Source organism: Nilaparvata lugens, chromosome 1 (genome assembly GCF_014356525.2).
Source record: "Nilaparvata lugens isolate BPH chromosome 1, ASM1435652v1, whole genome shotgun sequence".
NCBI classification, from domain to species: Eukaryota; Metazoa; Arthropoda; class Insecta; order Hemiptera; family Delphacidae; genus Nilaparvata; species Nilaparvata lugens.
In genome coordinates, this window is record NC_052504.1 from 13,705,791 (window position 1) to 13,777,879 (window position 72,089).

At 35.1% G+C, this 72,089-nt stretch overlaps 1 protein-coding gene across 1 annotated transcript; it reads right to left on the bottom strand.

Moving 5' to 3' along the window:
• Positions 1-1,879: 1,879 nt before the first annotated feature.
• LOC111044418 (homeobox protein EMX2) lies at positions 1,880-59,455 on the bottom strand. Its single transcript, XM_039430878.1, has 3 exons — positions 58,738-59,455; positions 13,647-13,819; positions 1,880-2,998 (listed from the first exon to the last, which is right to left on the bottom strand). The coding sequence occupies exons 1-3, from the start codon at positions 59,231-59,233 to the stop codon at positions 2,729-2,731; spliced, it is 939 nt and encodes a 312-aa protein (XP_039286812.1). The 5' UTR covers positions 59,234-59,455; the 3' UTR covers positions 1,880-2,728.
• Between the last annotated feature and the right edge of the window lie 12,634 nt (positions 59,456-72,089).

The following is a 72,089-nucleotide window of genomic DNA, read 5'->3' on the forward strand; positions in this document are numbered from 1 at the left end:
CTTATATTCATGTAATTACAATTTCTTATACTAATTGGAGGTAGTTTTGAAATAAGGAAATGTTGAAAAAACTAAAACAATTTTAAATTGTAAACTAATACTGTATAATGATCATCGAACTGGAATATTAACAAGGAATTGATTTTCAAAGCATAAATTTTCAATGGCGAAACAATTCATTCAACATGTTCCTTCTGTTGAAGCTCATAAATTATCATTATCGTTAAAATGATAGTGAAGGTGTTACATTTTTTATCTCTTGAAGGAAGTATAGAGTTCTATACTATAACAGTTTTCTCATGTTATATTATACAAGCAAACCCCATTCCATCAGTAGCCATATTCTACAGAAGTCACACTGATCAACTTCGTCATTAAGATCTGTTATCATAAAACTCTATTTCACGGCAAGAAGTTGAGACCATGAAGAATATGAAATGATATATACTTATTACTGATAATCAAAGCGACTTGATAGCTATGAACTCTAAATAGATGATTCGTTCACAGAATATTATCACTCCAACTGTCATTAATTTAACGATCAAACCACAGATGAGGCCTTGATAGATGAAGATATTGCTCAATATGGATTTAGTTTATGTATACGATTGGATTTATGTTTTTAAACCTCTCATAAACTTGTGTGTAACATGAGAGTAAATTAAAAGGCAATGAAATAGCATATTGAAAGTGATAAATTGTATCTGATGAATGGTTCTCAAGTGTATATTCTATACATACAATAATGAACTTGCAAGAATACATCCAATCAAAAACTGAGCTTAATGATGGGGGGTTGCAATCAAAACTCTGTTCATGAGTTTGTGGAGGAATTTATTCTATGATTTCTTATATTGTATGTGGGATTATATTAATTAAGCATTCTATTATCAATTAAACTTTGTGAAGATACTTGAGGACTGAAAATATTGTGAATTGAAGAACTACAAGGCTTAACCTATTTCGGACTATATGTTATCTTAATTTGGGAGAGAAAAAGAACAAGGTTACCCTATTTTTTTATCCCTATCATTTTGTCTATGTACTTATTGTATAAATTATAAATGAATAAAGAATAAAGATAAATGAGTTAGAATTTCACTAATTGGAGTGGATTATGGAGACATTGAGTAATTTTATAACTCCCGGTACTTGACAAGACTACTGAGATAGAAGATACAAAAATTATAAAGCCTAGAAAACAAACTTATAAGTAAAATTAATGCTAGTAATGCTTTTAACAAGGAAAGCTTCTTCTGCTGCCAAGAGATTTGATGATCGGAGTCAACTCTTATGGTAAAAAGTAAGTTATTATTACACGGAATACAGAGGCCGTAGTGCTCAACTTAGGTGCAAACAGAACGAGTAAGTCGCGGTGTCGATTTCAATTCCGATCGATAACACTAATCAGGTCTAGATAGAAAAACTAATCATATTAAATATTATGAAAACACATAGCGAGGAGGTTACCAAGAAGGTAACCAACGCATTCACAATACAGCCTTATGCGCCATGAATACGTGCATTTCACTTTGCATCAGCTTATTATATCTGTATTTGTACAGAAACAGTATCCGGTTTCCGAGTTCGGGATTTAGCTAAGTTCTAGACTAAACAGCTGGAGTCAGAAAATTGGCTTTCCGATACGGGGCATAGTCAAAGTCACGTTTAAGTTAAATTTTGAAAATCTAGAAAATTGAACACAAAATAAAATAAAGAGAAAATAGTGTAAAGTTTCAGCTATTTCGAATTATTTAGGAATGTTTTATTTTGAATGAAAAAGACTAAGAAATTGTCAAAAAACCACTGATTTCCACTTTTAAACCAGTGTTTTTTGACAATTTCTTAGTCTTTTTCATTCAATATGAATAATTACCACAATATTAACTTCTCAACTACACAAAAAATGTTTTATTTCGTCAACGAAATCCTATCCAATTATAGAAATGTGAAAATCAGGATTTATTTTGCTGCAACTATTTACTGCGACTACGCCCCGTTTTGGAAAGCCAATTTTCTACCTCCAGCTGTTTAAAGTCTATAACTCACCTAAATCCCGAGCTCGGAAACCGGCCCTTAGTTACAGATATAATAAGCATAGCATCAGCTGATGTAAAGTGGAATGCTCGTGTTCGTGGCGCATGAGTCTGTACTCATTTTTACAAGAAGACTTACTATGAAAGTTGAATATCGACCTGACCGTTCTGTTCGTACCCTAAGGCTGTGCATCATGCTTTTCGAAACGTTTTACTGATGATATTTTTCGAAGTATTTCGATTTGGATACTATACTATTTGGATACCTGGAACAGATTTCTCAGGAAAAACTTGTTAATTGAAAAAATTGGAAGTAGAAATTTATCATTATTACTTTTCAAGATATGAACGCCTAAAGTTGGAATTTGGGGAGACTTAGGCTATGCTGCACAACTTCCGGTCAAATTTTAAGCGTGATTAATTTCACGAGAACCAATCAGAGAAGGCCTTCTTGATAAGACGGCTTCTCTGATTGGCTCTCATGGAATTAATCACGATTAAAATTTAACCGACTGTTGTGCAACTGGCACTTATTCTATTTTGAAAGTTTCAAAAAGCATTGATGATGCACAGCCTCAAGTTGAGTGCATCATCAGTCTCCTATCTACCAAAGTACAGATTGTTTTTCACAGCACAGGTAAGTGTTCACAAAACGTTGGCCGTAAAGCCTGAGCCAGTGCACCCTCTGGCTACGTCTCCGATCCTGAAGAATATCCGTCTGTGTCTCGGGACGATGAGTGTCTCTGCTGCAGAGTCATGGGCTGAGGATGACTGGTTTGCTGACTCTGGGGGCTCTGTTCCCGCTGCTGTGACGCAGGCTGCTGTGACGTCTCCTGTTTCCACTTATTGACGTGGTGTGAGTTTTTGTTGGCTGATGCCGCTTGCTGTTGGGCTTTCGCCTCCTCTTCCTGTTGCATACGCTTATGCTTGGTTCGCCGATTTTGGAACCAGACTTTCACCTGTGAAAAAACAAGAGTAAACTTTGTTGAAATTGAAAGGTATCAGAATTTATCCAATGATGGGTTGTTTCAAAGAAACCTAAAACTAATTTAATGCAGAACATGATTCCAAATTACTCGAATTCACGGTGATCAGATCACAACTAATGCCACGAAAATCAATTGGCAGAACTTATTAGCCCTTGATCACAATGAAAATTCAACAGCCTATTGTCAGAAGGCAGAATATCACGAAGATGTTGGAAGGCCATGTGAGAGATGGCAATAATAAATCTATGTGTTATATAATATGTTATGTATAAAGAGAAAAAAAAAGACTCAAACTCAAATAACAATAAGCTGTTTGTAAGTCTAACAGGTAATAACCTAATCCTTGCACGTGAGATTTTTTGCTACAAAGCCATTGAGGAAGAAGAGGCAAACCTTGATTAAACCTTAAACCTGAGGGTTGATTTCAATCTTCCTTACTCTCCCTTTCAAACTGATTAAGAATTTGAACTTATGACTCAATCACATTGCTTGTGCTGAAATCTAGGATTTGGGATAAGAAATAGTTCACTTTCTCCCAATTTTGGATCCTCCAAATCCTCCATGATTCATGGCAAGTATAATCAATTCATACGTCCATGTTCACTAGTTCAAACATGATGATATAGAAATTTGTCAATTTCTCAAGATGTTTGAAAACTTGAATGCTTTTGCAGTTTTTTTTAAGAAATTCGTGTGAATTTGATGGCGGAAGAGAATGTTATAAAAAAATATGAAGATTTTAGCTGCGAATATTTTCTGAAACACAATAATAAATCAACAGTCTGTGTATCCTACAAACACACGGTTTCACTCGGTCGGTTTCACTCCCGTTCAAGGCAGATAAGCTACGCTTCAGAATAATAGCATGCCCTAAGCAAATTTAGCAAAATACCCAGCCATATAGCGGCCTACCAGGTTATAGTAGCACCGTCATGATAATAATAATAACGGGGTGGCAAGAGGGTTATTGCATTACGAAATTGTGTTTATTTAGCAGGATGGGTTTCGCTACCTAGGGTCTGCAGTATAATACAGTAGCGTCGGGTCTGTTCCATTTTCTCCTAAGTACTTGTGAGATGGGCAGGAGGTGAGGGGGAAAGCTGGCTCGTTTTGGGAAGAGGGGTGGAGTGAGGGGTTTGGAAGCTGTGCGCTGCTTCAGACGAAACGGGGTTCAAAGAGGGGCGAGTAATAACTAGAAAGAGATAGAGTGATGGGTCTAGATGGGAGAGTGACGGAGAGAATCAGAGGGTTGGCAGGCTAAGTGGCGGCTGAAAAGCCTTGCCGAGAAGCAGCTCGCGCTATAGGCAAAGGGAGGAAGGTTAAGAAGCATTAAGGGAAAAGGTCTCTGAGCGCTACCCCCCTGAAACCCCTCCCAAACTCGAGCGTCGGCCAATCAGCGACTAGAACTGCTCCTCTGGGGCCCCGGATTAATAGAACCAATCTAATAATGTGCTTCCCTCTACTCGAGCAGTGTTCATACTGCTAGGCTAAGACTTGATTCTGCACTCACTAAACTTGTGCACGCAAGTTCAGAACTTTTAAGGGGCCTTCTGAGAAGAGATTTGTGCTTTGAAGTATTTTTTGTAATATATCAAATAAAAAAATCAATAGTTCTGCTGAAACACAGTTCTTGTGCTAAAATGTCGTTATTTCTCAATATTCATAATGTGTACTAGCCATTTTATATAATTTTCACAATTGACCATCTTATATTATCAAATCCATTGTATAAGCTTCCATTTCAAGAGATACTCAAGCTATAAATCTTTATGTTATATGGAAAAATCAATTTCAAAAATATACTATTAGAAGAGTTGCTCGGCAACTAATAAACGCGAAAATGGGTATAATAAGTACATCAGACTTGATGAATGAAATTCATAAGATCAATCAGTAAAAAGGTCTTTCATCAATAGGTTGATGACTAACATAAGACGTTTTTGAACTTCATTTGAAATGTCATGAAACAGTACTAAAATTAAAGTAATCCAGAAGAAAAAGTGAACATCAGGGAATTGCACCAAGATTCAAGATTACAGATTCTGGATTCATTTTATAAACTATCAGGCTACAACAAGAGCAATAGGTAACTCATAATATTTTAAAAGTACACACAATTGGATAGAAAATCATACTTGGTGAAGCATGTATAAGGCATTATTTTTCAGATAACTGTATATAACTTTCTTGAATTTGTTTAGTCAGATTCCTGGTTGTTTGAGGAAGTTTATTATACAATATATACTGCTGGTAAGTATGACTTCTCATAGTTTTAGTAAGTCTTATTTGTGTGCTACAATGTTTCTACTGTTTCTATTATTTATCTATTCATCAACATTAACCAATGCACAAATCAAATACATGATTAGAAAAGGACCAACAGGCCTAGCCCAAAACTGTTCCCATTCCGAATCACCAATATATGCATCACCAATTACCAAAGACCAAACGTTGGAGTCTAAAATCATTTTCAAATTTCACGTCCAATAAAGAGTGATACGGTAATGGAATAGGATGATTGCGATAATCTTGGGAGAGAAATGAATAACGGACGGATGAGATTTCCCAATACGTTCAACACGAGGCACATCTATATTCCAAGAAGGATTGAAAGCAGCCTTCGAAAGTTTGCATCGACAAGCATGCAGAGTAACGAAGAGCAAGAGTGAGAGGGAATGATGCTTTAGCAGGGTATCATCCATCGCTTGTTTGCAGAAACATAATGAAAAACGGAAGGGTTGCGAATGAGGAGAGAATGTTGAGTGAACGATTACAACGGAGAAGAAAGTTGAGGAGGAGGGAGGAGGAGTTCGGGTAAGTGTTCCTTGACGACGATAATAGATTGAGGCTATTATTCCAGAGAAAAAATGTTTGGCAAGTGGAGAGGAGAGTGAGAGCGAGACTTCGCTGAAGGCAGAGAGCATTAATAAATGACCGGCAGTATAAGAGTGGATGGCAGTGAGCCCGAGCCTGTTAAGGGGTGGATTGAGCGTTAATGCATTGTCATCATCACTATCGTTAGCAGAAAGAGCGAGCGGCGTCGCTTATAGGGGTTGGTGGTGTAAGGGAGGGGTAGCGTAACCGTGGCGACGCAGCTCCAACAGCAATCTTCTCCAACAGGATACCATTCTTCCCTCCGCTTGGCAACGACTCCTGTTGGGATGGGGGGCAACGAGCAAACAACCCCTCGAATCAGCTCGCTCCAGCTCGGCTCAGTTCTCCCGGGCGCGTTCACGTCACCCCTCAGCCCTCCCCCGAAATACAGTATGGAAAAGATGAGGAGGATCACCAGTTAATAGGGTGGATCATTTCCAACCTCACCCTCTCACCAATTCCCACTTTCCCCCTAAACTTCTTGCTCATTATTATTATTACTAAGTTCTTCTTCCTCCCTTCCTCTTGCAACAAAGATTCCGCTTTCCTCTTCTTGGGATAAGATGTATCCTTTCCCCGTAGCAGCGAGGCGACTATGTGGCTTCGGTAATCCGTTCCATCAACCTTTCTGTCATCTCTCAAAAAACTCACGCTTCGATCATTATTATTATTCTTTTCAAATTAACTTTTCCGGCTTCTCTACAAAACTTGTCTCAGTAACTGATGAAACTCAATAGCGATTAATCTAAGAGATTCAAAGCGTGAAAAATGTTTCGCATTTTCATGTTGTGTAACGCTCCTACCAATTTCATTTGAAACCTACATAAAATTTGGATATAAAAAAAATGTAGTCAGGTATCTATTGATATAACAGGAATTCATCGAATGTATTCATTACTATGAAAATAGGAGAGCCATTGATTATGCAAGCGAAGTTCCCTCATAGATTGTTGTTAAAAAGATAGTTTATAATGTTAATGAGAATTGTTCACCGGGTTCCTTCAATCTTTTTCTATACAAATAAACTCATCGAGCTGCAGGATTAAACAAGGGGTAAAATATAAGGGAAAGTAGATTCAATTAATTCTCATTTTCTATTAGAAATAGTTGTAGTGAATCATGTTATATTATTTGTAAATTGAAGTGATTGACTTCGTTGGAAGGGCTTGTATTGATCTGATTTTTTATTAAGTTACGTTATGGAATATAAAAGACAGAGAATTTTATAATTGGGAGAATCAAATTCAGTTTTATGAAACTTTGCAGAAAGAGAAAAACAAAATTTGATCCCACCATGGGTCAACTACAGAAACAAAATAATTGTGGATATAAAAAGGTGAGCAAAATAACCAATGTTGACACTAAATCCAGGGATATGGAAGAAATCTCATCGAAGCCCGCAAAACAATAAGCAAATAGAGGTTTGCTGTTATATCTTCATTCTTCTGTTGGTTCAATAGTCTCGTGCAGAAGGTGGGTGAAATTGCGTTTGAACGAGAGCAGTTTTTGTCGATCGTTCCAGGTTGAGGAACAGTTACAAGCGCGAGAAGCGATGGTAACACCTCTGATGGAACAAAATCGCTCACAAAAACGATAAGCCCGCTCAATTCGGCATTGTTTGTCGATGGAATTGTTATTTGACAGGCGGAGCAAACAGTTTGCGGGTCACACATCACACACTCGTCCATTCAGCAGCGCATTCCACGCATATTCTACCCAACGATAAAACTTGTTTGCTGAGTGAACATCTAGTGTCTTTTTTAGCACGCTCTCACGCTGCTCTAGAACAACGGCGGATTGATTTATTATGATTCTTCCTCTTCTTCTTGGACCTGATCACAACAGTTTTTGAAATTCATCTGCGAAATTGGATCCTGTGTGAAATCTTGTCAAAAAAGTTCAACAAAATAAAGTGGATGAGAATGAAGAAGATTTATGTATTGTTTTTGAATTTCATAACTCACCCACCCCTCTGAAATTTGTGTAAACTCTTGTGATATAGAACCAAGAGAAAATTGGTTTTGATTGAAAAGATTTCTTTATATATCATCGAAGTAATTCGGGAATCATTTTCACACTCAATAACCTATAACATATTTTGACCTTTTTTTGTTTCATAGTATGGGATATCTTTTAATCGAACTGTTCCATATATCTGTGCTTCAACACTTTTGATAAAGTAATTTTTCCGCATGAACTTGCAAAGCGAGTATTGCAGGTAGAGTCAACTGATTGGGAATACTACAGTCCAAATGCAAAGTGCACGCAGATTGGAATCCATTTTTATTCGCCAGAATAGGAAATATATTTGCATTCTATGAATAATTCTTCTGTAAGTGCTCTAATACGGTGGGGTAATTGGATTGGGATTGAATGGGAAATGAATCAAATTCAAACTGTAGATTTTGTAATAAGTCAATATGTGCCGTTGATGGAAAATGAGGATATGATCAATATATTTTGTATGAAGATGAAGATCAAAATTAATTTTATATCGATAGGAAGAGGAGGATTTCCAAAAGAGAAGGTAAAATGTAACAGAAAGACGGTAAAAGGTGAGTATGTAAGGGGATGATGTGTGAGATAGAATCCTCGTTATTGTTCAGAGGTGAAAGGATTTTCGCATCCTGATTCTAGAGGCGGAAAGTGGTGAGATGAAGCTTTGAAGCGAGTCCCGAAAGAGAGGTTTATTGCGGTATAAGCTCGGATTTGGAGAGGTGCAAAAGGAGTTTTACCCCGCATTTATTTTTCGAGGGAGTTGGAGACGTGGGGAAGAGGTGAGAAGAGTGTTGAGGGTTTTTGTTTACGAAACGACACGCCGTGAGTCGAGGGGGTTGGTGGGGATAGGGCGGTGTAAGAAAGCCGGGGATCCAGCCGCGTCTGTCATGCCGGATTGAAAAATAATATTGACACAAGCCGTGGGGGGATGAAAGCACCAATTTCGCCACGGATCAACTTTATATTAAACACTGTAAGGTGTTTGATCTTTGGCGTTGGCACCTTTCAACTCGCTCACATCTATAACACCATCAGGCTCTTCTTTGACGGTGGTCTTATCTTATTATTCTCATTTATCCTTTTCTTCTTTCTTTTCCATCCAATTCTAGAAGATAGACCTGCTAGCTCCCATAATCACCACTAACGATTGATCCTTATAACGATAGCTTATATATTTTGCTCATTCTTTCTATCAAGAAAACTATGGAACTCATTTCAAAATGGACTTTTCAGCAAATATTAGCGTTCCAGCTAATCAGGATTAAATCAGTGATTGGTTTAGCTGTTAGTACACAAACTCATCAATTTTGCAATTGAACTTGAGTTTGTATCTCAAACTGATTCTTATTTTTCCATAGTGGTATTTAGCAATAATTTATATAGCTTAACATGTTCTTCCTCTTCCTATCAGTTATCCTCCACTACTCATTTTTGTTAGTTACTTCAAAAATCATTTCCCCAATTTTTTCTTTATCTTTTTCATATTCAATAATACACCTCCTGAATATAAGCGAGATGTTTTGCAGCCTCATAGGTCGAGAAGTAGTGATACAATAGTTTAATGTGAGTATAGAAGATGAAACTTGTATTGTAAGAACAGTGAGTCAAGATGTAGTTAGCAATAAAAGGGACTGAACTCTCTAGTCGCAATTCCTTTGTTACTGATTTTGCCAAACTGGAGATAACAGGAAGCGCAGGAGAAGTTGGTGTATCGTTGTCGGTCGCCTGGGAACGGGTCGAATGGCAAGGGGCAGAAATCGGAGACTCAACTAAAACGAATTAATGGACCGTAAGATTTATCTCTTCTTTCCACTTCCTTATTTTCCCCTTCTAGAGCTCAACAACAGCTATTCCGTAAACCCACGATACCATCCATGGAGCTGTAATCCACCCCATTCAGTAATGAGACAGAATTTTTCGAAGCGATTCTCGTAAATTGCTAAATAATTGTCCTGATAAATTTCATTTGTTGGAAGATATTTCACTAACTTGTGGTTCCTTTGAGTTGTTGAATGAGCTACTCGAAAGCCAAGATTTAAAAAAAGTTGGTTCCCTTCTCTAACACTATCTGATACGTGTGACATGGAGATTGTTCCAAGGAGTGCAAAGACAAATAACAAATTTATTTCTATACCAAGCAATTTTGTAACAGATTCATTATTCTAAGTATGAATATTTAATTTCTTTCTGCTAAATGATATCCACATAAACCCTGTGTTTAAACACTATGGGCTCAAACAACATTGCGTATGGGCAATCCGAAATATGATGATGATGATGATTGACCCGATATGAGATGTGGATTGACGTACAGTGTAACTGATTGACTCTGAGCCAGCACCAAGAAGTTATTTTGAAACTCATAACAGTCTGTTTTCAGAGTTGTCCCCATACAGGCATCTTGCAACAGAAGAGCAGAGTGCACTCTGCTTATCATTTCTATGCGACTAAACGGTTCTACCAGCATAACCACTCTACAATGAGTTTGCGATAGAGATATAATATTTTTTTCCTCCACCTACTGGCTAAAGTACTTACTTTACTCCCTGAAACATAATACTAAAGTGTCACTTTTTCGCTCTCGGTAGTAAAAAACAGAAAAACTCCCTAGGGAGTAAAAGTAACTACATTTAAATAACATGGGAAGCATCTCTATTTTAAAAACTTACATTATAATAGGTTAGAAGGTCTAAGCTCAGATGAGAAAGCATAAAGAGGTGTCTGTCATTGAGTCAACTGAATTCAATACCACAACCAGAAATTTGATCAACTCATGAAATATATGTTTGTATGATATTATATTCTTAATATTAGTAGACGATTAAAATTTATACAATTTTAAAAATATCTTATTCTATTCAAAATACCAGCCAACAAATATTTTTTGATCTGCAATTCAAATCTGAACCGCGTGATCTGGAGTCAGCCATGTTTGGTAAACACCCAGCTGATATAATTTAAAGTTTCAACTTTAGCCGGTAGATAGCGCAATCGGCAGTGCCAATCAGACGGCCAGTTTTTAGGTTTTAGATTTTAGGTTATGTTGTTAGGAAACATTGTCACCAATACGTAAGTTATTAAAATGATTTTATTTGCAGTTTCTATAAAGAAATGTAGATGGAGGAAAAATGTTGTGTACATCACGAGTGAAAAATACTTTTTCTCCCTCAGGAAAATTGTTGCCCTCGGCTTCGCCTCGGGCTTCAAACTTTTCCCTCAGGGAGAAAAAGTCCTACTTTTCACTCTAGATATACAAATAACTATTTCTCTATTCTTTATTGATTGATACAATAAGTACATCATCAAATTACAGGAAGAGAAAAAATAAGGTAGGCTTGTGCTATTCCTCTCCTTAATTTAGATTAGTTTACACATAGTTCGAAATAGGTTGAGTCTTGTAGTTGTTCATTTTACAAAATTTACAGTCCTTAATTATATCTTCAACGTAGATTTCCAAATGTAGGTGCTTCAAAACCAAATATTTCATAAATCTTATAAGAACATGACTTATTCTAATCATTTCGTAGTCACTGTAGCATAGCATCCAATTTTGAAATATTCGACAGAAGTGATGTTTTTACTATTCCTAAAACTATTCCTTGAAACAAAATGACGATCTGATGATCCATTAAACAAATACTATTTTCTTTCTGACGATGTAAATTGAACATCTGTACCACCATAGTCAAAAGGAGACGACACAAGCAAGGGTTGAGAGAACGAATTACCATACATGTTTTCCAATCAATTGAGGCCTACAATGATAATTTCATTTGAACGATGCGACTAGCCTTTACTTCCAGATGAAAGGACAAAGTACCAGCTAAGTAGGATAACAGAGTAACGAGACTTGAGGGGTGATGTGGGATTACCCTCAATCAAAATGACAATGGATGCATTTTGGACCAATAGGGTGCGAGCAAGACTCTAACTTTGGACAGATGGTTCATTGTATTTCGACTCACCCCGAGAGTATGAGCGTATTAAAATAGGGTTGTTCACAAGGCTAATAAATGTGGTGATGTTCGCCATTATAGGATCATCATGGACTGTACTTTGCTGTATGAGACTGTACACTATTGTGAAGCGGCATAAGTAGGCTAGACAAGTCATTAAATAGGAAACCTGATATTTTCTCATTTATATTTTTTTAGTATACTGTTCTTTTCCCATTCCTTAATACAGTTACAGTTAGAGACTAGAAGTAATTATTTATAAAATCTCACATGGTAACCATAGTATTATTATAAGTTTTTCAATATGTGGTTGCTGAAATCACTGACTATTTTTTATTATTTTACTGACTTTTATTTCACAATGCGAATATTAATTTGGTTGGATTGTAGCCACTCTGCCACTCTAACTCTTGCTGTAGACTATGTGGCTAATGATTGAACAACCATGCCCTTTGTGGTATTCGAACCCTCGACTATATAGGCCTACTAGCCATAGAAGACTGAAGTTGCAACTCTCTAGACCATTCTGGTTGGCCAGCCGAGAATAAGTTTCAATTTCATAAAATTTGCTGTTTCAGGCTTTAGAGTGTTCATATAGCTTTAAAAAATTGGCGCTCCATTCGTTAACAAATTGTCTTGAGCGATCGACAATCTGCTAATGTTTTACAGTAGCACCACAATAAAACAATCCAATTTCAAATACGAATTGAACTGATTATGATTACTACAAATAATAATAAACAAGTAAGATAGTCAAGAAATTTGAATAGAATCAGCAACTGCTTGTCTTTTACAACGTTTCTCAAACAAAGGTTGCTAGTTAGAAGATACAAAAATAGACATTGATATCCAGTATAAAAGATATTCAATCAACACAAATCGAATAAACAATGCTGTATTTATTATGATAATAATTTTGAATCAGGTTCGAATCAACCTTCTATTTGAAATTAACGCTTCTTTAAACGAACAATTTAAATTCATCAAGTTGATTGTTTAACTTGTACTTCTTCTTTTAAACATGATGACATTTATGTACTCAGTTTTAAAATTTAAGATACATATTTTCTATTCTACAAAATGTTCTGGTAATTTATTGGATATGATAAATAGGATTCACAATGTTCGTAGTAGATATATCATTACAGACTTATTATATTTTTAATTTAAAACGTGGAGAGCTGTACTAATCCACTATAGGAATTTTCATTCAGCGTTTTTCCATCTTAAAATTGAAAAGAACACATTTTGTATTATACTCGTTTATGAATAAATAAATTGATTGATTGAAAGATCTTCGACTTGGATGTATATGCGGAGAAAATTGGGAATACACCAGCCGCGATTTTGCCATGCTAAGGCGGACAGCGTTATTGTATTCTTTAGTAAGTGTCAACACCTCATACCTAATACCTAGTTTCCTCTTTGAAAGTATCGACTAAGCCTGTTTTGCAAACTTGGCAAACTCTGTGACTCTTTTAATCACACAGGCTGAAATGGTTCTCTATCTCCCTCTATCTCTCTGCTCCCGCATACGAACCCTTGTATCTTTCCAAGTCAAAGGTTATTTTAATTTTACTATAATTGGGCGCACAAATCTGGCTGAATCTCATTGATGCCTTATTTTAATTCTACTATTATCGGGCTGAACCTCATTGATGGCTTGAGAAATATTGACTTTTTGAAGAACCTCGAAGGTCCACCGTTTATTGAGATACTCCTGATAGATTATATTAATTTAAAAGGATAAATGTTTCAAGTTGATTTAAGGAAATCGTGTCGAAACTGACCTGCGTCTCGGTGAGACTGAGCGACTGAGCGAGCTGCTTGCGTTCGGCTCCCACCACATAGTGGTTCTTCTCGAAAGCGTGCTCCAGCTTCAAAAGTTGACTCGGACTGAATGCTGTTCGTATCCTCTTCGGTTTTCTGAACGGCTGCAAGAGGAAACCTGGAATGTCGGGTCCTGTAAACAACAACACAGACATATTAGCTCCGATAAACCAACTCTGTTTATTTGACAATGTAAGACTTACAGGCTAGAATTCATTAGGTGAATAGTATGAGATATTATGATTGGATTCAGTGTGAGTGGAATATATTTGATTGAACTGTAACAAAACTACCAACGAGATGGTTTTATCTCTGCAACCTGTGGCTAGTTTCACTAGAGGATTCAAAGAATTTAAAGCTGAAAGGGTTCAGAGTGTGACTTAGTGAATTTCATGAAATGGGCCACTGGAATTATTTTATTATAATGAATTTAATTTATGATTCTTACGTAATTGGAATAGATTCTATATCATGAAGGTATTTTATATTATACAGATGAATATTTTTAAATCTTATAAGTATTTGGGATTGAATTTCAATCACGTTTTCATAGAATTAGATCAACTCTTGTAGAGTTTCTTGGAAGTATTAGGCTACAAAGCGATTTAAGATGAGTTTCAGTTTATGATAATTGATTTGGCTTGTTGTATGACTTGGAACCTGTGCCTGTTTTGGACCTGCGCCTGTAGATTCGATGATAAGCATATAATCTGATTCTTTGGATCAGCATATTATAATCTTTCCCTTGTGAGAGGAAAGCAGTAACTTCGAAGAATGTGATTAAGTTTGTTATTTTGTTTTCAAGGGTTTTCGGGTTTTCAGAGGACTCATTAATGGTTTGCAGCTACAACCATTCCGCTTTGTTGAAGTCAGACAGCAATACCAACAAAATAATTTCTAGAAAAAAAAACAGTTTTGAACAGTGATTCAAAACTTTCATTCTAATAATCATAGTCTGAACTCTTTGGCACGTGTTACAGTATATTCTATTCACAAGGAGCACATCTCACTGTCCACAACACCCAAAAGCAGCCTATTAATCTCATTATCATAATGTTAACTGAATCTGAATAGGTGTGCACCCAAAACACTCCTCACATCTCTCACACACTCGTCCACCATCTCCGTTGGTTTAGTAGCATTCTCTGCGTTTTGGAAAAAAGGGCGGAGCAGCTGTGTAATGAGGATCTAGAAGCTCGCTCACAAAATACCCACAGGCATCACCTTGGCAAGCAGACAACATCCCGACTGTATAAATCAGAGCACTATAATAACATATTATAATGAGAGGGAGTGGAAGGGAAGGGGTTAAATAAGGTGATATTCTTCTTTATCTATTCTGATGCTTTCGTTGATCTCCTAAGCTGACAAGGATCGAGAGTGTAGCTAAATTACAATCTTTGTCTCCTTGTTATACCTCTCTCTCCCATTCACACAATCATATCAAATAAATAGAAAGGAAGTCTAAGTGTGTTATCTCCTTGTCATATCTTGGAAGAGAAGTTAGTGAACAGGTAAGGCGCATGTTTAATGTAATATCAGTCCTAACCACAGTTATTGATACTCAACACTTCCTACCTTATTCACTAACACGGAACACAATATTCAGACAGTTTAAAAAATATTCCAGAATATTTTTAGTTTCGATGGAGCGTGGAGTATGCTTGGATAAATGAGCTGATTTAATGGAACATCAGATAAGGATATTTCGAATTGTGATAAATTAGAATAACCTATTACATCATTGCCTGTATGATTGTTAACAAGTATCGATTTGGCCGTTATCTATTCAATTTAAGATTCCAAGGCCGCGTCCTGACTGGAGTTTGTCTCACGAACGTTTCTCAAAATAAATTATTTGTCAAGTTTGTATGGTGCTCGCGAACAGAGCGATTCCATCGTCAAGTTCGGTCGGGAGCGGACAAGAACTTGACACGTTCGTTGCGCGCGCGCAAAATTATGTTCATTTCACCACAGGGCTGGGTATAGCAGCTGTATGAATCCATGAAATCAACAATTAAGAGCAGCCTGTGATCATGGGGAGAAAATCTGTTGTAACCCTCCAATTATTGCGATTTTGGTTCGATAAACTTATTTACCATTGGTTAATGCCGAAAATAGCTGTACCTCTACTTATAATTTGATCATGGGATCCTGATTTCGCTGATTGAATTGAATTGATCGGAACAGCTATGAGAACATCCACCCGATTGATTCGAGTTCGTCTTACTGTGTCAAATATTGATTATCAGAAGAAAAATTAGTTCATGAAAATGGATCAATTTGGATTAATTTGATCATGGGATCCTGATTTTCTCGAATTTAATTGGATTGATCGGACGAACTATGAGAACAACCACCTGATTGATTTGGGTTTGTCTCACTGTAAAAAATATTAATTATCAGAAGAAATATTCCCGTTGGTGCAAAATGGTATTTGATCAAATTGGAGGATAAATTAATTTTATAGGACTATAATAATCTATAGTTGAACTGAATTTCAGGAAATGAATTAATTAAAAATTTTTAAACTGAATTAACGTTGGAATCAGAGAAACAGAACAATTTCAATATTAAAAAAGGAGCTGCGAAAACAGTAAGGTTGGAAAAGAGAAATCTTGTGAAAGAGTTATGTTTGTGACAGTGAAAGAGAAAATAAATGTGAATCAAAGCGCACTACACACTTAGCTCTTCTCTATAGACAACAAAAGTCGCTTCCCTAATTGGTGCAAGTGGAATAGGCAATTGCAATGCACGACAAGTCAGAGACAATGCAACAAGGAAACCCGAAGGAACAAGATTCAAGAAGGATGCAGAAAAAGAAGAAGGGGTTACTACAATGCATAGGAATGATGGGGTAGGCCTATCTATCGGTTGTTCCTTACTAACAGGAAATTGACCAATTAGTCTCTCCTTATAGCAGCCGCATGTACACCAATGCAATGCAACAAGGATCGTATGTTCAGTAACTGAAGAGCAGAAGAAAAGATAATAGATTCTTTTGAACGTGCTTGCATGCACGACACTTGCAATTTACGCACTTTATTAGACCATTAGATTTCTTCTGAGTGTTTGGGTTATTCAATTGAATTCAAAAAATATAAAACAGAGAAGTTATTGAACTGTGGATTTCCCATATTATCTAGTTTGGGTTCACTCGAAAGGTTTAATGGTGTGACAACGTCAAGAGAATGACGATTCTGAACTCGAATAATAATAAATGATAACGTTCCGTCCAAACTAGAAGTAGAGGTCTACCAGTGTGGAGAATGGAAGCTTGGAGATAAGTAAATTGCTATGGGATTCATATACTCGTACTTCAGAAACTTGCTCTTATTCATATTATTCATATGAAGTTAGAATAAAAACGGCTCTCAGTTATCATGAAATTGGTTCCCCATTATCAGTCACTGTCTGAACGGAACTTAGAGAATATAACATGAGTACAGTGGATACTGTATGTGTCGGCAATACGACAATACGACAATGCGGCAATATGATACTGTATGATTCCTTTGACTATTATAGAAAGACTATAGAATTCTTTCTATAGTCAAAGATGATACTGTGTCTTAATACATCGTAGCTCTCATGATTAGTGGTAACGCAAGTAATTTTTCCTTGAAAATTTATAACTTTCTAAATTCTAAAGTAGTATTCATTAACACATTTTTTTCTTTGTATTTCACATGACATGTAGTCAAATATTTAAGTGTATAATCAAATTATTATAGTACTTTCGACCGTCTGCATGTCGTGTGAAATACATATAAAAATTGTGTAAATATTAAGAAAATAAAAATCTCAGTACCCTTCTTTTGAAATATTTTATCACAACATGTTTCGGACATTTATGCCATTTTCAAGTGATATGAAGAAAATAAATAAATACTACTGGGAAATTCTTATTTTGATCATATGTTTTTATGGACTAGGACTGTAAATTTTGGGTTTAAATTCGCATGATTCTATCAAAAATGGGGTTATTTGTGTCTAATTGGATTAAGTTTATTATTTTATCTCTGTTTAATTTTGCTGCTTTATAAATATGGAATTCTTCTTTGACATTCAGTTTTTGACTTTTATTACCATAATTTTAAGTATTTTCATATTGGAATTTATATCTGTAAAATTATGGCCTGAATCTATCAAGTGTTCAGCAAATGCCGACTTTTGTGATCAAAATAAGAATTTCCCAGTAGTATTTATTCATTTTCTTCATACCACTTGAAAATGGCATAAATGTCCGAAACATGTTGTGATATTTCAAAAAAAGGGTACTGAGATTTTTATTTTCTTTATATTTATATTACAAGGTAGCCCTATACAGAAAAGAGATGAAAAATTGTGTAATACATCGCAGCTCGGAATGGATCAAATCATCAAACCATCATTTTAGTATTTATTGATATTTTTGATATTTTAAATAGTCTATTCTGCATTCAAAAAATACATTACAGTGTATTGTTTTGTTATTGACTGAGAAATTCAATAAGAAACCCTTATGAATACATGATAGTTCATAGGTTTGGAGAGAATAGTACGTAGCTACAATCATTGAAAGTAGTATTATCCTACTGCATATTTTATTAGAGGCAGTAGAATGATATTACTAGGATGATAACATTTGAAATAAGTACTCTGCCAAGGACCACTGGTATAAGTAATCAATAAATTATGGGTCATTAGTCCATCCGTTACTCAACCCGAAGGCTACGCGGACCCTGAATTCAGAATACTGTTCATGTGATCAATGACTGGAATTTGAGAAACAAATGACACGATAAGACAACAAAAAGAGCCACAAACATAACGAAGACCGGGGGCGATGAGTCCGAGCAAGCCTTCAACTGAACATGTAATTTACTCGTTGTTTTACCGTGAAAAAGAGAATACCGACAGCCGCCATCTTGGATTTGAGAGCCGAGAGACACGCGAGGACAAGCTGGAAAGTCGTTGTCGGCCGCCGGCAATACGGACGGACGGACGGACGGGATCATGGACCAGCAACGAGCATGCTCCAAATAAACATATCATTAGGACTGCAAGGTCAGTTGCCAGTGATCAGCTATTCGCTGCCGTGCGTTGAAGTGTATGAAATGAAATAGGAAATATACTAGGAAACACCTAATCACGAATTATCACCACTATTTGAGGTTATGATACCATCTGATGGGATTGAAGACGAAAAAGATTGAACGAATTGCAACCTTTTACTTGATACAAGAATTGTAGGCCTTATGTATCTGCTATTCAAATATCACCGGTAAAAAACATAAAATAATAATGTTATGTGAATATTTGAAAAAAACGAACTACTTTTTTCAACTCCATTTTATTTCTCACTAATTAAATAAATGATAACAATAAACAGTGAGAAATAGAATAAAGTTGAAAGGAGGGTACTGAGATATTTTAATTTTTGGAGTAGCCTTTTCAGGGAAGTGGATAATAATAATGCTTTATATTTGAACATTTTGAACTATATTAAAATCATCTCTCTTCTTGCAACAATGTCATCAAAAAAAAACAAATACACTGCTGTTGTCCAAAGTACTTCAATACTCCAAGTAATGAGCATTCTCAGTGACCAATACCATGTGTCTGAGCCTGAGAATAATATTGCTGTTCAGCCACGAATGTTAGTTGAGTGTTGAGGGATTCACGTTTTGAGAGAGGGGACCCATTCATAGCAACCTACGCGTTTTCTACTTATCGCAAATCTTTCTCACCGGTTGATAGTTGCAGTTGAATTTATAGCTTGTCACCTGGAAGCATGCGCTTTTAAATCGATATGGACTTGAACACACTATGCATGATCCTCTTCATTATTCATTTTGGTTTGGGAGAGGTGAGAATCTCACTTGTAGTATTGCGTTTAATGCATCTAGGTGAGGTTCTATATTAAAGGATCAGTTGACACACGCGGTCAAAACTGTTTATTACTCTTATGATGAATGGACGCAAACATGTTGTTTATAAATCAATTGCGAAGGATATTATGAAGATGGAACTAGTCGACCACAGAACGATCTACACCTACGAAACTCATTCCGAGACAAAATAATACACCTCATTTCTTCGAAGGTTAACACTTGGATGCAGCTGAAGATATTGGCTGAACGTTTCTTCACAGTGGATAGGTCAAACAGCATACAATATTCTGTTGAAAGCGTATTCTCAGGGCTCATTTTCATATATATTTCAATCGTGCACATTAATCTGCATGAAGATCTATTTTCTGAAATATTCCAATATAGAATTCAGTGGAGAAGGATCCAAAAATTTATATCAGTCATTGTGAGATCCAAAATTATTATGAAGTGTTCTCCCAATTTTGAATGGAATCTATGTCCGGAAGAGATCTATTGCCGACCGGAAAACAACAAATATTTATTCAATTAACTTTTCAATTCAATGGGAGTGTGACCTTAGCACCAGGTCACGTAATTGCCAATTATGACGATTAAAATCAATTCAACCCATTCACAAACGTGGGTTTGACCAAATATTTCTGAGTAACTTGTCACATTAAATATAATCTCCATTTCAATTACGATCGTAAATCAGTCAAAGAATAATAATTGTTTGACTCTGAGCTTCCACGAAAAATTATCAATATTCATTTCCGCTGAAGCACGAGTTATCTGATAAATTGCTTATTATTAGTCTAGGATGTTCCAAGAAAGAATAAAATCATCATGGAATTGATTGCCAACGAATATGATAAGTGGAATATTAAATCATCCTGAGAAATAAGTAACTGAATGGAAAATTAAGTATTTTATTCGATATCAATAGATGAATATAAAATTTGGATGATGTTTTACAATAATAATATCGCACAAAAATCTTTAAAGTGTTCAAACAAATAATTTCAAGTTGCATATTTATTCAATCTTGTTCAATTATAACGTATGCGATCGAAGGCTGCAGCAAGAATCAGATAGAACAAATATACATAGTACATATATATGTAAATATATCGCATTTGTTTGATGGAAAACACCAGTAATGATTGTTACGATTTCTCACTCCTGGATACTCAATCATGACAGGGCATCAAAAATGTTCAGCTCAAGATGAAGCTATTAAGCACTAGGCCTAGTTACCTTTTCCAAACTGGCTGAGCTGAAGTGTTTGCAGAGTTCTTTAGAAGATTAGAAATGGCCACAGAAAGTATTGCTGATAGTTGAGAGAGAGAGAGAGAAAATAAAGAGGAGAGAAGAGAAATGCGAGGAGCCAGAGGCGATCATCAAGCAGGTGGATAGGTTGATAGTGGTCCAAATGATAGGTTACAGTAGTAAGTGATGAACCTAATGTTGATTGACATGGAAAAATATTTCGCAATTAGTGAAAGGTTACGATGCACTAGATGAGCGCAATAATGGCTGTCAGAATAACGATATTATTAGTTTACTGCCGCTAGTTGGCTACATTTCTCCAAATCAGAAAGTAAACGAAGTGAGCTGCTGATAAAGTTGGAAGGGACCGATGATCTTTGCAGCGTCACTCATCCAATCTCCTCCCGATCACCGATTACTCTCTCTCACTCTTGCGCTTCCCTCTCAAACCACCTTAATACATTTATGATGGCAGAAATTAACTATAAGATACGTGTAAAACTTTATGGCCTAATTACCTCGGTCCCAATCCTAAATCATCACCAGCAGAAAACACTGCTAGTGGAGTATACCTCGCAAGTACAGTACCTTGGGCATTTCGTTGATACATTGCATCCGTTACCCCAATGTAATTTGTATACTACTATCGACATCCATCTTCCAGTAGCCTTCTCTCAGTATCAACACTTCCACAGTCATCATGTTGTAGACTAATGCCGCCTATTGGTCATTTCAGAAGATTGATAGAAAGGATGCTAAATGGAATGAGAAAGCTTCAGAGCAATGAAGGATGAGATTCTGACATGTTAAGGTTGATAGAATTATGCAGTGAGTGCAATAAGGAAGAAAATTTGTTTGTTTGAGAGAACATAGGTTATTGGGTGACAAGCTTGGGGTAGCTACCCACTCATTGATTTTTGGTGGTACGATTTTTGCCGTCCTTATAAATTCTATTAGATTGAACGGAACTTCACAAACATCATCTGTTCAATCTAATATAATTTCTATAAGAACGGGAAAAATCGTACGTCCCAAAATCGATGTGTGTGTAACTGATATAACTGTTAGTGAATTATAGATAACTGATACAATGAATATATTTCACCCAGGTTAGATACTAAAAATTTCAAATTAACATTGAAGAATTTATCAATATTCGTGTTTGAAATTTGAAACTAATCTTCATGAAATCTTCCAACTATCCACGTAGCTTCAGAATCATCTTTGTTCATAAACAATGGAATCAATTATCAGATCATCTTCTGAAATCACTACCTGAACTACAAAGTATAACTTTTGAATGATGGTGTAAATGAGGTCCTATTGATTTGAATCAAGCTCTATAGTCCAATCAACACTGAACAAAACAAAATAAGTACACTTGAATCGAGTTGATTGATTCCAAATTGGGACCCACTACGTCGAAATCCAGCACAACTAGATTGTAGCAGCCGTTAATTTTGACGATGAAAACGTTAAGAGTGGATGCAAAAGTCAAGAGTTGAACGATGGTTAAATGAATAGTCGTGGAATTGGATGGATGGGGGAGGGGAGGAGGTTGGTCTGTCTGACGTAGAAAACTTGATGTATAATCAAATTAGCAGGGATTTAAACCAGCCTCATAGCTGATCCATAAACATGTGGAGTTTCATTTATATGCAGTAGAGAAACAGACCAGACAGAAGGCAATTTCGCACGAATATTACCTGTAATTATAACGTTGGATCACGGGTAAGTAGTCAGTTTATATAATCGCGGGTATTTTCCTATTCCGGTCAGCTTGCTTTTTACTCCTAACTACTTCCATAATATGAGGTATTATCAGTTGCCTTTTAGGTCCGTAAGAGCTGATGTGTTCAGGCCTATTCTGGCTACACCGACTCCGACAACTTCCTTCGCCGTTAAGGTATATCATTAACACTGTTTTAAGAATAGGCTGTCTGCCCTGAGATGCGATGCTGGCTCCAAACCGATCATGTTACTCCGCATTACAACCACATCTCTGCTCTTGGAGTGGTCATGAGACGCACCATTGGCCATAAGTAGCCTTGTTCTGCTTCACGACTTCTATATCAGTCGTAATCATCTCACAGATTAGAACAATATTATACTTGTACACAGATACTTCACATCTAGTCATTCTTGCATACACTATAATTGAATGTTATACTCACATCTTGATATCACTCCTGATCAACTCAATCTTATTGAATATTCGTGTGTATTGCAAGTTCGTGAATATTCTTATTTGATTAGAGGTAAGCAAATGCGATTATTTGGATTTCTAGCGATCTGGGATGGAAATCTCTCAGGGTGATGGATTGAAAACAACAACAAATACCATGAGAGAGAATCTTTAACTCTGAATCGTGTCACTAAGAATTAGGAGGTTGTTGAATAGAAGTTGATATTGTGGAATTTCTCCATGATTGAAAAAACACATTTAAAGCTGTGCAGCTTGAGATTGTGTTGGTTTTAACACGAAACTGCAGTTCTATGAAAAAATATAATAAATAAGGATGTGACAATAATCAAGCTGTGTTTTTTTCAATTAGTAGGTGCTTGACGTGTAAAGAGATTGTCTGATTGTTTGATTGTCTGCATTAAAAATTGATCATGAAAATAATATTCCAAGCTCACGTATTATTCAGAGAGAAACCGAGAACATACTTGTTGATGAATTACTTTGTAATGGATACGACTTTCACGATCAATCATGAGTATTCAACTGTTACTGTATATTTAAGAGAAGATTGCTCATGTACCATCATTAATGCTCATAGTACTTTGTATTTTATTACAGTAATAACTGTGATGATTATCATCAAATGGAAAGACATGAGATAAACCATCAATCTTTATCACGATAGTTACTGGTATGGTAACAGGGTTTTCCTGTTGTACAGCCATTGTTGGAGGGTGTGATGAGATGAGATGGGATCTGGTAGCGATTTGGTTTATTATTTCGACACAGGGGCGCGTCCCGAAACTTCTTTGCCCCAAAACTAACAATGTTTCAATTATTATGATCTCGTTGACGCATAGGAAAGGAGGAAGGAATATGATTGAGGAGAGAAAAAAGAGGAGGAAGAAGAAGAGGGATTGTCACTGTCTGTGTAGCTGTGAATTCATCGCTGCATTGTGTAGGACAAGAATCCATCGCGGCATTGTGACTGAACCATGGGTGACGGTTGATCCCAACTGACTATATATAATATAATAATGGGAGGGAGTGAGCCACTGAACCTTCTATTCTCCCTATTCTGCTAATAACAATAATAATAACAATGAAGTAGCTTATAAGAAGACCAACCCAGTTTGGACCACAAAAAACTACCAGAGTCAACTCAGCCTGCTCAGCTTCTTTGTAAATAAAAAAAAAACGAAAAACGGTGTCAATCAAAAAACTATCGACTGGAAACTTACACGATAAAAAACAACTGACGAGGAAAATCCGGACAGAGGATCAGTAAAAAGTGAGAATATCATAACAGAGTGGAGTTTGGACCGGAACATTTTTCCTGTTTGAATTGTAAATGAGATAATAGCAGGCTATGATAGGTGTCAACAGCAATCACATTTGAAAGATTGAAAATGATGAAGCCAATGACAACAAAACTAAATTGGGTTCTCCCCTTGGAAAATAACAAATCGAAATAATCATTTTAAAACGCGTTTCCAGAGTTTCAGGCATAATCCAAATTGATATTATGTCTCATCACGATCCCAGACCTTTTTTGTCACGTATCTGGAGTTTTGGAGCAATATAACCATTGAAGATCCTGACGTTTACTGACGTTTCTTGTGCTTGTCGACTTGTTTTATGTGAACTTTTAATGTTTGAAACTGTTGAACTATTGATGAGTATGAAACTAATGAATAAGAAATTATTCATTCCTTGTTATTAATTCATCAATTCAATCATGGGAAATAATATATTCTTTGGAATTTACAATAGATATTACTTGAAACCTCCAAGCAATGTTCAAGAGAGAACACAATACTGGCGTATTATAACAGCATCACTTTGCAACACATACTTTGAAAAGCTTTAAAGCATCTTTACTAAGGAGCTCTTCCCTCAGTCGTTGATGCATTTACAAACACATAAAAGACTGTATAAATATTACTATAAAGTCAGAACGGTGAGGCAGAAAACCAGGGCTATATAGTTTTTGATGCATGTATTGTAAAAGCTATATAAATATGCTTATTTAGTTTGGGAAGGTGTAGCCATGACATTAATATTAGTGATGTGTACTTGGATGTTTTATTTATAGCCTTTGCTGTAAATCTAATCCGTCCTGGAAGCCTGCTTGTGGATTACGAGCTAAGCCAACAACCACATACAAAGCAATAAAAAATTGACAGTTTTCGCTTTGTTGATATGGTAATCGCCTTTTACAGTGCATGGCTTCGGTTACAAAAGATCACCAACAAATCATACAAGATGAATGAAAATTATGAAATTGGACTTTTCAAATTATTGGGAATTCTGTGGAATGATTGGGGATTGAAAGGATATAAAAATGTACCTACCTTTCTAGATCATAGTTTCCTAGATTCATATAGAATAATAAAGCTACCTTGCAATGGGATCAAGAGTAACCCTTAAAATTACTAGTTTACAAGTTTACCCTTGAATGTTACATGAAAAATTATATGTTTATAACCTCTGTTTCGTTTCTGAACCACATCTTTGTTCACAGACGGCCAATTTCTCGATTTTATGGTGATTTAATGAAAATTAGATCAATCCAAGTGATTGCAAGCCATCAATGACGTACAAACGAATAATATACATCTATTAAACTCTCTATTTCTCCATAATTCCTACATAATACATCAATCATTACTGATAACAAGGATAGACCATCAACATTTCTCCTCACCTGTTGCTAACTAACCCAATAAAGGCTGGGGCTGAAAGCTCAGGTAGGCGTAATTTTAACAGGTCCATTGGAAATGCTGTGGCGCGGTCAAATAAGCAGAGCAGAGGGGTGCGGCCATTAAAGTCAGGGAAGTAATCTTGTTGAGCGTTAAATATTGTTTCACATAAATTAAAAGGCCCTTGATTCATAATCGGTTTAGTTTTTTCTGGTGTTTCTTGTTTTCGGATAGAACTAATAGACCTGGCTGGTGGGTATAGCCTACCTGATTCTCATTATAAAAAGATGAAGGTAGACAGAGAGCTTCTTCTCATCCTAATTACCCCACAGAAACTCCCCCGTCGGGTAAGAAAAATTGTAAAAGATGATTAGGAGTTTTCGGTCGACTCCCAGCTTCTTCCAAGTATTTAGTCTAACCTTAAACGAGCGTGAGATAGCCTAACAATCCTTGTTGATCCTTGTTTCCACAAAAGGTTTCCACATTTTTCACCGTCCAATGAAGTCGACCACGAGGCATCCTCCATCCCCCCCCCCCTTTCATCACGGTGATATCCTCCCTAATCACGATAATTAAGCCGGCTTAGGCTCGCATCAACTTTCGACTAATGGACAAATGATTGTTGTACTATGTTTTTCAGCAACGTTGCCCAAACTACCGTTCCCTGTATCTTTATATGGGCTGGCATTTACTCGGCTATCAATTTAAAACAGATCTCCAAACCGTTATTGTCCGAGTGCTGTAACGCAACCAGACGTTAATCTAGTGGCAATAATGACTTACTTTGCTGCTAACCAGGACCAGCAGCAATCAACGGCTTAAATTATAGCAGCCATCAACTATCAACAAGACGGCAATTGGATGATTACTGAATTATTCTCACAATCAAGCGTGACCAAATATGAAATGAAGTGTGGCATGTGTATTAATCATTTGAGATATCAACAAGTCCGAATTTCCCAGTTTGTAGGTTTAGTTTGATATGAATCTCTTTTGAATTAAAGCTTTAAGGAGGAAAAATTACAGAGAAAGCTGGCTTGAATGCACTATTGGATGCAGGTATGATTTTGTCAATTGCGATTCGAATAAAGAGAACTCAAAACTGTCTCAAGACTTCATGAAATATTGTCATAATTCCCTCTGAAGCCTGTATTCATTTTGAATTACTACTGCATTACTTATCGGGGATGATTGGTTCATTACTTCATTGAATGCCATAGCCTCACATGATGGACCATTAATATAACAGGCCCTGTTGAATAATCGAAACCTTCTAATTTGGCTTTTCATCATTTGAAGGGCCTCTGGACAGGAGAGCCATACAACTATCAGAGTGAACAAAAGGGGGAACACGGATGGACAGCAAAGGTAAATAATAAGCTGGTTGATTGATTTCTTACAGAAGATAACTTAGTTGTTGGTTTTTTGTGGTGGCAGCCAGTCTTGGTGAGGAGGACGCGCATAATGAAGAGCTCACAGTTTACAAGACTCATAGTTCTGTTGGGTGATAAATGATGGCGTCGTTGTCAGAGCTTCTTTTTCAAAGAGTTCATTAGCTAACGCCTTGTCTCGCTGCATCGAATCGATCGATATAAATATCAGCATAATTAGGCTCCGTTTGTTGGCTGTCAATCAATCATTGGTGGTTGTAGCCTGGCATGCGGTCGTGTTTGCCTTCCCAAACCATCTTCCAACTCCATTTTCGGCTTCCATTGTTAGCATTTCGCACACAAGGAAGCGAAGAAATTTTTGTAAACTTGTGAAGAGTGTATTGTCGAGGGGCAGATTCTCATTTCAATAATAATGACGACGACAAAAGGACATCACAATGACCCTCTTTTGCAACTGTCGAATAGTGGTCCATGTTGCCGAACGTGTCCTCCCCTCGCCCTTCACCATTACTTCTCAGTTAGCAACTGGAACCGAAACGCTCTCTCAACGGTAGCCGATAGTGGATAATGCGCGGATCATTGACAGGGTCTCCTGATGCGTCCTCCTCTAGAGAGGGAACAAGCCAGTTGATGATCGTGTCACACTCAATGGCCCACTTGACTTCGACCACATCTGCCCGTTTACTCCTCTATCATGGATAACAATCAGTAAATTCACTATAAAAGGCTGAATAATATGAGTTTTAAATCAATAATTCAATAAGTTGTATTTCGTCTGCAATATGGTTTCTTTTAGAAAATTATTTGGTATTTAAAAGGCAATAAGCTGCCATAAATAGAATAATTGATTCAGTTGATTCAGTTATTAATTAGAATAAATGGTTAACTAGCAGGTAACCCGTGCTCCGCAAGGGTCTCATTAAAAACTTGAAAAACTGAAAACTTGACCTATTGAAATCTTTAAGAATTTAAAATGGGCCAGTTGTTCAGAGGTAATGATACGCCATTCGTGAATTTCCTATCCTGTACGTGTAAAATTCTTTTCTTTATTATATTATAGATAATTTTTTAACTTATTCATTGGAATTCATTGAATACAGCTCCAAATGGTGAGGGAGTTGATCATGTGCAGCTTTGCTTCAGATGTAATAAATAAGAGTATATTATTCATACAATGGAAAGACAAAACACAGCATTCGAATCAAACAGTCCACAATAAGGATTTATTGGTGAATGTAGCTTTTTATCATTAAATTTAATCCCAAGTGATCAATCTGCTGACGTGATCAAAATGATTATTGAAAGCTTATTAAAAGAGTGGTATCAAGTTGCCCAGTCTTAAAAAAATTGAATTGGAATCAGTATCTAATCAGATTCATGGTATGAGAAACCAAACGAATGATGAATCGCAAGTCATTATTTGTTCAGTCTACACAGTACCACTATCTATTAGCAATTCAAATAATCGCAATTTCCAAACAACTATCGCTCAATCGAAGCCCGAGTTGCAAGATGAAGATCGTTAGCTATTGAAGTGTACTATTCGCTGACTACTTAGCTGACCGAAGCAGCGTGGCTTTCTAGCAGAGAGGAGGTCAACTTCATGATTTCATGACTGGTATTTGCCGAGCGGATCCATTTAGTAATTTCTACTCCACCATCTATCGTAAAGATTCTAGATTTAGATAGTTAGATTAATAGAGAGGCAACAGCAGCGTAAGAGATGAAGAAAGTAGAGGTGAACTGAATTGTTATTACTTCCTTTTCAAGTATTCCCTCGTTGATTGTTCGGTGGGGCTTTCTCGGTTGCGATATAGGGGAGCAAGTGGAAGGACATGGCTGTTATCTGGTTTGTGGCGCGCTCTTCAAATTCCGTCGGTACAAATAGGCTGCTCACCCTTGTTCAGCATATTTATGGCAAGTTGCTTCCACAGCAATGAGGATGCTCAGTGATCTGTGATCAAGGCCTCTCTGCAGTCTGCGCAGAATAGAAATGTGAGGGTAGTTGTTGTCGACTATGGAGATGATATTATCGATAGAAAGGAAATGTGAGAGTTGTGTGGAGAAGCAAAGTTCTGATCAAGAGTGTGGGAGAAGCTGCGGAGAGAATCTCCAATAAATTTGTCATTACACAACATGGTTTGAATCAGAAAAGAGAGAGAGAGGCGAGATGAGACAGAGCTAAGGATGAAGGAATGAAGTGATCGAGACACAGTTCATCAATCGTTCTCTCACTTTTTGTCTCTCCGGTCGACTTGCTCTCTCTTTAAAGGGAGCGAGTGAGCGACATGCAGTAATAAGGCTTCACTTGAGTTGTCGCGGACTGTTTGCACAGCTAGTCAGTCGTGCTTGATGCTGGCCCGATCTTCCGCATTTTCCCATCATCCGCCATTTTGCCGTGCCACAAGCTATGTCTCACAATCGTCCACGTTGATCTGGAGATGTGTAGGAAGAGAGGTTGAATGTTGCATTGCTTCCTCGTCTAACAGGAAAAAGTAGAGTATAGATAATTAATAAGCCTCATTTTGTAGTAGGAGTGATTGAAAAAATCTATCAACAGAACACTCATGTTTCACATCAATATTCTCGTTGAAGAATAACTATTATTTTAATCACACAAAGTTGGTTATAAACCTGAAAAATACCATTTCTCCATTACCGTTCTGTCAAAAATGTTTCACAGACATATTTCATACTCTACTGATTGACTGATTGATTGTGTACGACATTCAAGCGCTAGATTATATTCGTCAAGTGACTGATTTCTTGTTCGTCTTCAGGATTCAGCTGCAATTTCAATGCATTATGAGAGTTTTTATTTCGTCCTGAAACTCTATTCTGTTAAGTGCATCAACTATGCCCACTAACATCCATTGCTCTATTGCTTTACATCCGTATGAAACAATAACTCTCCATTCCTTATGTGAGACTAGTGTGAACTGTATTATGTAGAACATTGATTATGAATAAGAATAGCTACACAAAAATCGATTTTTGGTCGTACAATATTTTGCTGTCCTTTTAAATTCTATTGTATTAAACAGATGATGTTTGTCAAGTTCCGTTTAATCTGATAAAATTCATAAGGATGGCAAAATATAGTACGAACAATAATCGATGTGTGTGTGCAGGGCTTAAGAGTAGTTTTCTAGGAAGTTTATGATAAGATGGTCTAATCGCATTCTACTGCAACCGAAAACAATTTTATCCCTCTTTTCTACCGTAACTCTTTAAGCATCATTACGGAAGAAAACATAGTTGAACTTACTAAATTTCTACTTCTTCTCTCAAACACTGTTATTGACATGAAAATTGGATATTTTAAATGAGCTCTTAGGAAAAGTAGTTTCAAATGTGATGCAGTAGTTTCAAATTAGTTGAAAGTGGTTCTTATAATGCTTCGATTCTTTGTAACTCTTCTACAACAAGGCTGCCGAGTAAACAGTTGTTTGGAAGGCCTAATAGCTCCACTTGGAAAAATGATACGTCGCTCTAATTTATGCACTACATGATTTAAAAGCATGTAATTTAAGGGCCATATAATTTCGATGATATCGACCAATTAACTGAATAAACATTTTCAACACGCTAAACGAACGAAAAACGACCAGTCTGGCGATGGGGAAGAATAGGAATCGAGAAAGAGGGAGAGAGAAAGTGAGGGTGGGAGATGGAATCAAACGCTGAAAAGAAGGATCGCTGGAAGAGTTAAACGGCAGAATTATGTTTTCGATGATAGCCAGCACTTGGTTGGACCTCTTGTATCATTGAATAACTGGTCTCGACAAGAGAAAAACGCTGAATAAAACAGTAGAAAGAAGAACACGTGAGCCTGGGGAAGGGCAAGCTGCTCCTTTTCAAAAATGTTCTAACAACATAATTGATGTACTTGGAATGATAAAGTAGGAAGGCTAAGTAATAAGACAAAAACACTGAATGGATGCCAGAGTTCAAATTCGAGCCACGCTGGAAGAACCAATGCAAGATTATAAACTTACTCTATCCGTTAAATTGAGCCAGCCAGCATAAGTACAATAAAGGAGTGATATTCTCATATTTCAAAAACGTATTTTTTTGAATGGTACTAAAATTGTACCATTGATGAATTTGATGGGTTTGAGAGCAGCTTACAATGAATCGAAATGGATTCCAGAGTTAAAGAGATAGTGATGGAAGTTCAGGCCAAAACTGGTATTGAAGCGATGTCAAGAGGGAAAAATTGTGATTTCAATTCTACATTGTTTTTCCATGTTCTGTTAACTTTATTCGTTCAATATGCTTTACATATTATTTTCCGGGCTGAGACATAATATTTGAATAGAAGCGCTCATCAAATTTCCATCTAGCTGTTCACCCTGTTGTCAATATTTGCAGCAGCAGAAGTCTTCGGGGTGATTTACAGCATTTAATTTGGATCCTCGTTTAATAATAATTAGTAATTATATGATTTTATATGAAGAAGTTCGTTATCTTATAGAGCTAATTAATATTCATCCAATAAATCAACTAGTGTAAAAGAGGATTATTTGTTTAGCGTATGGCAGATACACAACAAATATAAAAGCTCATGAGTCTCAAATGCCTAGATATACACTGTATATTTCCAAATTCTATTTTATTTGCAAAAGAGGATAAGGATAGGATACATTCTCTTTATACTCTCTGTAATACATCATATGTTCTATGCTAGTACCCTTCTACTTAAATTTTTTAGACACAATATGTTTCGGCTCATGAGGTCATTGTCAAGTGTCAAATTCCATTTGAAATTCTACTAAAAACAGTTCACTTTTATTCTATTTATATACCAGGAAATACCAAGTGTAACGATTATTTGGCGAGAAATAGAAATTAGAATGATAGTAAAATGGTTTTTGACAGAGATTCCTTGGAAATGACATCATTTTTTGAAAAGGAGACTAATAAGCGGAAATTCATAATCACTGATGAAGCACACACTTGTTTTATCCAATTTTTGACGTCATCTTTAAATGTTATCTGAGAATTATTCATTAAATTAATCTACTAGCAATTTGTCATCAGTATATCCTGTGTGAAGTCTTTTCGACTATAAATCACGATTGCCGAATTATCCTCATTAAAATTAATTTCTATCATTGCAATTAATCTTCCGCTTCCCGCTGTATAGTGCTGGAGTTGCTTTAACGCAATTTCAGATATCAAAAAAAATTATGCCAACGCATCTACAGGGAAACTGATCTTAGCATTCTTTCATACTTCCAAGAAATAGCCAATGAATTTTCAAGTTGTATCAATATTCAGATTCTATATTACCTCACCAGCACTGTAAATCTAAGAGATTTGATGGTAATTGACTATCAAGATTTGATAGTTAAGGATACTTGCTCTTGACAATAGGAAATCTGCATTCTGAGTGAATATTCACTAAATCCTGTTCTAATTATCATAGATTGAGGTCAATGATTATAAATATGTGAACTTATTTTGAGTGATACAAGTTGCCATTTATGATGGTAGCCAACATTTTTCATTTTTCTACGATGAAGGTGGATAGCTTTCCAATTCAACTATTTGATATTACAGCTATTCTAGAATCAACTATTAAATTCAATTATTATGAAAAGTATTTAACTCACAAACATGTGAGGAGGAACGAGGAGAAGCGTGGAACATTTGGTTTAAAATCTCCCATTTTATATTTTGAGAATTGAATTGGACTACATGAGGAATAAATCATGAGTTTGTTCTTTACCAAACTGATCACGGATGAATCTCTTTGCTAAACTGAATCTGAAAGCGGAGACAAGTCATACAATTTGTAAATGGATATAAAGAAAATAAAAATCTCAGTACCCTTTTTTGAAAAATTTTATCAAAAATGTATTTTTTTCGAAAAAGGGTACTGAGATTTTCATTTTCTTTATATCTATATTACAAGTAGCCCTATACAGAAAAGAGATAAATTTGTAAATGGTAATCTATTACTGAAAGATATGGCATGCCGAGTGACGTAGGAGATTTTATCCACTCTATCAAGCGATGTGATGAAAAGAGTTAAGAATTCCAACATTTGGTAGAGACATTAGTCACGTTAAGTGAAGAATGCTACAACTTAATTTTGAGCATCCGATGCGAAATAGCTGAGGGATGCTTGCAGTACGATAGCATGAGAATTAGCCTGTCTGGTTTTTATTCGGCGTTGAAGAAGAAGAAGAAGAGAAAAAAGTTAAAAGTAGAATAGGTATGTGGATTGAGTTTTTTAGAATTGATACGGGTGGAGAGGGGGGTGGGGGATTGAAGCTGTTTATGAGGTGATGCTGTGACCACTGCTCCTTCTCCTCCACACCCTCTTTCTTCTTCTTTAGCCAGACGTTACGAAGGAGGAATGAAATGAAATCACTGTTTAATGTATACGGCGATAATCGGTCCGGTGTTGAGAAAAGAAAATATGATGAACAAGAAAGAGACAAAGATTGGAAGAAAGAAGGAGAAGAGCTGTTGCCTGCAGGGCTGCTCTTCCTACTCCTCCTCCTCCACCTCCTACCTCCTACTCCCCCCATCGAATCCCCCAGCATCCCGCAGGGCTTGAAACAAAAAACTGTAAAACATGCTGTTATCTGATTCAGGCCAGGTAAACATCCAGGCCCAGAGCTGTGAGTACAGTCACTTCCAAAAACAAACAGCCAATTCCTCCTCGTTTAGTTGTTAGCAGCGTCTCCTGTTGAAGTTTATTGTATCAGACTAAACACCAATTCATTCATCCATTGAATCATTCATCTATAATACCCAATTATAATCCATAGCTTCCAATATGAATTATTCTCACTTCACTCCTTCATTTCTCATCATATATGAAAAGGAAGATAAAGGGATGACTAATGCAGTAGTATATGTTTGATAAATAATTGAGAGGATCCGCTCTTATTCTAAATAGTGATAGTGAAACCACAGATCACTACCACAGATTTTTCACATCAAGGAGACACAACATTTTTTGGTTCAACATCAATCTCATACGAACTCATCATTTTTAAGTACACAAATTCAAGTTGATTTGAATCAAGATATCTCAAATTAATGGTAGAATATTATGTAGCTAATGGTAGAATGTAGAAGTATATAGAAACGGGAATTCTAATACTGAGAGCTGAGAAAACTTATAGCCTACGAAGTAAAGTTTTAACTTAAAGATTGTTTTATTATATGGTGAGAGTGAATACTACAAGAAACCCCAGGTATATCTCAACATTAATATAAATGCAAGAAATTATTATGACGATTAGCCAATTACGTTTAGAAATCATGTAGCAATCCTTCTTGAATTTTAATTTTAGAATGAAATATTAGAGTACTGTATTGTAAATAATTGTTGAAGCGCGATTGAGATGGCAGATAGATAAGGAGGGAGAAGCAGGTGGGTGCCTTGCCTTAATGGATGGTCCTGTCTCCTGGGAAGAGGTGCTGGGAATGGGGACAGTGGGCGCAGAGGAGGGAGCAAAAAGGGGAAGAGCGCTGACAGCCAACAATTGAGGAGGAAAACAAAGCCTGACTAATTGTTTCCGACTTGAGAGGCGAATAATTAATTCGCTTGTAATTAGACTCTCATTATCGGCACAAACATTCATCAGGCCCAGGACAAGGCCGGTGCTAGAGAGAGAGAGAGTGAGAGAGAGGAAAGCAGCCCACTACCTTTTGTGCTGGGAGCTGGGATGGTGTTGTTTTCTGTTACCATCCATTCGCTGGGGGGAATAAGTCTGAATCTGATTGCCTATCTGCTCCATCTACCTACTTCTTCTCATCGTACTCATTCATCATCTGAAACCCCAGGAATCACCTCCCCAAAGTCTTCTAGAACAATCTACTATATACTTTGACAACATGTTTGTAATCGATGAATGACTTGTAAACAATAGATTATGCGAGAATGTGGAACAATTTTTAGCTCTTCTCTTCAAGTTGAATTTTCCATTTTCATAATGTTCCAAAGCTATAAGATTGATTTCTGATTTTTATTCCGTGCTAGGTCTAGACAGACCCATTGCAGATCAAAAACATTTTACAGCAGAAATAAAAAATAATAATAACACAGAATTTAATGATATTTTGTACAATGAAACCATATTCTCTAATATGATATCCTCTAAGAGACCATAGAGAATAGAATACTTTTATTCATATTCGTTTGTCTCTGAGAAACATAAAAATATTGAATTGAATAACAAGAAAATATGTTACTTTCAAGTGGCAACGAGAACAATTCAAACATAAATTGAGTAAGGATGAGTCCAGTGTCTCTCTGGTTTGAAATTGGACAGGGTGTATACAAATTAGATAAACTACCTCCTCTGAAAGTTATTGTAATAAATGCAATCTGATTGATAGAATTGTGATTAAATTCAAATAGAAATAGTAACGTAATTCATAATATACTAGAACTGTGATAAATGTCGAAGCATTGGATTCAAAGATCTAATATGTAATATGATCTAATCTAATATGATCAGTGTTGCTAACTACAAAAAGAAGATAGTCACATGGTTGCTTGGTATTGGTCGGGAGGCATCAGAAGCCCTCATAAACTCGGCTTATATGTAGATTCTGATTCAAACTCTGTTAACTCTGGTACTGTGATGCAGCACTCTGAACATTATAATAAGTAATTTAAAAACTTTAGGAGATAGGTACTCCAACAGTCTTTAATAAAAGAAACCCACGACATCATGCTCTGTTTATTAAAAAAAACTGTTAATGATTTATATTTATTTTTCTTTATATAACATATTTCCAATATTGTAATAGTTAAGTGAGAATAATATTAAGGTAGAATTCTGCAGAATTTTTATTTTACAGTTATTATAGATAGGAATTCTTCCCCCACACACGGACCAATAGTCTATGTGGGGGAATATTTATTTCCTGAAAATATTTATTATTGAATTGTAATGTAAATGTTTTATTGATGTATTTTTTTGATGGGAATAAATTGAATTGAATTGAAAAAGAAAAAATTGAATTGAATTGAATATGGATAATGATCTGAATGTACAAATGAGAAATTTCAAAGAAAGGAAGTACTACCAACTGATCAAAAAACCTTTGGAATTGACAAGTAGTAATCATTTATTTATTTCATATACAGTATTACATACTGTATCTCAATTACATACATTCTTAACAGACTCATTGTTCATAAGGAATAGATTTGAACTGACCGGTATGGATTGAAGTAAATTTGCCGGACCAGGTGTTTCTCAGTGAGCCACTGATCCAAACAAAGACAAAAGACTACAGTACATGAAAGAGAACGATGCTCACAGATTGAGGAAAGAGAAGAGAGTAGCGGCAATAATCAGTGGAGGTGTTCACAGTAAAACGTTCATTTTAATTACCATTCTCTCATTGCCTCTTATCACGCCTTCCATTTATTTATCTATTCATTGTTGATCACCCCTATATTAATAAATAAGTTCCAGAGACTCTCCCAGCTCTCTCAGGCGGACTGAATAATAAGTGGTCGGGTTTGTCTTCCCAGCACACCACCAACAGGATCAGAGAAAGAATCTCTCTCTACTCTCTCTCTCTCTCTCTTCAAACTCTCTGCAGTCTCTCTTTCCCTGAACTGTCGATGTAACGAAATTATCGCCAACGCTTTATGCGCCTGCTCCGTTCCGTTCGATACCCACAAATCGCGTAGGACAAACAGACAACTTCTATTAGTTCGAATTTAACAATTGCTTGTATAAACATAAACATTTCCATACCCGATATGAAACCATTTATCCACCTTGGAGGATACCTTTATCAACAGTTTATACGAGTTTTTATCATTTCCAGTTCTCTTCATTTGACAGTCAACTAATAAAGTTATGATTCATAATGATGATTGTAATGCAGATTCTTCCTGCAGTAACCGGGAATTCACTCAGATGTCTATGAACAGAATGAGTGAGGAAAATATGTTGTTTTCTGTATCGTCAAACGGTTAAATGATTGGAAGTTGTACAGCTAATCTTCTAGAGGCAGATGACTTTTGTAATCAAGAATATAAGATGAACTTAGGTGCGTAGGTTACCTATTATTATAATTATTTTAGTGATTCAATGTTACACAATTATTTTTTTAAATAATTTGGTGGGGGATCAACACCCCAAAACTGTTCCTCCCCCGAAATTTGATTGATTAGAATAGTCCAGAGAATAGGCTATGTTTTTTCTACTTCATAAAATTTTGTCTAATTTTCTGACCAAACACTTGAAACAATAAATTTTGAAACTATGAAGATCAAAATTCAAATTAATAACAAAATTCCTCCCAATTAGAACTCAAAACTGTAAAATATTGATTGATTTGTGGGTTTAAGTTGGGGTTTAAATAAACCACTTGCGCAGCACATTCAACAGAAGCATAGATTTTGAGTTGAGAAAATACGATATATGAAATATAGGAAATATTTAGATATAAGAAATATGATATTAATATTTCTTGTGATGATTCTGTCTCACAAATTAGGCTTCAGATCCATCTAAAAACGTTTAAACTTAACTTTATCATAAAATAATTGGAACGAAAAGTTGATATCACTGATTTTTGTGATATTAATCAAAAGCAATCACATTTGTGATTTGCGATGTGTTACAATATTAGTCCTCTAGTCTATTTTCATCATAAACTATTATCAAAGTTCAATACTATCCTCAACAGACTATCAAATCAACATTTAAGATTATCAATTTCATCACATTAAGTTATACTTCATAGTATAACGTACATAGGAGAGGATGTATTCCACACTCCAAGAAGAAGTTGAAATTACAGTTATCCAGAACAATTAAAAATTAAATTTACTATGAAAAAAATAACCACACAGTTAATAGAAGAGATGAGTTAGAGCCTTGTCGTTGAAGAGCAATGAGCACATCAGATTCAGACGTGTGATAAGACTAAAGACTCAAAAATAAAGCACATAACAGGTAATAGTTGTTGGAGTGTGCGTTGTGCCGAGGATGGATATCTTGTTAGGATAAGCGCCTTTTAACGAGTTTAACTTATTTGACCTGCGGTGAAGCTGTTCAGTTGGATCGGGCGGTGGCTGTCCACTTCACTCCGCTTTTCATAGTGAAGCTTCGCCTCTCCATTCCTGCTTCGTTCGACTTCCAAAAGCACACGATTTCTTTCCTTCTCCAGTCGACGAGATACTATCTGTAGCCAGAAGCCGTGCGCAGAGTCCACAATGAAGTCATTACCGAAATGAAATTAATCCCCGTGAAAGTATTCGCGTCCTTACACATTCTTTCTCAAGGAGTCTGCATCCTCCGCTTCTCCTCCTCCTGGTCTTCATCATCATCATAATCATCATCATCATCATCATCATCATCATCATCATCAATCCTAAAGATGTACAATCATCTCATCTTCTCCATTTCTACTTCTTCTACATCTTCTCCCTCTTGAATACCAACTTCTTTCTACTTTTCATCCATCTACTCCTCCCTATTGAAATTCTCCTCAATGTTATTACTCTTCTTCTTCTTATTCTTTCTCATCCAATTGTTAATTTTTCTCATTCAACGTTCTTTGTATTATTCATTTTGCTCTACATTCTTCTTTCTCTGCTCATAGTATTCAATTTTCTACCTCTTCTTCTCATCATTCACTTCCTCTCTCTCCCTCTTCTGGTAGAGAGTTATTTTTAATATTCTTCCCGAAGAATGGACATTGATATTTCCAAAGCTCCGCCAATTTATGTAGATGCATAACAATATTATCTATAGTTATTCCAAATTGATTTTTTCATATCATATACAGTTCAATAATTATTTTCTTAGTCTAGATTATGTAAATTCATCTATAATTTTGCTGTATTGTAAGCTATTGTATATAAGTGTATAAGCCAGTATATATTGTTGTAATCTACATAAATAAAGTACTCAATCAATCAATCAATCAATCATCATCATCATCATCATCATCAACATCATCAATCCTAAAGATGTACAATCATCTCATCTTCTTCGTTTTCTACTTCTTCTACATCTTCTCCCTCTTGAAACCAACTTTTTTCTACTTTTCATCCATCTACTCCTCCTTATTGAAATTCTCCCCAATGTTATTTCCCTTCTTCTTCTTTCTCATCAAATTGTTAATTTTTCTCATTCATCGTTCTTTGTATTAATTATTTTGCTCTACATTCTTCTTTCTCTGCTCATAGTATTCAATTTTCTACCTCTTCTCATCATTCTCTTCCTCTTTCTCATGTTCTTCTCTTAATCCTCTTCTTCCTGCCTCAGTTTTCCTGCCTAGTATTTCCCTACTCTTTATCTTTCTCCTTCCTTTGAATTCTCCATTTCTTCTTCACTCTTCCACCTCCCATTCATCTCTCATTCTTGTTTCGAACCACTTCGCTTTCTCAATCATGTTCTCCTTCCCCTGGAAGTTTCCGTGAGGAATACTCCATGAGTAGCTCTCTAAATATCGTCCAGGCACTTTTTATCTCAACCATCTTGTAACAGATGCCTTCCTCCACCCAGCACATCATATTTGAAGGCTACTCCTCTAAAACAACAACCAAAGCTATTCTTCTAATCAGAGAACAGCATCAACGTCATTATGCTCGTTTAGCTGGCTGGTGAACGCCTTCACCTTTGTAGTCGGAAATGATTTCATCCACAGTAAGATGGTCTATCTACAAAAGATGCAACACGCAGCAGAGGAATCTGACCAGTTTTCACGTGAATGATGAAGAAATTAGATGAGCGTCAACTGGTAGCTTTTAGTTGGAAGCTGATTATCTTCTCCTATTGTCGACAGTTCAATATTCACAACACATCATCCTGATATGAAGTTATAACATTTTTAAGGGAGTACCAGTTTTAGTTATTCCAGAATTCGAAATCAGTATCCTGTGTATCATGAAGTTCAGAAGGAACACTCATTCTATTATTTGAGGCAAAGGCAATGCATATTGGTAGAATAAGATAAGGTCTCCTTATGTTGACTTATGTTGTTTACTCATCACGCCTATTTTCTTCTATGGCCCTGCAGCCAAAATCGAGCCCTGGCCTCCTCAATCTTGTCTCTCCCACCATCTTGATCCCTTGCCTCCACCCTCCAATTTCTCACATGAAGTATATCTCTCACATCCTTTGAGATTCCATCCATCCACTTAGCCTTGGTTTTTCCACTGGCATCTCCACCTGGTTGTCCTACATACATATTTTTGGGGTCCTCATGTCTGGCATGCGCTCTACATGATCTGCCCATTGCAAGCGCTTCAAACTAATGTACTTGGATAGGGGTGGCTTCTTATAGAGTTGCCTTATAGAATGCCAATTCGGCATTGTTCCTTATTCGTCATCAAACCTAAATTTTCATTTGAGATTATTAAAGTTTTTCAGTTTATCTATAAACAGTATGACATCTTGTGAAACCATACTCCCCAATATTTTATAACATAGCTCTATTGCATTATGGAAGCAAAATGAATATTTATTATTGTATGACGTTAGTTGTTTAAGGATAGTAAAAATATCATTTTGGTATTATAAAAGGTTGAAAACCAACCAATTAATTGAAAGTGATTATTGTTATTAGGAACAGGGTTTGGCAAGTACTGTGGGTCCATAAATCACACGACCTGCTCTTGTTAGGTACATGCAACGACACATTTATCCAGTTCTCATAGCCAATGGCACGCAGTGATTAATGGTAAGAGAAAACTGTATCAAATTCAGTTCACATTTGAGAAGTGCAGGCATTAAACTGTAATTATCGCAGAACAGACGGCAAGCGTAACATAGACAGACGCAGATATCAGTGACAATTTAATTAGTGAGTCAGCCATCAGTGGGAATTGATTTGTTACCAGAGATCCTGTTTTTAGGCTTTATGCGCCACAATAGCTGACAACCCGTTTTGTGTTCTGTAATGAGAATGCGATGCGAAAGAGCAATGCTGCTTTTAAAGTTCTATAGTGATAATAACCTATGAAAGGCTAGTTGGTAATTAAAGCAAATATTGCCTAAGGATCACTGAACTACTTGTTTAGTGTGTAACGTAAATGGTTACCCAAAACGGATAGGCTACATAACAAGCATACCTTGTACTGAAATATTTCAACGTATCTTGATTGAGTAGGTATCTGTTTTTATTGGTTGTAAAATAATATTACCCTTTTAAAGTTTTCGATTCTATATTAGAAACTTGAAAAAGAAGTAACTTAAGCATCCCAAACTGGTTGTTATTTAGCTTGTTATTATATTAAAAAGTTTTGAAAAAGTACTATGGTGTTATTTTACAACTAAAAAATCAAATAACCCTACAGATTAAGGTGCATGCGGCAAGTGATATGGGGCTTAAATGGATCGAAGGTGTATTGCAGAGAATTGACATTTGAGGCAGACCCATAGAGGCCATTCCAAAATATGCAGTAATACTGCATATAGCATACTGTCCTTCAATGTACATCTTTAATGTGATTTTTGTTTTGTGTTTTTTAAATTATGACTAGTCACTTCTGACGCTTCCACATGCTGGCCCATAAAGCATAAGCTTATATATACATATTAATTCCTAATTAATATTAGAAGCCCTTGCTGAAATGTAAAATAAAATGAACAATGTACAACCTAAAGCAATCGATTTAAGTGCTGGTAAGGAATTTGATTAGCATATTTAGTGTAAGTAAAAGATTATTCAACTGGGTTACTAGGTAGATGATATTACTGTAGTTATAGTATTTCGATCTATAGTTACTTATCTATAAATTCAATAATACAATACAATGATATAAGTAACTATTCTTTTAGCATACAAAAGTCCTGACTGTGTCCTTGGTGACTAAGACGACATAAAAAAATGTTTATATAAACAGATGAAATATATACATTGCTATGTATGTATTACATTACTCATATACATTGTATATATACATTGCAACCCCAATCCAATACACGGAGATGGATTGTGAATAGAAAGGCAGTCTGCAATGAAGATTTAATAAAGCTTATTCTATTATATAGAATGGAAGCAGAACACTCACCCGACAGGAGCAGTCCATATTTATATATTCATGGATTGTCAGGAGTAAGTTATACTACCATTCGTACACTCATCCGTGCAACTTGATATTATTGAGAATAATGAAGCTGAGGACTTACCTGCAAAAAACAAAGAAACTTCATTAATGATGGAAATATAAAACATATAATGAGAATTGAATTTCAAAAACCTTCAGACACCAATTCTTGAACTGAGACGGATTCAACGGGTCAACTCATGATCCATCGTGCATTTCTCAAACTCTATAATAACAATTTTAGAAACTAAGTTGAAAAATCAGGATTGAATGTGGACGCTGCGGAAAGATTTGTTCCTCAGTTTAAAGTAAACAAAAACGATGTCTCAAAATGATATGATTAGAAACTCTTGGAAATTACTGGATTCAACCCTTATGTTATTAATTGAAACATATGGACAGAAATACAATTAATTCAAAAAGATTTCGAGTCAAAATAGAGAGGATTTTCTAGAGGAAGACAGGTATAAAAAACAACTACATTAAAATCTGAACTGACGATACGGTTCTGAACAATGTAATAGGCATATCGTATTCATTCAACTATTACAGAACAGTAATAATTGAAATTAAGAGCTAGGAAACGTTTCAAGTTAAGTAACCGCAAATATCTAATTAGAACCAAGGGATCATTTTGCACTCTGAAATGAGCTAACAGCTATTCAAACTCATGACTAAAGCACATTTAAACTGAACATATTCTAGTGGAACAATCAAAACATTTACCAGTTTATGTCTTATTTAACTTTTAATTAGTTGTTGGCATGCTCAGCTGCATAACACATCTCTTAAGAGATTTGAAAGATTGGAACACCTTGCTATAGGCTATCAACCAATTTACTGAACTGCTAGCGAAATTTATTGCATTCAACATCAAATGCAGAACGTTCCGCACTTATCTGCCTTCAGTGAATTTCTAAATTCCAACATTGCAGGATTCAGACATAGGGTGCAATACATAAGCAACCCATAATAAAATGATTTTTTTAAAACTGTTGATTGATGGAATGTTGAAGAAAAATTGATAAACAATATTGTTAAAAATATCGATTGATAATACAAAATTTCCATTTCCAATCAGAAATTGAATGATATATTTTATTCAAGTTCTAAAATTACATGTTATATTTGAAATAAGAGGAGCAGCTTGCATTTGAAATGGCAAGTTCATCAGCTCTTTTGAGATGACTACTGAGAATGATGAACATAAATTGGGAAAAACCAAATTTAGAAAGCTGTAAGGTAGGAGATACAATATTATCGATAACGGAGCAAAAAAATATATACTTTGATACAACATTTCAAGGGGAGGTTCCTTATTAGATTGGAACATGTCAAAATTATAATCTGATGCTACTCGAGTTATCAAATTTACAATTGATATTCTATTTTGAATTTTAATTGAATATTTCAAAATATTTTACAACATCATAAACAAAAATGGAAGAGAAAGAGACTGAACTGAGTTGCGTTTGCATGCTAAGAGGTAATCATCAAGTTGGAATAGCTTTGACAAGGAGCTCGCAATTAGTAGGTTGGCTAAGTTAGCTTTCCTTGAAAACCGACCAAAGCTGCAAAGCAACAATATTTCACGTCGGTAGGAAGTGTTTTAGGTTATGTTTGGTTGGGCTTCGTACAAGAGCAATGGTCGGATGAGACACTAATGTTTTCATCGCCCTTAAATGTTGTCCATCAGATAGCCAACCCCCCTTTCCCAACTACAACCCCTCATTACACGTGATAGTTCAACCCCAAATCACCCTTTCTCGACAAGAAACCAATAGAGAATTCGAGCAAGGTTTTTAAATTCTCTGCCGTCTTATCTGAAAACCCGATACCGACTACTTAACCCTCTTCTATAAGGCAGATAAGGACTTCCCACTCAATCTACGATCCTAGAATGTGTATGACCGACCCCAATAAACCTAACTACTCACGATAACATGCTGATTATCGGGTCTAATAGTTCAAGAGGTGACAGACTAACGACTCCTCTCGAATAAGTTACGGCATAATGAGCTCAAATTATTATTTATCTGTAAATCATGACAGGAATACTATTGAGCTTTCAGCAAGATTCATTGGCAGAAACATACATTTACCATGGTGGGCCACATGCAATCAACTATGACTATGATTATGATGAGGATGGACTTCCATGAAACTATGTGTACCTTTACACAATGATTTGCGGTTTTATTTCAAAAAGAGGAAAGTCTACTCGAAGGAGAGAGTCTGTTTACAATCGAAATGAATGGTCTGAGTCATTTTTCAACAGTCAGAATTTTGAAATAACAAGGAAAGTCCATATTTTTATTAACTGAGAATTTTTTCCCTAAATGACAAATCATGAAGATCACTTTATGCGAACTAATTGATGTTAGTGACCATGCTAATTAAACTTTCTCCAGAGTTTTGAATGATTAAACTACCAAATACACACATACATAAACTTTTTGGTGAGGTCTCTTATTTATCTGGAAATTAAAAATCTAAGAACTTTTTTTAGCCTTTATTCACAATAAACCCACATATATCAACTTTTTGGCGAGGGCTCTTATTTATCTGGAAATTGAAAATCTAAGTAGGCCTACCTTTTTTTAAACCTTTATTCACAATATGTTTCAACATTTTCAAGTCAAATGGAATTAAAATATTGAAACATGTTGTGAATAAAAGTTTCTAGAATAAGGGTAGGCTACTTAGATTTTTAATTTCCTGATAAAACCCACAGACTATGGAAACTATAAGAACAAAGATTAATTAATAATTGATTAACAGGTTTCAATATAATTTATGCACGATTTCAAATTTCGCCCCGATTACTTGAAAAATAACATTTTGTGATTCCTGGTTCTCTTTTCAATAATATATTTTTTCAGTCACCGAAAACGGCTATTATTTCATAACACCAGGTTACCTTCTTGACATTCTCGTAAGATCTTCAGAGAACAATATTACCAGGTAGCACCAGAAAAATTTAGTTTCTAATATGACATAAAACTGCTTCTCAAGGTCATCAGGGATAATTTTACAAATCCTGGATAAGCCTTCTCATTGGTAATGTGTGGCACTGCTTTGTGGCTCTCTCACTATTAGAAAGGAGTGACTAAACTACAAGTAGGATCCAAACCAGAGGGATTTTCTGAACAAAGTAATAACTCAAGTTTAGCTGACAGGGCTCTAAACAATGCCAAATGCGAGAAACGTGGCTTGCGATTTTACAGTCGTTCAGTGCAGACATTGTTGAATGCCAAATACAGTAAAACTAAAACGTTACTAAGAAGTCGTAAGACAAGTAACACTCGGGAATGATGTTCTTTGCCAAATGGTTTACATTGTGAATGAAGCTCATGCATTTTTACTGACTATAGATGACGTATGGAACAAAAAGGAATCCAGCAGGATAGAAAGACAGATATTTGATTGAACATCATTTTGCATTTTTATGATTGAAAAACATTGACACAATAAAGTGTTTCAATTGTATCAATATGATGCTATTTTATGAGGGTGATGCCCACATGAGCTCTAGGCTTGTGTAATGGCGGATGATAATGAGAGATTTGGTTCTTGAAAATACATTTATTTCTTGTATTTTAATATATTTTTGAATGATTTAATGTCATACTAATATGGAATACTTAGTAAACTACTGTATTTTAGTTTTAATCGTCAATCACCACCGGGTGGGGGGGGGGTTAACAAGCCACAAGCCCCCCCTATTAGCAACCCATGCAATTACTTCTCCAAAAGAGAAATTGAGAAATAAATTGAATTCAATATGATCAATAGTTTAGCTCATGGCCTACTTCTCAAGAATTTCAATGAACAATTCCCAGTTCCGCAAAAAAAAGTCAAAAATCATGAATGGCGAATATTTAAATAGCAATCAAGAGCTACAGAGCTCATAATATTATTCGATTCTATTTATTCATTTGAAAAAAACTATAACGCTGAGTTCTAGTCAATCGGTGATTGAAGCCAACTCTTCATGACCTACTCAGTAAGTAGTTTGAATGTACATCGACATCATACATCAGCTTACTTGTTAATTAGGCTATTGTATCATACAGAGTCTAATTAGCATGTCTTCAAAAAGTGATCAACAATATCAAAGGTTTGATTTGAACATTGTTAACGTTCTTGATACTGAACAATATCGTGTTTGCCATATGCTGTAATATTCTGTAGCTTATAGATCCATGATGAGGAGATCATGTGTTGTTGAGAATTTATGGCAAGCCTGTTGTGCCTGTAAAAGTATGAAGCTTTATCAAGATAGTCTACCAATAATAAGGTTTCAATATGTTTCTCGTATCTAAAAACTGAAAAATTTGTGTACGTACGTTTTCAGAAAAATATGCTGAGATGTCTTCGGCAAAAAAGAGTTACAAACTCATCTTACGAGCCCACCGCATCAAAATGCATTTCAAATTTTGCTCAATAGAAGAAAATCCATTCGATATTACCAATTTTCATCAATTTTCCCGTCATACAGAGTTTCTGGATTCAACATCATCAGAATTTTGGCGGCCACCTTGACGTCTTGCGTCAACCAAAAACATTTGGAATGAAATGAAAATATTTCTTGAAAAAATAATGAATCTAAAACATTACTGAGATTACAAATTTCCTGTTTGAGACAAAATTCCAATGCCGCTACTGGCTGCTGTTGTTATTTTTTTTCTGCAACATCGACCCACTACAAGAGACCCTCTCTTGTGTCGCCGTCTTTTTGGTGATTTCTCATATTTGGTTCTCAAATCAATAACCCAAACCCCAAACTATTGTGCTCAGATTATAGCTCCTGCCACCACTCAGGAAAATAAGATTTGAGACCCTATGGACACACTCTGTAACTCCTCATTATTATTCTCGATTAGCATAAATGAGCATTAATTAATGACTGAGTTCTAGCAACGCAGTACAGAACTAGTAAACAAATTGAAAGACTATCACAAATCTACAAACATTAGCGCAATTAAGTTACAAATTACCAGATCACACTTGAACAAATATACCTTTGACAAATGATCTAGGCCAAGCCTAACAAATTTCAAATTGTCATTTCAATGATTGTTGATCATTGATGTTAACATATTACCTTATCATTTAAATTCTTAATTTATCGATACAAACGCGTTAATTTCGATTGAAGAATACCGTAACTGAAGAATTTGCTGAAGTAAGGAATATCTTAACGATATTTACAGAATTATAAATTCAATCAGTACAGCTGAACCCTTCTTTCTTCAACCTGTAGCCAAATAGTTCTACAAACTGATTCTACAGTGATGCTACTCTCTAAGCTGATGCCTTCTAGAGGAGCGAAGACCATTTTTTCAACCTAAGAAGATACTATATTTTTTGTTAACATTCTGAACAAATCTCATGTTTTGTCGATCCATCATAGCTGTTAATTTTTATCATCTCGACTGATGTCACACATTTAACGTCAAAAGCTTTTACAAATTAATTGTAGACATGACATGTGGAAAAACTGAAATATTTTATCGACTGATTAGTCGAAAAATGCATTAAGTCAAATCAATTATGACCACTAAAGATGTTGAGTTTTTTGCCAAGGATTGAGGATTTACTATGGCTTAGTGACAGGCCGGTTTCAATCCTCTTAGCGCCACGTTCTATTATTTTCATTTTCAATCATGAATCATATGAAAAGGATTTAATTATCATCGTTCAGGATGTGTACCAAAGTGACACAGCTCCAACTATTAACGTAACAATAGAACATCGACTTCAATGAATAGTGTATAACCTATCCTCATTTCATCATTATAACAAAACCCAAAAATTTATCAACTACAATGCTCCATAATTCCATTATATTCAATATTTTCTACATGACTTCAAAATTTCCGTGACCATTCGAGATTAAGAAACTTGAGATGCTCACCATTGCCTACGTTTATTTTCAACATAATGTACCATTTTCAAGCTTTTCATATTTTATACCTGACATTGATACTGAATGTTGATGTAGGCTGCCTTTAGGATTGACAATTAAGAAACATTGGATGTAAAGATGAGAGATCTTCGGTAGAGGAGCTAGATTCCAGGAGTTTATTATATTTTTGGTACTATACGAGTACATTGTTGGAGTAAACATTGAAAAGTGAACTTTGAATATCTTTGAATGAACAATAATTATTGTTGGACCAAGAAGAGTACAACGGATAAAATGAATAATCAACACTACCTGTTTCTTACTTTTAAAAATAAGTCGACAAGCTTCAGAATTTATATTCAAATTAGATTACACTTTGTGAGTGAACTCAATTTGAATCGATACAAGAGTGTGATAACTCATTACAAATTAATATGTATGAGCTCAAACAGTACAATGAAATTATTGTTCAAATAATATACTTAGTTTTTAAATTCTACTTGGCTTCTTCTGGTGGGTCCTAGTTTTTTCTAGTCAAGTGACTGGAAGGCCTATTGTCATGCTATCTGGTAGCTGTATGTCACCCAAGAAACCAGCACGCATACTAATCATGTAGGCAGTGTTATTTAAACTGTAGTGGATCCAGCACATTTAAACATAATGGAAATATACATAATGGGCTTATCATTCATTGCTCAGTCAGTACTCGTACTTAGTTTCCTCAATAATGTTGTTAGACGTCTCCTATCAAGCAAAGGCCTACTACACTTGAACAAAAGGACGGTACCTTGATAAATAGCGAAACATGACATAATTTATAATTGGATATTTCCACTGGCATAAGTCACGTATTTCTTTATACTAATTTTTTATTACAGAAAAGGCTCTCGGATAGAAAAGGATGAGGTCTATCCAGGATTGGAGCATAGTTTTTGTTCTATTTTTTGCATATTGAGAAAGGGATGTATCTCAACTACCAACTACGGTATGATGATGAGTTGAAATATGGATACTCGTTACAAAAAATGTTATGAATAATTTAATACGAGTCTTGAAGCTTTATTTTTTCCGTATTGAAAAGGAATGTATCTCAACTCCCATGTAACTACAGTACCATGATGAGTTGAAATATGAATTATTCTTTGCAAAAATTGTTAGAAATTAATTAATACAAACTGAGCTGAATACGAACTCACGATTAGAATTGATATGAACCGAACTGAGCTGCACTATAAAATTACAGTCATTTTCAAAATAATAATAAATCCATGAATTTGTTCTAAAGCTCAATCAACAGATTATCACAAACACAAATATAATTCAATGTTTGTAATGGATTTTAAATCCAATGTTTTTGTAATGCATCTTGAAAATGTTGTGAAGAATCCATCTGCCAAAGGAAATGGATACTAGAATATACTAAGCCCCAGTATGGAACCCAATACCTTTAATTATTATATTTAAATACAGTATAATCTAAAACACTTTTCATTTGAATTTATTTACAACGGTAAAGTTACCTTAGATTGCCCTCATTATAAGCTAATCGATAGCAAAATCTCGCTGAACAATTGTTGCGAAATGTTGTGGAGCTTTGAAAAAGTTGAATCAGTATCATAAATGGTGCAATATTAATGCAGAGGTTTAACTCTGCTATTTTTAAAGTTTGAAGCTCGTATCGAGGAGATTATTCATTCCAGCAGTGTTAATACCGAAAATCTTCAAATCATTACCTCTGGACCGAAAATCAAGAGACGATGCAGTGTGTGATTTCATAAACTTAAGCTTTGGATAACATAAACATTCTATCAACATTTTTGGAGAGGAATAGTTCAGGCTCAATCTAGTTTTTCCTCCAATGTAATATTATTATTATAGTGTTTTGTACAATGAATAAATAAAAATAAATAAATGAAGTATTTGCAAGTGAACAACCAATGTATAAGTTTGTTTTTTTTAGATTAATTTAGAACTCGTATTGGGGGAAGTTTTCATTTCAGCAGTGCTAATACCGATAATGGAGTCTTTGCAAGTGAGCCTTTCACCACCAGACGTCTTTTGTGACAATCATCGCAGTGTCAGAAGAACATAGTGTGTGACGGCGATACTCAATGTAAACGGCTGTTAACGTGTCCTGCCAGCATCCTCCACCAATTACACACGCAAAATAAGCGTGGATTACGACTCCATTGGACTGCTGGCTAACTGGAAATCACCACTCGACACCAGCCTATCACGCCTAGCTTTTCTACGACAGTAAAAACGACAATCGCTCAACTGTGAAAAACAGTTGCCGTGTGTGAAGTGCGCCATCTAGATGCGAGGCGACTTTTTCTGCCACAGTCGGTCACCTTTTCAAGCCGAAAAACAGAGGCGGCTCACATTTTCAATTTTTTATCTATGGCGCTCACTTAATTAACACCCGCTTTGAGGCTTATTGCCGCTCCTGTGTGGAAACGCAACAAAACTTGAACGAGAAATGGATTGGAGTGTTTTAGTTTTAATAGCTTCCGAACATTTATGGTACAAAGTGTTTCCATGGCTCATTTATGGGTTGAAGGTTTCACAGTTCAGGGACTTGACCGAGGAGAAAAGCTGAAGGCTGTCAACATTCCTCCAACACTGGGCCCAATGTTTTTGACGTAATAAATGAATATCAATATGGATAAAGAATCATGTAATTTCATATGCGGTACTCTTAAGTTTCAATTCTAAATTTCCTGCCATGTCTTATGTAATGATACATAATTGTGATTATTTCGAAATCATCAATAATCGCATAACTGTGAAAGTAGAGTATTATATGCAGATGGAAATTACTGAGATATTGCAATTATTCAAATGCTAATGAATTAATTATCAAACGAAAATCCAAATCAAATGAAATTAAATGCTGTAATTCACCCCGAAGACTTCTGCTACTGCAAATATTGACAACAGAGTAAACAGCTAGATGGAAATTCGATGAGCGCTACTATTCAAAAATGATTTGTCAGCCCGGGGAATCGAACCCAGTACCTCCTAATTGCCGGTCAGGAATGCTTACCCTTACACCAAACTGACAATCTCTGGATAGCAGCGCTAAGGATAGCTCCGGCAATTAGGAGGTACTGGGTTCGATTCTCCTTGCTGACAAATAATTTTTGAATAGTAGCGCTCATCGAATTTCCATCTAACTGTTTACCCTGTTGTCAACATTATTGCAGTAGCAGAAGTCTTCGGGGTGAATTACAGCATTTTTAATTCGGATTTTCGTTTAATGATAATAAAAGTATCATATAGTATAGACTACATAATTATAATAAGCTAATAAAATCTCACTATTAACGTTATTCATACTAGCTAGTGAGTAAAAACAAACACCAATTACTATTACAATCTTCATTGGAAAAGATCTTCCAATGCCAATTTCAAATTTGGACTGTCTTTCTATACTACCCGTGAGCACTAATCCAGATGCAGACAGGATGTCGAGGTGACGGGAGTGATTTATATTTGTACGAGGAGATTAGCTGTGGCCTGTGGTCGAAATGCCGATGTGTCAACCAGACGGATGGACCAGTCGCGTACGGTACCCATGAACGACCATTGCTTTGATTTGGAAGTTGACTACGAAACGGACGCTGTAATTAGGAATATAATACAGGCAACACAATGTAATCAAAAAAATAAATTGAAGTCAATAATATATACATTTTTGATGTATGGAAGGTTCTAGATTGTGGGTTGAATTGAATTGAGCTAAATGTGAGTTTTTTACATTTACATTTTAAATTCAACATTACAGGTTACAGGATATATTTTACAGGTATATTTTGGCCGAACCACCAACAGGTGAGAAAAGCTGTTATTATTCAAAGTGCGCCAATTACGAGAATTAACAAAGCATGAAATATTGTGTTAACAGATGTAATAGTCTAATAATTGAGCCTAATTGTTCATCAGTAGGCCTTAACACTTTAATCAATATTCATTGTTCCAAGTGTAGAATAGGCATCCCGTCAAAATTAATTACCTTTATGATCGAAGAAGTCATTCACCTTTATAATTCTTGCTCGTGTTACATGAATTTCCTACAAACAGTATGATTGGAAACGCAAAAGCTTTTTTAGTTGAGAGGATGTTAAACGAAGTATGAAGATTTCAAACATTTAAAATAGCCTATGCAAATATTGCTTGACTGAAAACAGTATCGACTTTAGGGAAATGATTGATGCGAAAACTCACAAAAATGCTTTATTTAGAAAGAATTAATTATTTATGAGAAAAATTGAATCAAGATCCTAACTTGGGCGATCGAACCTATTCGAATCCTTTGCACAGCCAAGCATAATAATTGATTTTTGGAATGAACCTGTCATGAAAATTCATCAATAGTTGTTGCAATCCACCCCTGAATTTGCATGTATAATTGTAGCATAGTTCTCCTTCTCCTTGATAAGTCCAAGGCATTGATATGAGATTTTCTGATTGTAATAATATTTTATTTCAATTATTGATTCCTTGATCTCCATGCTAAGTTCATCGCACCGTCAAGATCCGATGATGATCCTACACTTCTCTATCCAACACTCTCCGCTTTAATCCACTATCCTATACTAAAAAAATGCTTTACGAGAAGCGAAGTAAGATTTGAGCCTAGTTCTCGAGTGGGGTACAAGATTTGGTTCAGCAAAGGTATTTCCAAGTTCTCATTGACTCTCACATTTTCAAACTCCAGACTTGACCTGAATTACAGGTGAAGAGGTATATGTATTGTACTCATGATGTTATTAGAGCAACAATAAAAATGAGGAATGAAGTACGTAATACAACCTATAGTGTGGAGTCTAGAATGACATCGCTAATCATCCAACTGGGACATAATTTGTCTGTCATTTGATAACAATCCACCTTGGTTTATGACTGTAAGTAGCAGATCCCATGAAGAAACAGCAGAAGAATGGACAATAGAATAAATAGGCATGAATGAAACGAGACCATGAATTACGTTACGTTATCAAAGTTGCATTTAATACACCCTCATAATTTCCCAGTCAACCTTTTATTCCTTCATAAATGGTTTTATAATTCATTTTTAAATATCATTTCGAAAGAAATTAAAACACAGCACACAATAATGCTATTTGGCTGGCCGGTTGCTGCTTGTGAGTTAGATTCTCTTGTGTAATTTTGTAATTAGCGCAAGTTTACGGTCCGTTTAACTTTTAGTGTTGTTCCGTTTGGTATGTCCTATTCCTACCTCGTACGGGTTATTTCATTCCAGATAATTACTTAGCAAAGGTAAAAGAGAGAAAGCTGGAAGCTAAGTTTGCTAAGCGCAGGTCTCCAACTCCAACACTAGTAATCACATCCAATGCCCCAACATGATAATATTCAATCTACACAACCACTGGTCTTTCTGATAACAATCTAGCTGGAAAATGATGGGTTGAAGGTATTCTTCTTACTGAGGGGCTGTCAGCACGCCAAGAAAGTTTAACGAGTTATGATAAACATAAAGGCCTATTAGATGGATCGAATTAACATTTGTGGCCAGCACAGTTGCCGAATAGGTGGATAAAATCAGGGACTTCTGAGAGTGTTTGTACAGGAGAAACATTATGCCACAATCGGTTTTAATTTCACACCAAAAAAGATATTTTTCGTCCAAGATTACTATATCAATAAGTATAGAAAGTACAGAAAGTATGCATAGAAGATGTAGAGATAAATACAGAGATGTGCCTAAAGTATTACATGATTCATGAAGACAAAGGATGTCTGCTTATGAAGGGGATATAGTGTAGTAAATGAATATTTAAAAAATTGAGACTAGCTACTTCATTGTATAACTGAGATAAGTGCATACTTGGGTCTGAAAAGTATATTATTTGGAAGGAATTATTACTAACTTCAGAAGCGGAAGCTCGAACTCTGAAGATGATACTGAGGCTGAAAATTTGCCTACTAGAAATAAGAGAAGCCTGTATACTGTTTCTAAGGATTATTAGAGCTTACATTGAGTGGAATCACGATTTTCTCAATAACATTTTATATAAATTAAATATTGAATAACTGCCTTATTGGATTTATTTTTATAACATTCAAAATTACAGCTCAAAAAGAGAGAGGAATATTCATTATACTATCTGTTTCAATTTCTTAAGGATTATTTGATCATACAATAGAACAGTCCTAGTTGATTGAACAGTCCAATTGATTCATTTCTGGACAAGGACTGAACGTCAACTTGTTTTCTGTTCTTTAAGAATTTATCAATTCCATAATCTGAGTTATTACTATTAAAACTGGAATAAATTTCCTCTCAGTAGCCTAACATAAACCTAAATCAGAATAAAAGCATAAATCACAATAGAAGCATAATTTACTTTTAATGAAGTGGATAATCTCTTCATTATACAGCTTATAAAGTAGCCCACGTTCGAGCCTCGCCTGTCAAGTTAGGAAAGATGAATGAGGACGACGTTTGTAATAACGTCAATTTAAATTTATAAATTTGGTATCTGATTCATCTCTTTTTCCAGCTTCGTTCAATATAATAGGAGTGAGTTTGAGTGTCGTTTATCAACAGTTATAATAGGCTACAATCTAATGCTGCGCGGTTCGGGACAGAGTAATGTAAACGATGTTTGTAATATGTTAATTTAAATTCCTGTTAGTCGCCAAAGAGTGGAGTGGAATTGGTTGTGAGCTAAACGGGCGATTTGCATAGCTATTCAATTGTACATTGCTGGGGTTCGATTCCAGCCAACAGATCATTCTGAGAGTCGAAGCTGTGTGTATTCAGGTCCAGGTCCAGGTCCAGCCCTCATTCAGGTCAAGCAAATGTCACGACCGGACCACAACTCACAGCGAACGCTCATCTGTCAAAATATAACATTGCCAATGTGGCCTACGATATCAGTTGGGCCGGATTTATTTCTATTCAATACATTCTGGTGTTTGTATTCGTGAATGATGGTAATTGTTGGAGGATTCAGTGGGAGGAGAAAGCAATGGAGAAAAATAAGATGGATAGAAAAATTTGGTGAGAAGATAGAGCTGACTAGAAACGCTGAGGGAAGGACAAAATATTTCTTTTTTCTGTGTTAGAGAGGAGAATAGAATAAGAGAATAGCATGTACCAAAAAGATTGAATATTAAGATGGAGCAGGAAGGACCTATACTTGTACTTCCCAACACCAAACACCAAATAGCTACTAAAATCCAAATTTTTCTAGTAGTAAACTCACACCATTTATTTATTGGATAGAGCAAACAATACAATATAGTACAATTATAGGAAGGTGATAGCATTCACTGGCGTACACGCGTACATATACACATTTCATAAGTCCTGCATGTTTTGCTTTCAAATACAGTCAAAAAATATATGAAGTACTAGCAATATATGTTGTATATTTTATATTATGCATCTCATGAGATTGAGGAATTAAGAAAGACTTGATCGGATGAGACCATGCAGTAGTAAGTAGCCTCGGAGACCACGCTTTATCAATAGAATTCTGCTGATTCCATTGTGGACAATTCAAGTATCAACTATGAACTATTTTCCTGAGAAATAGAATAAATAGAAATAAAAATAAAAATCTCAGTAACTTTTTTTAGAAAATGGCATCAATGTTGAAACATGTTGTGATAAAATAATTCAAAAAAAGGGTACTGAGATTTTTATTTTTATTTCTATTTATATTACAAGTAGCCCTATACAGAAAAGAGAAATAGAATAAACATTTGATGATCACATTTCATGAAAGGATGCAACAGAAGAACAGATGCAGGCCATTTTTTCAGTTGTAGTGAGTGGGTATTTTCATTTATATTTGCCAAACAATTTAACAGTCTTCCTCGATAATAGAGATAATATTCTTCATGCTTTCAGGGTAGCTTTCCTTGGATGAGAGTATTTATTATCAATTAAATGAATGTTATATATTATCGTCAATTGGTGTTTTGTATGCATGGTTTTTGGTGATCATAAAATGTTTTTATGATTATTAAAACAGCAATGATAACTGCAATTTTCTTAGTATTTTACATCTCTTGACTATATGAGGAACACATTATTATGCGATTAAAGGCTGAACTACCATTACTACAAATAGGTTACTTCACGGGGCGACATAAGAACAATTGCTGATAACATTAACGAATAATATGATCGATAATCGATATCATATCGTGGATAAATTAGTTTTTTAACAGCTTCATAACACGGATCTTGCATATTTCATGCTTATCTACAACTCTAATATAGTGTACTACTGTTTTGTACAGCACAATAGAATGATACCTAGATTTAATTAAAGCTCATATTAGACTACAGTGTGATTGTAATTGAAATTTTATTACAGCATTTTCGATTGGAACAATAATAGTGCATACCTGCCTACTATGCCAGCTTATATAGTAATTTGACATTTTGTCCCAATAAATATTTTTTTTCAAAAACGATTGCATGGTTCCTAATGTTTTAAAAATATGTTTACAATATGAATTACTAGAAAATTATTAGTTTCGATAATGATGAGTTTACATGCATTAATGATATCATTCTAGTCTGTCTAGTCTAGTATCTTCTCCTACTCTCTAGACCACCCTTCTGTCTAGTCTCACTTTGCATACTGACGTAATCAAAGGAATTTAGTTGTGTTAGAATTTATTAATGTTAGCAAGTTATTTTTGTTACATTAGAATTCAGTTCACTCGTGATTTCAACAAAGAAGGTTAATATAAATTTTTCGCCACATCCTCTATGAACGAGCAGACTATGGGTAAATATTAATAATATTTGTAGTAACAAACATTTAGAATTTATGCAAACTGGATAACAATAATCATTACACGAGACTGGATAAAGGTAATGGAGTGATGGAATTCAATTCGGGCGTTAGTGGAGGACGTCAACACTGGTAATTCCAGTACATGTGATACTAATCTTGTAATTATATTGATCTTGATCATTATTGACAAAATTTTCATGAATATAGTTAAAGAACTAGGGTACTGTAGGCTTGCTTAATGCAATAAATACTTGTACACACATGAAAACTCCTGTGTATTCATGTCTGGATAGTTTCTGGACCAACAAATCCACAAACGCTCAGATAGAAAAAAGTTAGTTGGATTGATTTCCCTAGGGTATAACCTATAACATCTTGAGTTATCATATAAAAGCTATACCTATGGTTGAAGATTCATTAGATATTGCAGTTAACTAACTGTCTGAATATAATTATCCTACTGTATAATAATTATTTCAAATATCCAATGAAAGCTACCTATGAATAAAATACTAGAACTGAATAAATACTAGGACTTCTGTTACTGTAAATATTGACCGAAAAACTAAATAGCAGAAGGAGATTTGAAACTGTCCAAAAACTGTGCCCAAACTGGGAATCGAACCAGGTACCAGCTCTCCGTTGCCGGCGGAGCAGTTTCAATCCTTCGCCCACCAGGCACTCTCAATATTTGCAGTAACAGAAGTCCTTAGTTCTATTTATGTAGCTTTCATTGGATATTTGAGACAACTATTATACAGCTACACCTATAATCGTTGTAACATTTGAGCTACACCAAATTCCCCATTCTGTACGATCTCAGATTTAATAGGATATTCTTGATTATCACTATGAATGCATATGGTCAATAACACAAGAAGAAATGTATTGTATGAGGAAATGTCTAGTATGAATACCAGAGTATATAGGAAATACCGTGATATGCATTCATTGTAGAATGTAATTCGTAGTGTAGAAAACCCTGCTGGTGGAATCTAGGGTAGCTGCAATTTTTTATTGAACTACGAGTATAGTATATAGAGTAAAAGTGAGAATAGTTCTGAGGATAGATCTTATAAAGACAAGTTCAAAAGACATTCACAGTAGTTCATGCTTGGTATTTCATAAATTCATAGACGGATTTGACGGCAGCAATAAGTACATAAGAACCTCGCTAATCCGTCCCCTATGCCCGCCCTATGGTACCGTGGGCTTGGCCACAACTGAAAGGCCGGTTAAGCGGATGTACAAGTTTGTTTATTCATTTATAACCTAAACTTTACTCTTTGCACTAATGATGTATAGTACATCACTATCGACAAGATAAGAGCCAAATTGAACGGGATGCTTTACAGGAAATATTGAAAAGATCTTGAAATTTGGTAAGACTAGCCTATGAGGAGACCCAGTCGAGAGCTGATCAGCCATCCACCCATTTACCCGACGGCATGGACATAATCGATAAGCAGGGTTAGCTAGGTTCTACTGCAATTTAGCTTTGAAAACTCATTAACTCGGTTTGTGAAGTGGAGGATTGTAATAGAGTAGCAAGTAGTATTATTTCTAGAGTGCAATGCTTTCAATAGCACAATCAAAAACACTTGTAGGCACACAAAATGTATGAAAACCGTTGGATTTCTAACACAACTTTTCGGTGATCTGTGCAACTAAATACTTTCTCGTGAACAAACAAGTTACCTCACAAAATAAATAACAAGATGCACACAAAGCAGCGGATCCACGGGAACACTGGGACACGTGATTCATACCTTGACACTCATGTTGACACACAAATTCATATCCTAAAACTGGATCCGCCACTAGTTGCACTCAACACAAATCGGTATTATCCAGAGCACAACACACAAAATTTGTCACTATGCGAGTAGGTACGTACCTCCAGGGAATCGGTGTGGAAATATGCGGCCAGTCCGCGAGAGCAGCCACGGGTAGAGAGGGTAGGTGTCGCGTGGAGGATGGTGGCCAGGGGGGCCGAGGAGTTGGGCCGGTGGGCCTGGGGGCGGCTGAGCCTGAGCGTTGAGGGCGGCGGCGAGGTTGGCAGCCTGGAAGTGCTGGGCAGCGGCGGCGGCGAGTGCCAGCTGGTGATGCTGGTGCTCGGCGTGGTGCACGAGGCCTGGGGGCGGCGGATGGTGCAGGTACTTGGCGAACGCACCTGGTGGCGGCAGTGCCGACGGCCGCACCACGGTCGGGGGCGGTGACAGGCTGGGTGACCGCGACCGCTGACTGCCGATCGGACTGTCGGAGGCGGCACTCTGCTCTCCATCGCTGCGACTCGGCGAACCTCCTCGCGAACCGACAATCGAGTCAATCGAAAATCCAATCTTGGGCTTGGATGGCACCGCGACAACCGGCGTAGGAGCCAGAGGCATCATCTTACCAAGAGCTCATCTCGCACTGAACACCGCTCTCATGCCGACAACCACTTCCCACTCCCCCCTCCAGGCGCTCACTCTCATTGGCTCACGGATGCTGCTCTGTGATAGGCTGCCGGCTTCACCACACCCCTACTGGCGACGCCTGCCTTCCCGCGCCACCCGACGCCTCACTGCACACATTATTATCGACAGCGGCAGAGGCAGCCTACACACAGCAGTCACCAGGTAAGGTGGTGTTATCTTCTCCATCCCCACTCACACCTCTTAACAACTCCAGATGATGTACTAAACGTGTCCCTGCTCACCACCTTGTCAATGCTCAAATTATTTCTGATCCGCTCTCCAACTCCCAATTCCATTACACTCTTCTTCAGCCCCTCCTCCTTCACTTATACAGTCATCACTGCACTCCCAGATTCTTTAGAATATTCTATTTTTCCTTTCTCCTCTCATCGTTGCAATCAATTAGAGCTCCACCGCTCCTCTCATTACCTAGTGTTCTCTTAGAAATCCAATATTTCAATGTTCATTTTTTGCTCTTTTGGAATAGGATCAAGTAATGTGCAAGTATCAACACGCGATATGCAGACTATAATATTCAGGGTTATATAATGAATCCTATATATAAGTTGTCCAATCAAGTGAAACTCCATTCAAACTTCGGTGAATTTACCAGTAATTCGATTTCTAAAAATCAGTGATTTGACAATCTAGTATTTTTATTCAATATGTATAATCAGATCCTGGAGCTGGATCTACATGAAAGGGATTTCCATGAGGATTTTTATTAGGGGGTGCAAGCTAGTCTGTTGCCGCCCCCCCCCTCCAGAATATAAGAAGCTAAACTTCCAAGACTCTATAATGTAGAAAATAACAAATCTCATTTGAAATTTGAAATTTGAAATTTATTTGCCAAAAAATTCATACATTACAAAAATTTGAAATAGACAAGTCTAACAAAAACATAATATTTAAATGAGAAATAACATAGAATAGAACTGACTAATCATGAAAACCTAAGATAAAAGTAGAATTTTTTAGGCGCCACCAGCAAAAGAAAAAACATCTTGCCGCTGGTGGGAGTATAAATAAATAAATAAATAAATAAAAAAGAAAATCAAAAACTTGAAAAATTAGATCAACTAAAAAGAATAAACGAGTAAATACATAGATATCTTAAAAACTAAGGAGAAACAAAATTAAATGAGAAACAAAATTAAATGAGAAACAAAATTAAATGAGAAAAAAAGACAAATCAAATTGGCACTACCACCATTCCGCTCCCAGTGAAAAAAAGAACCTCTCCTTAATCCAAGTATCAATCATTCTATCTTGGACTTTTAATTCAAAATCAAAAGGTAAAATATTTATAAATCTAGTGCTCATATACATGATCTGTCTTCTTAGAAAGCTCAACTTTGAATCGTGGATAATATACTTTAAAGATGTGTCAGGTCTTAAGTTATAAAACAGTTTATCAGTTCTGATAAATGTATCTTTGTTTTTCACAATATGTTTAAGAAGTCTTTTGAAATAAAGTTGCCTTATTGTCATTACATTAAATTCAATAAAGAGGGATTCACTTGAATATAACCTAGGTTTTTTTTAAATTGTCTTAATTATGTATTTTTGAATCAAAAATAAATTAAGAAGGTGAGTGTCATAGGCTCCACCCCATACAACTAAACCATATTGAATTAAAGACTGTACAAAAGCATAGTATATCATCCTAAGACTTTCCAAGTTGAAAATGTTGTTAATTTTGTAAATTTATAGTTTGCATATTTTAGTTTATTGCAAAGGAAAGTTATGTGTGAACTCCACCTCAAATATTCATCTATTATTACACCCAGATATTTAATTTCATTAACTTTTTCAATAGATGGGCAGTCACAGGTGAGAGTGTCTGTGCAGTTCAAATGCAGCTTCATTCTAAATTCTGCATTTGGTTGACCACCTGCATTTGCAGCAAAATTTATGAATTTGGTTTTTGAAATATTAAGACTAAGAGTATTTGAGTCCAACCATTTTTTGACTATATTCATGTCATCCTCAGCAACTTTAAAAACATTGGTCCAACTCTCATGCGAAAAAATTATGGCTGTATCATCGGCAAAAGAAACTATTTTACCATTATCAAGACTGAGTTTAAGGAGATCATTTACATATAAGAGAAAAAGAAGAGGGGATAAAACTGTTCCTTGAGGCAATCCAAAAGGGGGTAACCGCACAGCACTCTCACATGAATTAAAATTGTTTAATGAAAGAATTTGCGACCTATCACACAAATAGCTTTTTAACAAATCAAGAGCAATGCCTCTTATTCCTAGATTTTCTAGTTTTTTAAATAAATTATCATGGGGAACCGTATCGAAAGCCTTCGAGAGATCAAGAAAAACAGCTATTGTCTTTTTATTTCTGTTCATACTGTCAACTACTATCCTCAAAAATGACTTAGTGCATCTTCTGTACCTTTGTTTGTCTGAAAACCGAATTGATTTGTTTCAAGAATATCATATTAATTATATAATCAAATAAGCGTTTTTTAAATAATTTTCAGTTATTTTAGCTAAATTACTAAGTAGACTTATAGGCCTATAATTGGAGGGATCATTCCTATCACCTTTTTTAAAAATTGGCTTAATTCTGGCAATTTTGAAATGGCTTGGGAAAGAAGCTTTAGTGAAAATAGTGTTTACAATATGAGCAATTGGTAAGGATATAAACTCTGCTATCTGTTTTAAAGTAACACTGCTAATTTCATCAATTCCAGGACTAGCATTATTCTTTAAAGTTTTTATTGTACACACACATTTACTGTACACACACTGTAGTACTTACTGTACTATCATTTCAATTTATGATGCTAAAACCAGTTAATCAGTTTCCAGATGAGCAAGTTCAATGGTCCATGGTTCCATTTTTATAAAATGATATAAATCATTGATTATACTATTATGGACTAGTGGATAGAATGCTTGCGTAACAGCCTAGAGATCCCGGGTTCAAACCCGCTCATTACCAACAATTTTTGACCAGATCACTCCCGTGTTATCGGATGGGCACGTTGAACTGTCGGTCCCGGCTGAATTATAACAGTCGTAAGGCCCATTGACAGCGACATGATATAATATTTAATCGAGGGACTCCTCATCCGCTAGGGACTCCCCACCAATAAAAGCCATACGAATTCAATTTATAGATATACCGGCAATATAACATTACTGTATATACAATAGCCTCAGAAAAATTATATTTTTGTCATATAGTTAGGGGGCATTTACAAAATTCGAAACAAAAATTTCTCAGGTTACCTGCGTAACAGATTTTAAGAGTTTTGGCGTGACGTTCAAAAAGTTGCTGGTAGGTAGAGGTACCTATGGCGAATGCAAACAAAAACACTTGACAATTTCAAACACCTCTGAAAAAAGACTCATAGAAGATCCTTCTTGACTGAACATTGCGTTTGATAATGTGTGGCCTGATTAGGTCTATTCTCTTGAAAGCTAAGAAGACGCAATACAAATGTTGTGGGTATTTAATCACGTTTGTAATCCTTGGACATAGTAGAACCCCTCATGAGCTCTTGAGCTTTTTCCAGGTTTTAGCGCAAACTAAGAATCGATCAATCAAGGATCCATCCACCAGGTATTTACTCCTAGTTCCTCATCAATTTCTTGATTCAATTTCTTCATTCACACCTGCTTTCTCGTTATTCATCAATTAGAATAGAAGATAATCACAACCTTTATATTGAACTAGGAGGGCAGAATTAAGGCGCAACTGATGCTCATCTGTTACACTCAATCCTCCAGTACAATATAAATTATAATAAAATACACATAGCAGGGAAGAACAGAGAAAACATAAAAATAATTAATTTAGAACATTTTCCAACCATTATTGATTTTTGATTCCATATTAGTCTAAGCTGAGACTTAGCAGTGAAGAATTCTTCTCAGGAAGCTGGAAGAACGCTCAGGGAGCACAAAAAAAAACTGTAAAATATTTTATTTTGGTTGTATTTTTGGAGTATTCAGTATTCTCAAAGCAATCTTCTTCTTAGCTTAAACTATGTACCAAATAGAAACTATTTTGATTAGCTTTTGAAGGGAACTGAGATAAATTATTCAAAACATAACTCTTGAAAAATATTAATTTGTTAATATTGGGTGTAATCATAGAGAAAAACTAGCATAAGAAGATATCCCATGGTATAGGTATGTTCCTAATTCTACTTTAACGCAAGCTGATAGTCCTATAGTGTAATCCACGTTATAATGGCAGTGGATTAAGATTCTCTGCATCAATTAATTATATTTCTACACTGTCAAAAACATAATTGTCATCGTTGTGGACCTAGAAAAGGATAGTACCACAGGCTTTGTCGAATGATAGACAAGGATAGCAAAACTAAAGTTGATCCAATACTGTCATTATAACGTGGACCTCACTATAGTAGTTGTTTTTCGTGAAGCTATGTGACGCTGGTAGTCTCTAATACTGAGCCACTCTTCTCTTACACTCTCACCCAAAATAAATCAGTAATAATAGACAGTAGTCGACAGTAATCGGCTTGAGTTAACATTGAAATTTGGAACATAAACTACCTATGCAATGAGATATCTACTTATGCTATCATTTCATAAGACTTTCATAAAATGATCTCTCAGATCCTTGATGACCATATAACCAAGTTTTAACATTTTTGAACTATTTGTATTTGAAAAAGCTGAGAAACAAATAAGAGAAATCGAAGGATAGAAATCCTCTCATGACAATCATTTAACTTCAGTCCTATATTCTTTACCAAATTTCAACCATTTTTCCTGATCTATTTCACATTCCATGACAAACTGCTAGTTAATAATTTGTTTTTGTAAATTTATAATATGCAAATTTATAGATTTTCAGGGTGAATATCCTATAAATTATTATAGCTGTCATAGACATATTTTGTAGGTACCAATTAATGCATTTTCCAAATCGATTCCAATGGGTTTTCTTTTTCATTTTATAATAATCAATATTCCTGATGTCATATTGATTTTTAATATCATTGAAAAAATTGTTGATACAGTAACCTAATATCAAGCCCGAAGTTCAGCATCGCTGTATATTTTTATCAATTCCTTTTCGAATAAATAAACTGATTCTATTCTGATTCTAATGAACTGAATAATTTTTTCTGCTTCCATTAGTCAAACTTAAACTAATCAATTATATTAATCCAAAATATTATTTATAAAAATAAACCCCACTAAAGAACATAAAATAAGAATTTAGAATTGGATCAAAACCGAAAATATTGCACACAAAATATTTTGATTTCAAGAATTATTTTCTTCTTCCATTAGGTAGTCTGTACTTTTCCTTTACCACCTTTTTTTCAAAATATAAGAGAGAATATAGGCTATTTGTTGAATCATATTATGTTTTGCTGGATCACGTTTTCTTTACTCATTTTCGCTAATTTTTTGTTCATACTGTACTATGATAGATACACATATTATTCTTTTTTTTCCACTTTCTCTACAATACTTGATTTTGATATTGAATACTTGTTGCTAGCGCCCGAACTCTGGCAACTCTAGCGAATTTTGCTGGCAACCCCAATATTAATATAATTAATATTATTAATCATCTTCAATACAATTAATTAATTATAAGTATAATGTTCATTATATTGATATTTTATTTATTTATTTTAATAATAACAAGTTAATTCTTTTAAGTTATGAATCTCAATCATGATAAATTACTGGGTTGTGTATTTTTTGAGAACCACTTTCTATTTGATTTAATTTCAATTTTTTGGTGTTTTTTATTGTACAAAATATTATTCTTATGTATGAGTTCTTGTAAGAGTATGTAGAACTGACAGCAGATTGTAAATTATATTGTTTTGTTTTCTATGAGGAATAAAGAATTTTTTGAATTGAATTGAATTGAATTTTATAATTTTATTTGCGAATTTTTCCATGTATGAGACTGAAGTTTGTTTTTATGTTTGCAAATGTTTATTGATTTGGAAATAAATGTTATTCAACTTAAAATAATTTCAAATCTTAACAGTACCGAATTTCAAATGTTAACGGTATACATACAACCACTACCTTCTTATTATGCACTTGAATAACAAAATATTATTCCATTCAGAGTTCCTCAAAAAGTATCTTACTTGTTCATTATTAATGTAATGATAATAAACAGTTGTGAGTCATGTGTAACATCATAAAAAGTAGGAGTGAAGCTGCATTATTTTATCAGATTTCTGTATTAAAATACTTTTAAAATTTTGATTTTTTATACTTCAGCCTAATTCACTTGCATCTTGTATTAAGTTTGCCATCAAACAAATGAATATGTTTTTGAACGATATTAGTGTCACAGAGACAAGTTCTCACAGAGACAAGGTGAGTCTCACAGAGACAAGGTGAGTCTCACAGAGACAAGGTGAGTCTCACAGAGACAAGGTGAGTCTCACAGAGACAAGGTGAGTCTCACAGAGACAAGGTGAGTCTCACAGAGACAAGGTCTGTTTCACTGGAACAAGTAGTGTCAGTGGAACAAGAAGAGGGGTAGAGTCCCATTCGAACAAGTGTAGTGTCACAGAGACAAGGTCAGTCTCACAGGAACAAGGTTGGTGTGGTGTGTTGCCTACACATGAAGATGAAGGCATTCCATTTGCTCTAATAAATTGGATGTCATCTGTTTTTTAATATATATACATATATATTATGGTGACATGAATAGAATAGAATGACTGCCTTTATTTTTTTAGAAAGCGTCTGTTTTTTAATACATATACATATATATTATGGTGACATGAATAGAATAGAATGACTGCCTTTATTTTTCTTAGAAAGCGAAGTTAGGGCGCAGTCGACCCTCTCTTACACTCAACTCTCTATCAAGTATTATAACAATACGAAAAAATAAATACAAATAATATGATTAAAAACAAACAATAGTTAAGTTATCTACTTATTTAAAATAATAACAAATTTTAAATTATTGAAAAGAAAGAGAAAAAATGACATTGAAAATAATACATAACAATGTTGAATGATAGTATTTTCTGATACTTCATCACTTTAGTAAAAAATAAGACACTACAGAATACAATACAGTAGGCCTACATAGCAACTGAAGTGTTTGCTATACATTTCATTTCCTACTTATTATCACTATGTAAATCTCGAAGTGGATAAGTAAATTACATTATGATTTATTTAAATAGTAAAATAGAATCTTCCTTCAATCAACAAACAACGTCACAAACAACGCTCCTTCAATCCACGTGACATACATATATAAATATATAATTTACATTATCGTAAAAGCTATGAAAGTCAATTGGTATCACGTTTTTCAATTCTTGAAGGTGTTTCCATTTGGAAAGTGGGATAGGAATCGGACCCTCATACAATGCTGGAGCTTCTGCATCATTCCTCACTTTGGAAGGTCTTCTTGGCAAATTTTGATAATCATCATTGAAATTCAATTTATAGAATACAATCCCATTTTGATATTTCAGGCTGACTATATCAACGACTACAGAATCACCAGTTTTTCCCCAACGCCATGTGCTTTCTGATACGTGTTATTTGGATTGGTTTGAATTACGTTGTATTGGAAACCTAGGCAACAGATTCATGTGGGTTTTCTGATACGTGATATTCGAAATTGCCTGATACATGCTATTAGAAATTATTCTCAAACAATTCTAATACGTGTTATCGGAAATTGTGAATAACAGCTGAGCCGTTCGTTTCTGATACTTGGGATTAGAACCATTGGAAAGAGCGCCAAAATTACCTTTAGAAACCATTAAAAACCGAAATTGCTTAAAAATTCTCATACGTGGTATTGGAATGAAGGTATCGATAGTATTTTCTCTCGACCTTTATCTGCTTTCAACTCGGTCTGACCTGTTGCCAGTAAGTTGAAGGAGATTAGATTTTGATGTTAGCTTTGATACACTAACCCCAACAGCCATTAGGCGTTTTGCCGACACAACATACAAACAGGACTTACTCTTATGGACATTATGAGACGAGGCTGTGTTTTATAACTGCGCGAGGTCTACTGTTCATAGAACTACTAGTCCAGGATTAAAATGTTGTTTTACCAAAATCATCAAATATTTAATAATTCGATACAATGATACATGTACAAATGTGAAGCTGACTTGCACCGAGGTAGAATCAATTTAATCTTAAATAATTTGAAATATATTTCAAGTTGTTAGGCTTCATTAATTCATTGAACACCTATTTTATCATTATGTGTTATCAGAACCTATTAGAATTATGTACGGTAGATTGCCTTTAATGAATAAATTGAGTTCCATGTAAATGTATTATTTCTACCAAACTCCAAAATAACTATTTCAATGTGACTTTTAATTGTTCAGTCAATATAAAATAATTTTGATTCTGCAGTAACTTATACATAAGTGATATCAATGTAAGAAAGAACAGATTATATACTTCTAGATGAATGTAACAATATTGGAAAGATGTTATCCAACGGTATTTGAATATACCCCTGACTGTTACTGTATGGGAGTACCACCAGTAATTTATAAGTTTTCAATTCGTCAAAAGAGTGGTTATAGATAAAATAGTGTACTCAACGGTTATAATCTTCTCCTATCTATATTTTTTCTTCTTATTATTGTTCATCTTCTTCCTCTTCTTCCTTATTCTTCTGTCTCCTTTTTCTATTATCTTCTTCTTCTTCTTCTCCTCCTGTCATCTTCTTCTTCTTCTTCTTCTTCTTCTTCTTCTTCTTCTTCTTCTTTTCTTCTTCCTCCAGCTTTGTCCGGCAAGGACTGATTTGTTTTTGTATTATGGAGTCCCTTTCGTATAAGGTACCAAGAACAATAACAGAGATATTTCCAGGGCTCTAGAGAATAATAATACTAATCCCCTCTGTCCTTTTGCTAAGTTGAAACGTGTAGCAACGTGAGTTGAAATGTATAAGTTGACCTAAATTTTTGAAGGCTGATCTTCGAATTGATAAAATTATAGAAACATGATCACAAGCAAATCCCTAAGAATATAATGGAGATCGAGACTATTCCTTTTAACAGAATCATGTTTCCTCATCATTATCACCATCCTCAAATTATACGAGTCGATCCATCCGGCGTATTCACGCATGATGTGTGCAGAAAATCTCACTCACAGTGACTGTACAACTGTGAGATTAACTATTCTAAGTCAAGGACTCTAAGACTCTCTGTTGTGAGGCCGGGTGATATAATTATTCTCGAGTGACGTTTTCATGTGAAAATTTAGATTTTTCTCCCCTCACAGGTTTTTACCCTTGAGCATTATTGTTCTAAAAAAATTGTGTATCATCTTGTTTTTCTATGTATGTAAATAATGTGTGTGTATGTTGAACAATAAAAAATTTGAATAATCAAGATTGATATCCAGTTCTTCAAACTGAAAATAGATGCAGACGTGGATAACAAACAAATTAAACATACAATACTCCTCATATGCAGTTTCACAATTCTGTAGACAAAGTTAGAATAAATCAATAGAACAGTTAATTTCAATAGTGCCATGTACTATGAAAAAAAAATCAAAATGGTACTGGCTCAGTAGAACAAGTAGAATAGAATAGTACTTTAAAAAGAACTCAGATATCCAAAGTTTCATTGACCGAGCGAAGTGAGGTCTAAGATTTAAGTCGACGGTTTTGCATTTCTCTTTATGTCCAAATATTTTTATGTTCCGCATTTACGGCGAAACGCGGCAATAGATTTCAATGAAATTTAACAGGTATGTTACTCTTTAAATTGCGCGTCAACGTAATATATACAAGGTTTTTTGAAATTTTGCATTTCCAGGATAAAACAAAAGGAAAAAGAGTCTCTTTCAAACGCCAGTATTACCGTAAAAATCAGACTATAGAATTATTCATCATAAATCAGCTGTCGAGTGGACTATTAATTGCATGAAATGACGCATGCAATTAATATCCCAATGTTATTTGGTAAAAATCAGCTGTCGTGTGAACTATTGCAAGCGATGAGGCATTCAATATTGATAACTTAAAGTAGTTAGCTTGTTATTTTCTCTCGACTTTTCTCTGCTTTCAACTCGGTACGGTAAGTAGGTATTTCAACTCGGCATGATAGAAGTTTTTTACAACAAATTATTATCATTCTAATTATAATAATTATACTTAATATCAATAATTATTGACGATACATTTCAAACAGCCATTAGTGGCTTAGACATCGATATTTCGCCGACACATCATAACAGCACATAATTCACCCTGATGGAAGCTGTGGTTTTTAACTGCGCGAGGTCTACTGTTCACAGAACTACTAGTTATTTTTCCAACTGAATAGTTCAACAAATTCTATTGAGAGACATCAAAGGAAAATGCAAGGTGCTGCATTGTGATAAAGTTACGTTCGGCAGACGCCAGTGTGTTTTTTCGATGAAAATGGAAAAATATGCAACAGAAGCTCTGGCATCCAATTATATAATATTTTACCTGATTTCATGAAGAGTATGAATGAACGCAACTTCAGATCTCATCGAAAGTTTTAAAGATTGATTTCTCTAAAAGTGCTTTTTACTCAAAGGAATAGTATATTCAACATTACTTCACATGAATGGTATAATGTTTTCTTTCCCTGTGTGTTGTGTATTTGTTACTGTGGGCTGTGTATTTTTTGTTCTACCATTTAGATTTTTTGACAAGTTCCAGATCCCCCTGATTTAGGTGAGCAGTGAATGCTATTCAATCTATCTATCTACATGTATCTATGCATGTAACTGGTTCATGAATTTGAAACATGAAACACCATTATGTAATGCACTTACCAAATGCAGTCCCAAAATAAGCACTACCAAATGCACTTCCAACTGGACAGTTAGGTTAAGCAAGCTTGAAGCTAGTTGAAGGCTAGCTGACATTCCCCTACACTATGGAGGCTTATAACATTAATCCATTGTACCTTGTTGTTCAATATTGTTTTTTCTCTATAATTAAACAAAATAAAATAATTTTTCTCTCCACAGATGCAAATCTTAAACCACAACCACATCTGCAAAAAAAATTAGTTGTAAATAGGCTACAATAGGACATGGTTGACGGGATCAATTCTACTTACTTATTATAATATTCACTCTATAGTATTCACTGATTTTCCAGATTTGAATGGAATAAAAAGCTTTTCAAAAAGACAGAATATAGGTTCAAAGTTTCGATCAGTGATTTACTTGTCAAGTGATCAAATTGACTATATTGATTGTTTTTCATAGAGGGATAAACTGAGAAATAATAAATACAAGTTTTATAAAAATTGTTCTGTATTAAAAATTTGCCTGAAAACAAAATTATCAAAATAATCTATCACTTTTAAACAAAGTAGGCTATTTATATTTAATTTTTATATTTTATTATTATATAATTTTGTTTTCAGGCAAATTTTAATACAGAACAATTTTTATAAAACTTGTATTTATTATTTCTCAGTTTATCCCTCTATGAAAAACAATCAATATAGTCAATTTGATCACTTGACAAGTAAATCACTGATCGAAACTTTGAACCTATATTCTGTCTTTTTGAAAAGCTTTTTATTCCATTCAAATCTGATATATATATAAAAAAAATTCAAATCTGATATATGTCTATATATATAGACATATAGACATAGCATGTTACATTATTATTGTATCAACGGTAAAATAATACTATTAATTGACAAAATTAAATATCATTTGCATATTTTATGTAGTATTGAAAAGCAGTAGTAATCTGCTTAATTGCTTCTTAAATTTCTTATTTCTTTGATAAATGATTCTTCTTAACTAAGTAGGAAATATACAGCCATCTATTATAGGGATATTCAGTTGTCAAGAATCAATTAGTACTCAAAGAAAAATCATGTGTGTAGGCCTACTGGCCTAATTATACTAGTGAAATATTAAAAGAAAGATTAATTATTAGTAAGATGATGAATAATAAAGATCAATTATAATGGGAATTATTGATTACACAAAAAATATAAGTACACATTTCAATTTTATTATTATTATTAGCTTATGGCTTTGGAGGGCGGGGAGACCCAAGGATTGTTCCACCTCGCCGTATGTAGTACAAAGTAAGGGGTTAACCAGACACTATTATAGGAAGCTATCACTTGAAATTTACACTTTTCCCTTCGAAAAGTGAAAATCAATAAATTAATTTAATAGAGTCTTTCTTGAAAACTTCCAATCCAAGACAAAAAATTTTATGTACAGTATTATATTTTACAATAAAAATCAAATCTACTACTAGCTTAAGTAGGCTACTCGAATGTAGAATGCTAGTAGAATGCTTTTATTCTTGTACCTACTATAATCTTCCATATAAAAATTTTATGTACAGTATTATATTTTACAGTAAAAATCAAATCTACTACTAGCTTAAGTAGGCTACTCGAATGTAGAATGCTAGTAGAATGCTTTTATTCTTGTACCTATTATAATTTTTCATATAAATATTTTATGTACAGTATTATATTTTACAATGAAAATCAAATCTACTACTAGCTTAAGTAGGCTACTCGAATGTAGAATGCTTTTATTCTTGTACCTATTATAATTTTTCATATAAATATTTTATGTACAGTATTATATTTTACAATAAAAATCAAATCTACTACTAGCTTAAGTAGGCTACTCGAATGTAGAATGCTTTTATTCTTGTACCTATTATAATTTTTCATATTATCGTTTGCATTATTCGAAGATTCTACTATGTTGAAAAATTGTGTGCTCTGTTTTTTCTCAATAATTTTAAATTTGAGTTTTTAATTCTACAAATA

Excerpts from the sequence above, each read along its gene's own strand:
- LOC111044418 (XM_039430878.1), bottom strand. The coding sequence starts at position 59,233 with ATGATGCCTCTGGCTCCTACGCCGGTTGTCGCGGTGCCATCCAAGCCC. Across the intron at positions 13,820-58,737 it reads TCCACACCGATTCCCTGGAG|GACCCGACATTCCAGGTTTC; the intron begins GTACGTACCTAC and ends TGTTGTTTACAG. Across the intron at positions 2,999-13,646 it reads TCAGTCTCACCGAGACGCAG|GTGAAAGTCTGGTTCCAAAA; the intron begins GTCAGTTTCGAC and ends GTTTTTTCACAG.